Source organism: Chaetodon auriga, chromosome 14 (assembly GCF_051107435.1).
Source record: "Chaetodon auriga isolate fChaAug3 chromosome 14, fChaAug3.hap1, whole genome shotgun sequence".
NCBI classification, from domain to species: domain Eukaryota; kingdom Metazoa; phylum Chordata; class Actinopteri; order Chaetodontiformes; family Chaetodontidae; genus Chaetodon; species Chaetodon auriga.
Window position 1 is genome coordinate 4,491,945 of NC_135087.1, and position 63,312 is coordinate 4,555,256.

The following is a 63,312-nucleotide window of genomic DNA, read 5'->3' on the forward strand; positions in this document are numbered from 1 at the left end:
GGATGGTGACTCCGGTCTGAGTGTGGGCGGCCTCTTCCTTCATCTCTTCCAGCTCAGCGAGCACCTTGTCTGCACTGCCTCTCAGCCTCAGCAGGGCTGCGGGGTTAAAACGGCGTCTTCTTTTAACGGGCTGTTGTGGTATATCCACAAAGCCGAGATAACAGAGTGCATTAAAAGCATTTCTACTCTTTGAATCCTGGAAGTCAGCCATGAATCTAAAACCTTCCGCTCATCTCTAATAATATCTCAGCAGGCTGGAGGGTCTCAAGACAGATGCTGTTTTATGCTCCATAGATTGTAAAGCCCCCTGAAGCCAACTGTGATTTTCAATATTGGGCTATACAAATAAAATTGACCAGACGGAATCTGTCTGTGCAGCGCTGTAGGACATCTTTTATATATCTCCAGCTTAATGATAAAATGGAAATAACGTCATGTGAAAGGTGCAGTCAGTGGGACCCACCAGCTTCTGCCTTGCTCTCCTCTCCCTGGTTGATGAGCAGGTAGCGAGGGCTCTCAGGACAGAAAGGCAGGACCAGGTACTGCGTGACGGCTGGGATAAGAGACAGGGACAGCATCATGGCCCAGTCATGCTCTGTACCCAGCACTGTCTCCAGACCAGCCACCTGCAGCAACAAATACAGGAGCCTTGTTTGATTGTTTCTAATATGATGTGTCATTCTTATATCAAATACATACAGAGACAAAAAGAAGAGAGACACTAACTGACTTGATGCTGTCATACTATCATACTGTTATTAAAAGTACATTCAGTGCATAATGGAGGACATAAGAAATTACAGAATTCCTAAAAATGACTGTTCTTTATCCAACCCTGAGGATTTCCAGCACAGCCCTCACCATTCCCACCAGGATGCCCAAGGCGAAGGACACCTGGTTGAGGGTTGCAAAGGCCCCTCTCAGGTTTGTGGGGGACACTTCCTGGATGTATAGCGGATTAAGACTCATCACCAGGCCGCAGAAGAGGCCGAACACCAACCGGCCCAGGATGAGGACCTCGAATGACTTGCTGGCTTTGGAGGCGGACATCAGACACGCTCCCACCACAGAGAGGCAGTTCACTATGAGGATGGAGTTACGTCTGAGGGGAAGAAGAGAGAGATGAAAAAAAAAAACAATGATGATGGAAATTTATAACTTAGAAATAACTTTTTTTTTTTTTTTTTGGCCTTTTTTACCTTCCGTAAGAATCTGCCAGGTATTTGACTCCCAGCGAGCCCAGCAAGGCTCCAAAGTCCTTAATGCTGACAGAGAGCGACCACAGGAGAGTCAGGCTGTGATCTGGCATCGACTGGTTGTGCCTGGCTCTCCAGGTGTGGTTGAAAAACTCCTCGATGATCTAAACAGATGTAAAAGCAAAGAGACGAGCACATCAGGAAGGATGGCTTCAAATGACTTCATTAAAACCTGAATCGTTCCTTGTGAAACAGATGTTAGTGATGAAATCAAACAAGATTGATCACAAAATTTAACTCCGCCATCTAAGTGACTTTTACTGCCAGCATCAGTCATCTTTTCTGGGTGAAGTATCGTGAGGAATGTCGAAAACAACAGTGTGGATTCCTTAAAGGTGAAATCTGAAGAGCTGCCTCAGTTGCAAGCGTTTAGCGCAGTCTAACTGTGAAAAAGCGAAACCCTGCCAAGCCAGCGGAGCCAGGCCTGGAGCCGAGCCGCAGGGTTTCAGGGGATTGTTAAGTTTATTCAGTGTTTTATTGAGGCTGTGAGATACTTGTTTGATGGTCAGACGGTTTTCCAGCCTCCCCCTCTGCATGATATTTTGTGTTGATATTGGCTTTATTCAGAGTATCAGTATTGTTTGAACGACGGTTTCTCTGCGAGGACACTTTGTGGCCTTCCTGCAAATTCTTGTACAATAGATCCGCATTTTTAAACACATTATTTCAAATGAAGTGATTTGTTTGTTGAGAAAGTGAAAATAGTGGAATTTGAAGACAGTGAAGATCAGGAACCGTGAAGCTGGTGGTATCAGTATCGACCAGCGTGAGCCGGCTCACCCTGGCTGGAGCGTTGACGTTACCGGTGTGGTACCCGATCTGCAGGGAGCCGAGCACCGCTGCCAGGATGGAGGTCAGGAGCGTGGCAGTCAGATGGCTCTGAAACAGGGACATTTATTTCTTTACCTTGTCACTTATATAAGATAATGGATGACTTTTTGCTCCTTTTTATGAGCACAACAAATATTTCATAATGTAACTCAGGAGCTCGGTGACTCACCTCACTCACCCCTCGAGGTTTTCCAAACATAAGCAACACTATGACTATTTGTAACGGTCAAGGATGACAGAAACCACAGTATTTTCACACTTTGGCAAGATTTATGATTTGAACTACCACAAGTGAGTGTTAGTGCTGCTTCTGTCAGACTGTGTTTGTTTGTAGAAAAAGAGCCAAAGCAAACAAACCTCCTGAGACGCCATTTTCTTTGGATGAGACAACGACTCACTCCTTCAAGATGTTGTTGCATTTATCTTCTTGACTTGACTTCCTCTGCTGTAGAAACCCCACATTATGCCTGAGTTACAACTTACCACTAGCATAGCATTTTGTAATTTATGTGACATTGTACATATAGCAAGGAGAGACATTATATTAAATAATAAAATTAATATTTTTTCCACACAGACAAATATGCTTTTTTTCCCCTGTGGTGTTCGTTTTCACTTTATAAAATATATAATTTTATGATCTCCCAGCAGCATTAAATCATGACTTGCACATTCATTTTCTTAAATCCAGGCAGAGAGAGATGTCAAGAAATGTGGCATGTACAGAATCCAATAAATCAGTGAAATTATATACTTGCAACATAACGTTTTTGTTTATTTTCAGTTTAGTTTCAGCTAACTTACCTGTGCTGTGCAGAAAAGCAGATGGCTCGTCTTGTGGGATATATAAACCACAAAAAAGTGAGGAGAATAAAGTAACAGTACGAAGTGACACCTTTACCGGCTGTTTACAGACGATGCAGCGTGCAGAAAAGACTTCATATCCGTTATCTCCACCGACGTCAGCTTCTGTATCAACATACACTTTCCTTCATGTTCTCACCCCCGTTCCTGAGTGTCCTACGTTGATCCCGTCTTCATCCCTGAGTTTCAGATAGGAATGTGTAAATTTTCCTGAGTGAACACACCACTATTGGAAACTGTACACACACACACACACACACACACACACACACACACACACACACACAAACACACACACGCAGTGGACCAGTGAGTCCGGTGATGAAGTCACACCCAGCTGGTGAATTTGGGGCAGTCCTGACAGAATGGCAGCTGTGGGCCTCCTCTGGTTCTCATGGACCAGCTGATCGACCTCCTGAACCTTATCTGACTGAGGATCAGTTTATCTGCTGCACCCAAACCTCAAAATAACTGTGCTGGACACAACACAACTGGTCCCAGGTCAGGGCTCAAAGGCGACTCGATTCCATTTGGAGCACTGAGTTGGCACAGCCACATGCTTTAGGTGTGTGTGTGTGTGCATGTGTGTGTGTGTGTGTCCTGTGATGATGTTCACTGAAATGGAAAATTAAAGCGGGATGTCTTTCTAGGAACCAAAAAATGTTTTCAGATTGAACTGTGCATTTCTTTTTTTTTTTTTTTAATTATTCCAACTGATACTGAGATTAACCCAAGAAAAACAGTTTTGCATTTCTGAACCTTATGCCGCAGTTTATAATCACATTTTTTAAAAGATGAAAAAAGTTAACCTCGAAAAGCCACTTTGTTACCGAGTAACAGTTAAATAACCAACATTAGTGTAATTGTCTGGGTTTCTCTCGCTATAGTGTTTCCTAAAGAGCAGTTCTGCTCTGCTTGATACATAATTAAACACCACTGACTGCTTTTTCTGTCTAGGAATCCTCTCATATGTGAGTAAATTGTGGTAGATGCTTGTGCAAGGTAAAAGCTGTTATGACGGAGTCTGCTGAACACATCTTGTAGCTGCGTGGGAGTATTAAAGAAAAATAGTTGCATCTAATGAAGGAAAATAAATCTTCATCCAGTTTCCCTCCTCAGCTAGAAAAGCCTACTTGCTGCATAATGTAATGAATATAGTCTTTAGAGAAATGAAATAGTAGCTACAAAGATAAACTGGATGTAAATGGCAGCAGACTTAATTGCACATTGTGGGTCAGGATTTGCTGACTGAGGCAGAGACACTGTGTGGCGCTTTCAAGGATGGTCTTTAAAGGCAACACCCATCACACAATGCTGTGACAATTTAGAGCCTCAAGGATTTAACAGACAGTACCAGGATGAAGTATACGTGTGTGTGCGTGCACCCTCCTCCTCGTCCTCTAACAGTCCTAATACTGGCCTAAAATGCTCCCAGCTATCTGTCTGCCTGTCTGCCTACATGGAAACTCTGGATGCATCAGTTTCCAACATCTGTCAGTCCATCCTGGAGCTCTGACAGAAGCACCATGCACTTATTAGAGTAATCCCAAAACCAGACTGATCCTGATCAAAGGGATAAAATGAGCGAAGATCACATGAGGAGGAGCGATGGAGCTTTAAGGGCTGAGGGCTGTGTTTTTATGTTTGTATAATCTGGTCATTCCTGTTCATTATAGTACCAGTGATTGTCTGTGATTATGTTTGTGCTCGCATGTGTTTGCGTGTAAATTAATGTGTGAGCCTGTGGGTGTTTTGAGTTTGTGTGTTCACTATATTTTAATGAATGTTTGTTCCAATAGTGTAACCATATAGCACACTTAAGCTTTCCTATTTTTCCCACCTCTGAAGGGAAATATCTAAAATTTTAAGTCTCATTACTTCAGTTTTGTGGTTTTCATGCTTTAGTTTGAGAGCTGATGAATGCCTTATTGGCACGTCCTTTGTTCATTTCTTCACATCAGTGAAATTTAATCTAATCCAGCCTTATTGACTGTTACACAAGTGTGCGTTTTTGTTTTTCGTGCATGTTTGCATGTGCAGACATGTATACTGTATGTGTGCATATGAGGCATTTCCACCAGTAAATACAGGTTATAAGTGATTCTGCAAAATGAAATCATGATGTTAGGCACACACACACACACACCTGCCTCTTGAACAAATCCAAATGGGCAGTGAGTGTTTTTCACTGCCGAGCTGCACAAGCCAAATGAATAAAAGTATGGAGAAGAAAGACGAACTTAATCATAATGTCGAGTGAGGAAACATTCCCCTGCCTCGCCGCAAACCACATCATTTGTGCATGAAAATAATTTTTATCATAAAACTTAAGTAAAATATGTACAAATAAATATGAAGTGGCCCCTGAGGCCTGGAGGTGATGAAAAGCAGATAACTCCAATTCGCAGAAAAACCTGCGCTGCACTGACTCATACAGTATGAGACATACTTGAGTTGTGTTGAAGACAGAAAACAAAAGACCTCCCATAAAACTGCACTCTTAAAAACTCTGCTAGTTTCACATTTCAAATCTTTATTCCTTATTAATTTTGTAAATTATGCACTGCTACGTTCCAAACTGCTGATCGATGTCATCATTTTCATATACTGGATATCTCATATTTTGTACTCTGTGTGATTTATTTTCAGACCTTTGAGAACACAAGATATTGTGCTTTTAAATCACCTTCAAGAAAATACAGTCTGTCCGCAGTCCAAAGTAAATGAGAAAAAGACCCTTTTTCTACAACTGGAATTCTCTAACTTCACTGAAGGTAAACTGGGATTTAGTACTGAATGTACTTGCCCCTTGCTTACACTCATTCTGTATTTACGATGGAAATCTACCCACAAAACCACCCTGATGTCACAGGACTATGTTTAACACCAATCTGTAGTGCCCCGAGCACAGAACAGCAAGTACGAGCACACAACAAAAGAGGGGAAAGAACAGTTAGCATTAGGGGGTAAAATGCGTTGTTCACCTGCAAGCTCTGTTCCTGCAGCTGAGTTCTCAATCAGCGTGTGGGTACGCCTGTCTGGAACATGACCTCTGACCCCTGAGCCCTGGCCTCCCGGCAGGCAACCCCCTGACCCTGTGCTCAGGCTGCTGGGCAGGTGCTGCTGCAGAGGGCATCAAGCACAAATGGTACACTGCGCGCACCGTCATCCCCCCACCGCTAATGTTTGGCTATTGCACAAGCTAATGGCTTCTCTAATTACCTGTAATGGTGTTTTTGATCTGTTTCTAAGTGTTTCAATGCACACAAAGGAGAAAAAACACTACACAAAATTACTCATCAGCTGAACATGTGGTAAAATAATAGGTTGCCGTGTTGGGCTGTCTCCTGCATGCACAGATCGCACATATTTCACTGTGATGTTAATTAAAGATTTTTAGTGAATGAGAACTGGCTCTTCTATAGCTAGACATGCTGAATCAGACTATTTTTTTTGTAAGTGGTAAACCATTTTTAGGAGTAAAATCTGTGAGTACCATCAAATTATTCACACATTGGTAGCTGAGTAGCACCAAATGTCAGAAAACACAAGTTCTAAACTTCCTGAAACAACATCATGCAGCACCTGTACTGCCCACACATCACTTTCAAAACCCCAAATTCCAGTCGTCACCTATGAAACCCCTTTGGTAACCCGCCTACCCTCCACCCCTCGTTCAACAAAGGAGAAAACACACACTCTTTCTAAAACACACACACACACGCACATACATCCCTAAGCAGCTGCGTCATTATAAAACTCTTTTGAACTTCACACTGGAAGTCAAATGCCACATGTGTCAGTACAAGACAGATGTACTGCAGCTGCCTCTTGGCTCCAATTTCATCTGTGATACAAGCCCCCCCCCCCCCCCAATTCCCAAACCACCCCCATTACCAGCAACCTCACCCCCGAAGCCCCCCACCTCCCATCATGCACTGACAACATCCACACCTTTGAAGTCTCATCACTAAATCAGAGTATCTCACACCACACACAAGTCAACAGGCCAAACAAGAGTGCGTCTTTGTAGTCAAGTTTTTACATTCAAACAAGGACACAATTAACTAATTATTCACAGCAGCCATCTTTAGTCACATGTAATGTTCAAATAATGGCACTTGCCAACAGCTTGTCAGTTTTCATGGCGTGCAAACTGTAAACAAATGACACTTGAGTGGCGGCATATGCGTCCACAGCAAAATTAAGAAACTTGCAAGAGATAATCCGTCTTTCAAAATATTTATTGTCAGTTCATGAAATTCAATTGGCGTGGCTGATACTGTGTCGATTGTGTAAACCTCGTGTGCATGCCTGGCTAACAGGGTTCAGTGTGTGAACTTGCAGACTGCAGTGAACCATCTTCACCAATGGGGGTCAGTATGAAACTCCTGCTCCCTCCTCTAGAGTCGTCTGTTACAGCTCTAAATGCTTTTCCATTGCACAAGAGAGAGTCCACGCTGAGCATAGTTCAAATAGATGTGGTACAAAACAGTCTCAGGGTCAGTTCTGTGTTGTTGTTGTTGTTTTTTGTTGTTTGCTGGTGTGATTGTACCACATGTACAAATGCAACCAAGTGGGAAGAGAAGAAAAACATTGCAGTTGCGGAACATTTTTCATATTTCATGATTAAGAAGCATTTTAAAATACTTCCACTTTTTGCGGTTAGGCTAACTTGAATCAAAATGGTTAGATACTTGCAAAATAGTGCATGGTAGCCCCCCACTGTGTGCACTTTCATTCTCTTCACATGCATCTGCAAGAAATAAATGGCAGCTTTATCTGAGATTTTGGTGCTCTGGTAGCCGAAATCAGCTCTTCAGGGCGTTGCACCTCAGCATGAGAACAGCGAGGTGTTAAGAAGTAACTGGTATGTTTTTCAGTAGTTCTGAATGTAGGGCACCTACAGACCTTTTTCTCATTACGGCCGTTTTAAATTTATGTCACAGTTCAGGTGGGAAAAAACACACTACCCAGAAAAGTGATACAACCCATGTGTAATCTACTGCTGTGTGTGTGCCAAGGTGCGGTTCATAAACTCTAGCGTTCTATCAGTCGTTCCCCTCTAAAAACAGCCCTTTTTCTTTTTGGTCCTTTCTATTGTTTAGTCTTGCATGTGTCTACTGTTACACGGGTCCAAACAGCTCAGGAAATAAGGCCTATATTAAAGTGGAGAAGCATTTTCGCTTTCATTGCTTAGCCAAACAGCTGCACTTCAAGCCACATAATTTACATTGACCAATTTCACCCAAAGACAACACGTCTCAGTATTTTGTTTTCCAAAAGATCTAATTTCTCCAGCTATGAATAAGAAATATTGTCAAAACATTTTGAGATGGTCTTGACACGCTGATGGGGCTTTGCAGTGGAAAAGTGGCCGACAAGCTGACAATCTGGGCTTCTCCCTGTCAGACTGACAGTCATCTGTAAGCCCACTTCACTGCACGTCCCCCATCGTGATTAGCAGTGATTACTAGCCCGTTAGGTTGTTTTAGATCTCCCATGTGATCGGCAGCTCTGCAGCGTCTGGAAGCACTTCAGCAGACACACAAGCCCAGTGTTCAAGCCTGGACTGAAGCAGGCACTCAGGAGAGGCTGCACGCTGTCAAAGAAAGACAAGTTTCTTTTCTCAGTCTTGGCCTAACTGCCCAGTTTAAATTAGACCCGAGTGGACTTGTGATCGTCGTGGATTAAGCACCAGATACTGTATACATTCTTGACCACGTGTAGTGACAATAGCAGGAATCATAAAACACAAGCTGAAATAGTCAAATAACCCCACAACGGATAAAATAAACAGTGCTCAGAGCTGACAGCATCCAGTCTGGTCTAAGCATCTCAATGTTGTGAATTAGCTACTGTAATAGCCTAATGTCTGACATGATGTAAACACAGTGAATGTTTATACTTTTTTACAATAAGTCAGAATGACAGTTAAGTACGTGAACACCCATACGCCCACAGAGAAATTTAGTAAAACAAACAAACAAAGGTTATTGTACATATTTACAATGGGAGCCTTTTTTGTCTCACGTTCATGAGCCACTGCAGTGACTCTTGGGTATATGCTGAGAAATACACAACTCAAAAAAAAAAAAAAAAAAACAAGCATTCAGACCACAATAGCAAACTCATGATTCTCCATTTTTGAAACCCAATTGTTCCCAAATGTGATGAGGAAATTCTATTTTTTACATTCCAAAACTTCTTTTCTTCGCTCTGCTCGGTCATTTTGCTATTAATTGGACACCCTGGGGCTTATTTTAAAAGACTTACTGTATTGTCTTACATAAGGTGGAGAAGCTCCAAGTATGTGTGGTGGTTAAGTGTTTCAGAGAGCAGGACTGACATCAACTGTTGGAGGTCAGACAATGAATGTGTTTACATACACAAAATGTACTCTGATATTACTGGGGAGACTCAAATATTTATTTTAGGAGCTGGCATTTGTAAATGCCACATGTTGTTTACAATAACTGGGATAAACGTGAATATGACAGCTGAAATGAGCTGATGTTAACGGGATGTTGAGCCATGTAAACATCTTTCTCCATTTACTGGTTGGGTTTAGTCATCTGTGCCACCTCTTTTTCCTGGTACTATTAAAACGCATTCTGCGGACTGTAGTCTGTTTTGGAAAATTAAAAATCCCCACCAGGGGGTCTTTGTCAGAGATTTGTTGACATTGTAATTTGTAACTGTTGCCAGCAGAGCCCGATGAACCCATGAATACCAAACACTTTCCAAAAAATTTGAAAAAAAACATGTGGAAATACCAAATTCTTTAGCTGTCTTTTGGGTTTGACTGTGTAGAAAGTGAATACTAACTTGACAGCAGCATGACACAAGATCTATGTAAACCAGTGGTCGTCATTGTGGTTCAAACTTTAAGCTGCATTAATCAATATTTTTTATATATCATCATTAAGGGGCTCCTCATCCCTCATTTAACTATATGCCACTTGCCCAGCACCAAACACCAGGCAGACAAAGTTAGCATCTGGCTGGTGAACACAGCAGAACATTTAGCAGTTTATGAACCAGATATTTCCCTCAGGAGTTGGTGGAGACCAAAACAGAGCTAACAAGAGCGTAACTATTGGGCTCGGGATGATGATGTTAACTACATTTGTCAACGTGTTCGCCATAACAACTTTATGAGGCGATAATAGTTCAGGGTTGTGCCTTAAGTTTTGCCTCTGCCCTCTAGTGGTCAGAATGAATGAATGCAGCTTTAATATGTTCATACTGCCACATGCATGTGCAAAGGTTTTACCTGCTGGGTGCTACAGTGCTGAGCTGTGTTAGTGTACTGCTCAGACTGTCTGTGTACTGTATCAGTGTTGGGGGGGGTGCATGACAGTAAAAGTACTCATATTATCCTTCTTATTACTGATAGCTGCTGCATGTTTTTTTAATTCTCACAATTTGTTACCGTTTACCTTTTGACATGTTTTTTCTTAACTATAATTATTTCATTTTTTTGTTGCACAAACTTTATAAAAAGTAGAAAAACAATGGACCTCAAGGCATCTTGTGCAGACAACTGATATGCTGATAACTGAAAAACTACATACTACTTACACCATAATGTTCTTGCATTGGTTTTGGGTTGCACATGAAGTACATCTCTAAGTAACTGTGTGGTAAGTCATGACTTACTTACAGCTAGCTTTTCCCAATGCTGGTGATGTACTGAACAAAAACCAGACAGAACACATCTTGGACATTGTTTGCAAAGATCTGATGGTCACACCAAAATGTTAATGTATCTAGAAAGTTCTGTACAGTGCAAGGGGATTCATACAGCTAATTCTGTGCTGATAAATTAGACTTCATGGTCACAGTTTAATTCTAATACATGCCGTTCGCTTAATATTGCATGTTCACATACAACATTACACATTCGTTTAAACTGGTCTGCATTGCCATCGCTCTGCCTTATGAGTTTGGGCTGAATGTGACTCACTGTGAGCTCCTCTTAAGTGAGCTGCCACTGGCCTGTGTGCTGCTATATGTAACAGGGGAATTGAAAGTTGAATTTAATAGCCACAAAATGCATGTTAGTACCTGTTCCTGTTATCTGAGAACAGAACGAATTACAACAGCAGACGAAACACATGGGGAAATGTGGTGACATACACATCTTCCAGTGGTGAGTCATCTTTTAACAAATATATTCTCATTCTTACCAAGACCTTTTCAGTCACTTCAAGAGGAAAAAAAAAAACACGTACAAACAGATAAAATGTCAAACATAGGGAGGAGAAAGTGCAAATATTTTGGCGCCGCTTCGTTTTCTTTTCTTGTTTTTCTGTTCATTTTTTTTTTTTTTTTAAACTCAGGAACTTCGTAATTTTTCTGCTCCATCTTTCTCTTTCCCGTCAGCAAGCGTACAGATGGCTTCCCTCTGTGCCCTCTGCTCTCGTCTCAGCTTCTGGATCCTTCTCTTCTCACACCAGACGACCTACTGGGAACAGAACGACAGACAAGAGCGGGAGGGAGGAAGCAGAAAAAAATGTATTCACTCGTCTGTTTCGGTATCCAGCATGCAGCTGCGTGACAAGACGATGGCATGGCTTCACAGGCAGAAGCTCACTCAGACAGACTCACACACACAAGTTAGATAACATATAGCTTAATAAAACACTTAAAAAGCATGAAAAGCATGTTGTAATTCTGCATATTCATCCTCTGTAGCTGATAACGTGCCTCTTCCTCTAAACCTAACAGTCTATCTAATCGCCTTTCCTCAGTTAAACTAAACAAAATTAAACACACTGTGACTTTTAGTTTTGTTAAGAACCAAAAATAAATGTACTGTTTTATCATTTTGGATTTTATTTACCTCACTAGGTTTTTCTGTGTTTATATTACATTAAAAGCAATTGAGTGTGTAACAAAAGTAAACCTTGTTAAAAGCAACTTTCGAGCAGTAATGTGGCCTCTGCTTTCTCTGGTCCACTTTAAGATGCAATGAAGCAAAATTCTGACTGCAAATAAGTTAAAACAGCAAATAAGTTTAATTTACAGCAATTGTTTTTAAATTTCTTGTTTTTCTTTCAATCAGCAACAACTCATCTGAGACGTTTTTCACTCTTTTCTTTACGTTCAGTTTTTCTTGAGGTTACAAGGCATTTATACGTTAAAGTGAGGATAAAGACAGTGGTTACTAACTAAAGACTAAAGACTGCTGAGCAGCTGTACCCCACCTACACCCAAACTTTCCAAACGCGCCATCACATGTGCTGACGTTATGTTAAAGCCGAGCTATAACTCAGTGGGTCTCTCGTGTTGTGTTGCGTTTGCTTGGAAACTGCATGGGACAGTCAGTGTGCTGCACGAGGGATGGACCGCTCGCTCATCAATCAGATGAGCGGGTGAGGGGGGGCGGGCAGAAAGGAGGAGAGGCCTGGGAGGAAAGGAGATGGGTAAAGAGCTTAGATTGCTTACAGATGGCTGTCAGAGGGGAGCAGAGTTCCTCCTGAGCCCTGTGAGAGCTCAGGCTGCGTGTCAGTGTTTGTATGCACCCATTTCTATTTATGCATTGGACGTTCAGATGGGGCTGCGTGTGTTGTGTCTTTCCATCAGTCTGTATTTTGTGTGTGCACATGCAATGTGTATGTGTGTGTGTAGACTCACTCGTGGCCTACATGACGCTGTGTGTGAGGGTGGAGACTACAGGTGCGCTCTCTGTCAGTGCTGGTTATGCTCGCCATGAAATTGAAGTCCAGCTGATTTGAGCACAGAAATCAGACGATGCATTTGCTTCACAGTGGAGTCTTCTGTTCGAACTTTAAAGCGTCACAATCCCTCCAGCTCTCCATAAATCACAGGTTACCTTCCATATGAGAGAGTCCTGCAGTGGATGCTTTCTCCTATACTTTAAGAGTGTACAATAAAATATTATGGCTACCTGTTTCTGCACTGACTAGTTGGATCCAGGTGACTACTGTTCGAAGTTTAAGCTGTGACATTTTTATGTAAAAACATGTCGATTTTGTTACAAGAACACTGAATCAGCTCTGCTCAGTTCATACAATATTTTCCTTTCTCTACTTTTAACACAACCAGAAAAACCTTTATGACCAGCCTCCGCAACAGCAAATTTGGCATACAGCTCATAAAGAAAGCTGAATCTGTCAAAACTTTTTAAAAACAAAATGTAAGATTAAAACCTGCTGCAATCAGCCATGTTGCAATTTCCAGGAAATTCTGTGCAAGAACCCTCCAGTTAAACAAATTGTTGTACGTTACATAATCCTGATTAATAAATTGAATCTACTGACTGACTAAATATGAATATCCACAGCGAAACGATAAGAAATGTTATAATTTTTGACATTTTGTGTGAGAAATTTGCCTGCAGAGCGCTGAATGAAAGCACTTGGAGAGTCCACAATGGAGAGGGTCATCCTCTGAGGAGCTTGAATGAGCTCAGTTATGTCTGATTTTGTCATTTCTTATGTACAAATCTAAATTTTGGCCTGATGAGAGGCACATAAACATCGTAGCAATCCACCATCTGGGGATGATAAAAAACACAATAACAGTTGTCATGTAGATTGTTTGGTTTGGACCATATCACCAGAGGACTGACCAGCCAACTTTGGCATCCTTGGGTCTGGCAACCAGCTGAGCAAAATTCAGGATATAAAGAAATCAGGAAGAGATATTTGAATGTTAAGATGTTTTAGTTCTAAGATTCAGACCAGCTGTCATTTGACTGCAGTTTGGCCTTTCTGGTGTTCTGGTTCTTGCTTAAGTACCCCTCAAGCAACATGGTGCAACTCAACAACCAGAACTGTAGTATTTTGTACTTTCAGTGTCATAAACTCTTTACCTTGGCAGCATTAGCAGCATGTTCTAACTGTTAAACTATGCAGGTCCACAACATTTCCTGATATCTTTCTGGTGAAGTCATGTCAAGTCGTCTCTTTAGCTCAGATAAATGTCTCTGTTGTAAGGAGTCAGGCTACAGTTGTGCTGATGAATCGGCCTTGCAATTACCCGGCTCCAGAGCAGCGAATGGTCCTCTCCCTCCTCTCCTCCCAGTCACTGAGGACACTGTCTGTGCCATTAACAACACAAAGCTCGCTGGCCTCTCCCTGGACACCTTGGCCCCACTTGTGATAAAGAGCTGAAAGCAGATCCTGTCTAGCGGTGAATCACCTCGCCTCACCTGGGACCAGCCAATAAAGACACTTGGCTCAAGAGCTGGGAATCATGGTATACCTGTACATGGTGGCAGCTGGGGAAAAGGACTTGGATACACAGGCCTGAATTTACATTCAGCCCATGACATGAGAGGTTTTGTAGCAATATCACCTTAATGCTAGTAAGTGACGCTTATCTAACTGTCACAGTCCTTTCTGTCGACCTTAACGCAGTACAGTGTGTGGAGCTGATGTCACAGTAATTAAAACACAAGTGGTGTGGAGTAATTGCCGTTGGCTCAGAGAGGACAGGGCTCTGGGCTCTCTAATGGTCTTGCGGCCTCGGTGCCAGGCCTGCCTCATAATGCCCTCCTTTCATTCCTGCCTAATGACGGACACAGCCAGGACAAACAGGGGAGGAAGAGACGAGAGAGCAGGAAAGGAGACGAGAAAGGAAGAGAGGAGTTTGACATAAAACAGCAGGCAGGACACAAAAAGCATGTGTGCACTTCTGACTGTTTTTGTCAATGCGAGCCTCACCTGCACAAAGTTTAAAATGGTCTTTGACAGGTGAAATCAGCCCAAAATACCTTCAGTAATGAGGTGGCAGTAATACTTGTGTTCCTCTGTGATCTGTGCTGAGTAATATTTATTTAGGCAAACTAGGAAGCTTTCTTTTCGAAAGTTGCCCACATTATTCCTTCTTCTTACTGTCCTACAAATGTCAGGATAAATGCTCCGGACAAGCCATTTTAAAATCCATGAAATGTCTTTGCTGGATCATGACTATATCCTATATCTGCTTGCTGTCACTACCCTTTAACCACTGGGCGCTATGTAACACACTTGCCCTTCGATTCATTACTCAAGACAACTCACCTCTGTGAGCTATTTAAGAAGATTAGATGTTCACCACTGACCTCTAGAAGGCACGAGCATACCTGTGTTTCATATAAAAGGCCTTGTTATCTAAGTTACTGAGATACTTAACAGCCTTAGTGGAGTTCAAAGTGAACAACCAGATCACAGGATAGGTTGCCTTTAAAAGCTCCTCATACCAACTTTAAACTGGGGAAACTGGTCTTCAGTACGATGCCCTTCACTGCTGTAAGTAACTGCAACACAGCTTTAAGTTAGACACACTCATCCCTCTCTATTTTAATAGTTGTGATCAGGGTCCAATATCTGCCATTTGCTGTTAAACTGAAAAAATTGAGCGAACGAATACGTCTCTATCATCTACCAGCAAACAGATCCCGTGGCTGAAAGGTCAAAAGTCCTTTGCTGTACATCATTCAAACTCTTTATCAATTAATGAAGTTGTGCAACCGGTAATGTTAGTGCATAACCACACATGCCGCATGTTGCAACTAAAATATTAAACTACTCATCCTGCAAAAAAAAAAAAGCTCTATAAGCATTCACAATCCATCCTCTAATATAACTGTTTACTCATGTCTGGTGCATTTTGGTGCATTCATACATGCACACCCGCATGTGTTTGTACTTATTCAAACGTGTGTTTACGCCTTTCTAAATGGAATGAAGACTTTTGAAAGGAACATCATGAACCTGCTGCCAAAGCGCATTGCAGCAAGCTTAACAGTTTTGCATTTTGCTCATTACAGTGAACGAGACATAACGCTGCAGACCTGCTGCTCATCAGTGGCCTGATGTGAGAAGGGTTTTCAGAGAAAATCACCGCCTCGGGCTTCTGTTTCATATCTCATCTATAATGAGGATTCCAGTCTCTTCATGCGATGGATGCCACCCTCTCTCTTCACTTCAAAACTCACACAAGGTATTCAGATGTTTTCCTTTGCTGTTGCCAACGTGTCAAAAAGCGAGGAGCCTCATACTGTACAGATGTGCTCCACTCTGCCCCACATGCTTGCAATCCTTCACCAAGAGCACGTACTGTAAACTGTAAATATCTCCAACAACACTCCAGTGACGATCCAAAGCTGCGACAGAGCATGATAAGATTTAATGCCTGGCAAAGGCAGCTTGACTTAAAGGGATCCAGGCCATCAAGGATCAGCTTAGGCATACCTGAACACAATGGCCGTCTATCTTAGTCAAGGCAGAATGCTGCCATATGTTCTCACAGACTCCTGCTTCCTTCGTGCAGCCTCTCTCTCTTTTTAAATACCTCACTCTCTCCACAATCACCACTAGCTCAGAGTGTCTGAGTGGCAGCAGAAGGAGCCGTATAAAGCTGTCAGGCCATTTACCTCCAGCTCTTAAGCATGAAGGTGAGAGATTCAGTGACCACAGCGAAAAACAACCGAGCCTCCGTCTCTGCTCTTCCAATACCAGCGCTGTTTATCCTGGCAGCGGTGCCCAGGGTCCGAGAGGCCTGACGTTATGCCCGCTCTGAGCCACTGTTCTCCTGGCGTGTTGGGCCAGCGCCAGGTTAAACACATGACTTCAGGGCTATGTGGCGCTGAAGCGGCCTGGTGGCCAAAGTCAGCAGCACCAATGGGACCAGTAATCACTCAATGGGGGGAATCCCAACAGGTTCCAGATCCCAACAGAGATTGAGAAGAGAGACTAAAGGACAGAAAGACTGTCAGCAAAAAATGTCAGCAAATCATTACTTTGTTCATTTTAGAGTTTTTCAGGTGAATAAGAGAAAGATGCCACAAAAGTCAACTGATCAGCTGATTGGCCGAAAATGAATCTGCAACTATTTTAATAAGCAATTAAATGTTTCAAGAATTTTTCAAGCATTTGCCAAACATTCTCTGATCGCAGCTTTAAAATTGGGATGATTGGCTGGATTGGTGTTAGCAAACTGAATGTCTTAAGCAGCATTTTTCACTGTTTTCTTACCTCAAAGAAAATAATTGTGTAATTGTACTGAAGATATCTTAAGAGTCGAGTTAATTCTTTTCAGTCGTGTCAATCAGAACGAAACCACAAGTATCATTTTTATCTTTATGGTCAATACATGAGATGAGATGTCACTCACTGGAGACAAACCCACTCTCTAAAATACCAGCACAACAGATGACAATACTCCATCTTAGCCATGGACACACACACACACACACACACAGCTGCACATCCATACCAGTACTCAAGGACACACCTCAAACTTCAGTGTTCGTTACAGTTCGCGTATCAAACGCTGCTCCAAACTAGTGTGTTTCACCAGAGTGCATGTTAATGGGTTACACGTTAAACCAACCACAGCACTCAAAGCCAGAGGCAGCCGGCGTTAGTCAAAGCATATTAGTTTGCCTTACTGAACAATTTTGTCCCTTGCCTTGTCCCTTGGCTGCCGCTTGTCGTTGAGCTGCCTGCAAAGGAGGAAAAACAAAGATTAACCTTGATAGTCATTGAAGAAAACGAATGTAGTTCACTTTAAATATAATGTGTATTTACTGTCATCAGTACAGCTACGGCAATAAAAAATAACATTTTTCTTCAGTGAATTAAAAGTTTACTTTCTCATTTATGTGTTAAATGTGTCACAACCACTGGGAATCTTCTACTTAACACTTAATTTAATCATTTCTTCTTCTTCTCTTGCCTGTACGACATTTGGATTGTAGCTGGCAGCAGCCTCTCGCCGTAAGCTGCTTTGACAGCTGTTAATGAGCTCTATTATGAGCAGTCTGTACACTCCTGATGAGTAGTTTCAGTTTCCCGGCCCAGAGAGCGTCGAGGATCAACTCATACATTAGTCTTGTCTAAATATTCATCAGTGAGTGCTAAGTGGAGCCGTGCACCTTATTAGACTGCCAACACATCTGTTTGTCACATGGACCACATCCCTTCCTCTAAACAACTGACTTCACTTTTTAAAACCAGGACATGATGAACATATTAGTAAAAACCTAGTGTGGGTATGAATGAAAATGGTTCTGTGTTTTGTAGTTTAGAATTAGAAAACGATCATTTTACTACAACTAAGTACCTCTTTTATTCTCCAGTCCTCTACACTCTATAAGAGATTAATTCATTCAGTCGTTTTATTTTTGTTGAAGCAGCTGTTAAACTGTTGTAGATGAGTTCTGCATGCCTTAAGGCGTCTCCAACTAGTCGTTGAAGGAGACCACTCTATATGCAGATTTTACCAGCTGGTTTAAGGTTCATACCAGGGTCATGACCCGACTCTGTGACCCTGCAAACACTCAACCATCAGTTTTTTCCTACCTTTCCTCTTCCTCTTACCTTCCTTGCTGACGCCCAGGCAGCCTTTCAGCTCCTGCAGGGAAATGGCCCTGTCCTTGTTCAGGTCACAGTAGTCGGTGAACTTGCGGGCGCATTTCTTGGGTTTGGCTTTCTTCTTCAGGTACCTCTTAAACGGCTTGAGTTCCTTCTTGTTGATGTCCTGGCTGCCGTTGTTATCCAGCTGGGCGAAGTACCAGTGCACCACCCTCTCCTCTAAAGTGTGACTGGGATCAGGCTCAACAAACCTGGTTAGGGTCAGAGGAGAAGGTAGGCGTTAAAACATGGATGTTATATGTTACCGCTTAACATGTAATCACATCACTTCACACTCAGATAACATCGGTTCAGTTTGTTGATTTCTAATGACATGGAGTCACGGCATCTTGTACAGAAAATGATCTGAATACGTCAGGCAGTCGTGTTTTGTGTCTGAAAACCGAAACTTTTTTTTACAGCTTCGCTTGCAGTGAATTCATTAAAATCAAAGTTCTGCTGTGCTTTGAAGAATGCATTAATCTTTTCAGGACAGCGTGGCCAGCTTTAATCCAAATACCTTTCAGTGCTCTAGCATTGATGGTAAGTGAACACCAAACACTGTCAGTGTCTGTGCCAAGATCTGTGCATTGTCAGGGATGAAATATTAGCATTCAGTTCATTAAACCGCAGGGGAAGATGATTTGAGTGAAACCAGAGGAGGTGGAAGTTTTCCATGAAGAATCAGCCATGAGGCATCCTGCTCAGGTACAACGGTCTACATGGCACTACTTACCTCCCACCACCAGAGGGGGCTGGTGAGTTTATGGCTTGCACCATGTCTGTGGTGAGAGCATCTAACAAGCTTGTAATGAATTCCACTTTCTTCCCCTCTGGGCAGCCTGGTACAAATCAAAGACAAAAAAAATACACCAAAATTACCTTCCACAACTAATTTGAGTCATTACGGTACAGCGAAGGTGAAGTCCTCTAAAGCCTCCACACCAGTGAACCAGGATGACAGATGTCAAACGGCTGTAAAAGAAAGCATGCAGACCTTTCCCACAGCTTGAAGACGAACCAGGTGTATCTGTTAACCGGCTTATGTCACAATTACTGGTGAATCATTATGAATATATTTTAAAAGGAGGCGAAAGACGTAGTTCGGTTGTTTTGTAAGACCTCAGAAAGCAGAGCTGAGGCACATGGCGAGACGTGGAACAGAAGTGTGCGGTGATGAGAGAGTTTTGTTGAGCAGTGCAGACCTGTTAACTTTTATGACACAATTCTGAACACCTTGGGTAGCTCTCTTTAATTGCCCAGATGTATGGTTTTAATAGCACGCTAAAGCAGTGCAAATTTTTCCCTCCTAATTGTGTCTCTTAAAGGGGAACTTCAAACGCAGCTGCATAGTAAACTAATCTTCTCATTCTTTTTTTCGGTCTCTCCCTCTTTCGCTCAGGCTTTCTCAGTCGATCCCCTCCTCCCCTTCCTCTGAGCGCTTGTGGCCTCCTTGTTCTCTGCTCCGTTCTTGTCTTTTCATTCCTTTTGTGCCGGCTCAGTTCTGTGGGAGGTGGTCCGCTGCCCCGCCAGGTGAATCCAATTAGCATTTCCTTCGACACGACAAGCTCAGAGAAGCACTGCCTTGCTGCGCCTTAATCCAAGTGTTAAATTGGGGTGTTATGAAGCGCAAACCGTTATGCTGTACGCTGCCTATGTGGCAAGGTGTCAAGGGCACAGTGTGGTGCAGGACCACAGGCGGCATCGAACAGGCTCTGGGCCACTTGGATTGATCTCGTTAATCTTAAGACTTTAAAACGCGTCATATCAGACGTAGACAAAAAGACTTTCAAATCACTGGCTACCAGCTTTCTGGCTCTTACACCATTCAAAAAATCAATGTTCACCTGTGGCACATCTTTACAGGTTGCTCCCTTCTTTCCACCTGAAATATCTTTAGCGTTCTACGGAATTGCATCGATCCATTTCACAAGAAAAATATATAATAAATGGATGTTTGTGCAGCAGAAAAGCTTTTTTTTTTAACCACAATTTTACGTCATGAATCACTTTGCAGCACCTTCATTTGTCGGGCTGGGAGTTCAGACTTTTCCGCCTACAGAAAGCCATGAGTTAGAACTCTGTCCAGAGAAGCATTTTTTCCTTTCTCTCTTTGGTATAAACTGATCACAGAACAGCTGGTTTAGTCAACATTTAATCCCTGATCCACCCTAAAACTGACATGGACACAGAGAGCAGGCTGGACAGCAGGCACACACACACACACACACGCACACACACACACACACGCACACACACTCAGCTCTGTTCATACTAAACTGGGTGTGTGACAGTGTGGGTTTGTGTCACACCTGTGCTGAAGCAAAACTTACATCATTGGACATTTGCTTTGAGCTTCAGATTAAAAACTCAGCTCGTGAGCTGACTGAACTGAAAGTGAACAGCCTTTGGTCTCGGGGGAGGAGCTCCTATCTGCTCCCCCTGACAGAGGTGGTATTGTGCCACTTTGTGTACAGTGAGGTTGAACCTGTAGCTCCATGCTGCTAATAGACTGCCCTCTCAAGCATTCTTTCCTCCTCCTGCCTTGATGTGACGACCATGAAATACTGGGCTTTGTTGTGGCGGTTCAGAACATCCCTCTACAGTACATAAAAATATCTCCACTCAGCACCCTGCGGTCTCCAACACCCCCAGCAGCCCCCCACAGCCTCACCACCACACCCCGCAACACTCACACCTTCATAAAACATGCCACACATCTGCTGCACAGTCAGGAGTCATGCTTGACTCTGTAAACTCACCAGATGGGGAATTAAATAAGAGTTACAATGCAACCTTAAATGATGGGGAAACAGAGGGGCAACAAAAGTATGTGAGCAGTAACAAGGGCAGAGGAGTATGAGCCGAGGTTACGACCTCTGGTTTAGACGAGTCTCTGATCTTTGCTGCCGGGGAATCCAACACCACAAAGTGAGGTTTGGTCGATTCTTAATCAAAACCCTCAGTTAGCTTGAAGGAGGGGAGAACTGTATTTCCTGTAAGCAGTGAACACAGGCAAACTTTCCACATCTCTGAGCTGCAGTGCTATTAATTGACTGTTTTGTAAACCCCTCACTTTGACAGCGATTGTCCAATCAGCAGCTGTAACTAAGCAAAGCTGGGCAGGCTTTGAGTTTATCCACATTCTGGAGCAATGCACGAGGCAGAAGCTCCCTATATACAGTTTGGAAGGTGGTGTCCTTTTTTCTTTAGCCTTTTCAAAAACCAAAGTCGAAGAGCACGTAACGTAATGTAAGCTGCAAAAGTGAGCCAACTAGCTTACCACCTACAGCAGTGACCTAGCATTACTTCCAGGGACGAGGAGACTTACTGCTACATAAAATTGTTGTGTTACAGGTTAGAAGCCTCACTCACGGTTTGCACATCACTGTGTAGTATTTCACCATTGTGTAGAAACAGAGCCTGTGTTTTCAACCAACTCACACTAACAATTTTAGCTTAATTGGCTAACCGGCTACAGTTGAATCTGCCTGTGTCAGTAAAAAAACAACAGTCACCGGCTAGAAATGAGAAGTCTGCAGATTTCACCGATGATTCTACCAATGTTATCGTAAACTGCACGTGTCGTGTGAGAGCAGAAGTCTTGACAGGCATGGCAACAGTTGGGAGTGCACTGCAGTGAAAAGTAAAGAAAACCTGTCAGGTCTCTGCCCTGGAAGGGGTCTTCTGTGTCGGAGATGCGAGATCGTGCAGCATCGTCACACTCCGGCGTCTGGTACCTGTAATACACAGAGAGGAGAGGACAGCAGGAGCACAGCTGCATGAGACAGAAACATCAGCAGAAGCTGAGGAAGCGAAGAATAAACCTGTCTCAGCAATGTGCAAAAAACCTGAGACGTCAAAGGAGAAACTAGTCCATGAAGACAAACTCGATCAGCCGTAGGAAATAAAACAATAATCGAACCTGGCCTGGAACTGAAGACTCGACAAAACAAAAACACCACAAAAAGATTTTCCTGTTTTCCTTCCAGACCTCAGAACAGTCTGAGCTGGAGCTGAAAACCAGGAGATGTTATTGGTGCAGGACAAATATCTTTATTTATCTTCCTTATGAAAACATGCGCCCTTCCCTAATCTCTTTGCTGTGTGCATTTGTACACATTCATTCTGTCGTGGCTTCTTTAAACTGCAGCCTGCTGCTCTTTGGCTTTAATGTGTGCGTTCACCGGTGATCTGTAAAGAATTAATGACAGTGATTAACCGTTCTTTTTATAAACTCATAATAAATAAATTTGATTTGATGTGCACAAAGCTCGGTTTCAGAGCCATAACAAACTGTTCGTCATTATGCGTGGCATGACTCGTTTTCTCCTGGCTATCAGGGGTTCTTGAATAGGATGGAAAATTGAGCATGTGTGTCTCATTTGCCTTTTTTTTTTTTTTTTTTTTTTTTTTTTATTCAAAGTAAAAGCAAGTTGTCATTTCTTTTTTCACAGTCTGCAGGGCCACTGATCCAAAACGGGATGTCTGATGCATGACTCTGCACATTGCTGTCCAGAGGAAAGAAAATGGGATGAGTGACATGAGGTTTAGTCCAAAATATGTTAAATTCCTACGTGAAGAAATAATTGCCTCAAGATTGTCATTCAATATCTCCCGAAATGCAGATGAGAGTTTGGTCTGTGCAAGTTTTGCTACTATGCATTTGATTTACTTTAGGTTTTTGGGGCTTTCAGTTCTAAATACGCTGGTATCTCCCCACTGAAACCAAACTTGTGTTATCATGTATTCAAATAGTAGCAAGGCCGAACATCAGCTAACTTTTTCTGATTGGAAAAAGTCCTCCTCCTGTAAAACATAAACCGCCCCGTGGAGAGAGAATGATGACGCCCCTTCAGGAACAAAAACAGCTCATCTATTCAACCGTACATGCTTACAGTTCTTCAAGCATCCAATCTGTTTCTCTTTATGCAGCGCTGCGTTTAAAGTTGTAATATTCACGTTCTAGATACAAATCGTGAAAGGTTATTAAACAACCAAAACATGAGCGATGGCCATCATTTATTGAATATTTTTCTGTTGCCTCATCTCCATCTCTGTGACCTATGGCTCTTGCAAAAATCCATTGTGCCGTGGCCATTTCCCTGAAAGCAGTATAAACAGCAGCAACTGCACTGAAAACAAACGTCATACCAAACATTGAGTGTTTACGGCCAGCCAAATGATATTCCCACCAGGGCTGGAAGCGAATCGCTTTGCCAAGTGAGCCGGCAGTATCAGCTTGAATCCAAGTTGTAAGCAGTGAAAGTAGCTGTTAGCCATTAGCTCGAAGGGTGACAATGTCCTAACAACATTGGTGATTCCCAACTTTTCCTTTAGCGCCCTCAGCAGGTCAAAGTGTTCACTTATATTCTAATATATCTTGACATCTAACGTACTTAATGGACTGGGCCAGATTTTGTCCAGGTATTCATGGTTCCCAGAGGATGAACCCTAAAGACTTTGGTGATCCTTTGACTTTTCTTCTGGTGCCACCATGAGGTTCACATTTGGGGATGTGAGTGAAATGTCTCCTGGATGGATTGCCTTTAAATTTGGGACAGTGTATTGATAAAATTTGCCTCATTTCAAAGGAAACTTACTATATTTTCCAGTGGATGTATAAATGCCTTATTAGCTTAATAAAAAACTTGGTAAGTCCATTTTTTGATAAATGATACTACCTGGTGGAGGTTCCAGGAATGGGCCGTCCTGTGTCCACCAGAACGCACCAGCAGTAGCCTGTGGACTGGTGGCACTGGACTGGTTTGTACAGGCCTCCGGGCCCACAGTCAGGGATGAAAATGGCCTCACGAGGATTCTGCCGAGCCTCGTCCAGTGCGCTCTGTCGCTCCTGGTCACAAGAGGGAACTTTCTCTAAAACCATGAGAAACACACTCAATACAGACGCACCAAATAAGGACAACAGAAACACAATAAAACCCATCTGTCACAAGATTAACAGATGATGTTAGCTTTGGAGAATGATGTCTCAAAGCATTCAGTGTGGCATGCTTCCATGTGTTGTACTTTTTGTAAGTCACAAAGTTGCCCAGTGTCATTGGCTTTCAATCAACCAATTTCAGTTGTGATTGAATCTCTACAGCACTTGGCACTATTCAGGTCGCTTTATAGACTAACTGATGCACGTTTAGGGCTCTCTGTTTTTGTTGCTGACTTCGATGTCATGTCTGTTTTGTTGTGCTGCTGTTTGAAGAGTTACTCTACACTTACTGAAATATCATATGGCAGAAAAACATTGTATGTGGTTGGAAAGGCAACAGATTTAGACCTACAGAGGATTGAGCTGTTGGAGTAGACACAGGCAACAGGATTGTGAGGTTTCATAGTTTGAGTATCAGTGTTCTCTTTGGCTTCAGGATAACTTTAATGCTGCTTCGTGCCATGGGCATATGGCCCGTGATGCAACTGAATGTTGGGCATCATTAAGTGGAGTGGAGGTTGTTTCCCTGATAAACTTACTAAAGCTTGAAAAAATCCTTCAGAAAGCTGCCGTATGTCACAGATGCTGCAATCCACCACTTGTGTGGGATGGACACAAACAAACCCAAGCAATGGTCCCACTTCAAGCAGTTGGACTTCAACCTGAAGCTCTGCTAACATAAAACCTTTCCTGGTCCCTCTTCAGGTTGGATTAGGAAGTCTTCACCCACCACAATCTGTCATATCTGTCATATGTTCAACAACAGGCGCTCGACCCTTGAGAGATGCTCCTGCAACACCTTGTTCCACCACACTGTATTTACATTCACATCCATTTAGTCCATCGCTCACTCTTAAGTCAAGTGCAACAGGGCTGCATGCTGGAGTTGTTACCATGGCGATGAAGTGTGCTTTAACCTCTTCTGATCCATCCTTCATTTTCCATTCAAGTGCACTATGAAGCATTAAGCCACAATAAGGGGGTCGTGCTGGCCGTTTGGAGCCCTTTCTTCAGGGTGGTGACGTGGTATTTTCACATTGTGGAGCTGATTAGTCCCACAGCAGTGCCGGTAGTCTCAACTCACACACTTCCAGTAACCATTGCATTATTAAGACAATATGGCACAGTCACTGCCTGGTTCAAGACCACATCAGGAAACAACATGTGAATTTAAATGTGGGACCTCTCCCCCTTTACCGAATTCATGTGTTTTACTAAAACTGGCTCAAAAATATTTTTCTAAAAATGTTTTATGCTGCAGAATGAAGGCTTTTATTGCCATTTTAGATCTGTTAGCAGCGAGATATTACAGAGTTTATAAAGTAACTTTCTGTTGTAAATATAAACACACCTAATAGATGTGATGTGAGTTTTTGTTACTGTCACCGACAGGCTTTGAAGTGTCACCTCAACAGAGCTTGCACAGGAAAATGGAGCATGCATCATGGGAACGGGCCGAGTGCCGCCCATTGATCATTTTTTAGTTTTCAGGCAAAAATATTTTTTTTTAAAAAAAACCTTTTTGGGCCACCAGCGGTTTATCTGTGACTGTGTCAGTCAGTTTGGAGATGACAGTGGTGGCAGCTTCAGCAGTAGACCTGAGGCCTAACCAAGGAGAGTGGGAGGTGTGTGTGTGTGTGAGTGAGTGTGAGGAGGTGTTCATGTTTCCTGAGCATGGCTGCCAACAGAGAGCTAAATGTGTCCCTATACCAAAGAACTTTTTCTCCTGCAAAGACTCACACTCAAGTGTTCTTAGCGCTGTGCCGTGGCTCTGGTCCTCGCCAAGGCTCCTTCACATCCAAATTATTTAGCACTGTTTATTATACAGAGGTTATGCTGGCGCCAGGCGCAAGGATTCCCAAAAGAAAATTGTTTTTATATACATATAAGTGGAAATAGGCTGGATGCTGGCAATGTAATCCTTCCAGTTTTGCGTGGAGGTGAAATTCAATCTTTGCCTGCCTTGCATTTCTGCTCTATTTATTTTTTATTTTTGTTTCCTTTTCAATTTTACTTCTCTTCCTGGCAGGAACTGAATGATGAGAAACACGAACCCTCAGAAAACAAATATTGTTCTGAAAAACAGAAACCCACACAAGTGGATGTCAGGAGTTGTTGTAACAATTTTCTCATTGTGGTCGTTGCGTTGTGGTCATTTTTTCTTCAGGGCAAACTGATAATGGACAAAAAACGACCGTCTGCGGTGGCTTTGAGAACAGGCTTGCCCCATTTTCTGCCTTTTTCTCTGGCCCTCATCCTCCACGTTCTGAGCCAAGTGAAACTTTTTTTTTTTTACAAGTCACCTTCTTTTTCCCGTATTTTCCAGTTTATCTTCCTTTATCATTCGTTTTATCACTCTTTCAATGCCATTCCTCCCACCTTTCTTCTGCCTTTGTCTCTCATTCTTTCACTTTCTTTTTCTTTCTCTCTCTGCTTCTAAATGTCTCCCTCTCTGAACCTGCCCCCCACCCCACCCAGCGATCTCTCCTCTTCGCTTCACTCCAATGGCTTTCAGCTGTGGGCTAATCACTGCAATATTGTCTCAAGCAAGCCTTCTCTGCAGTTAAAATAGCGGAAATGTTGGTAATAGGGGAACTCTGTAAGTAGGTATGTAGCTGCATGTCTGTGTGTTTATGACCTAGAGTGCAGCAAAACCAGAGATGATTGAGAGTTCACTCGTAAAATGGATATGTAATCTTCCTCATCTGTGTTGCTTTTCAACACATCATTCATTAGCACGTTTGGTCGCCACACTACGTTACTTTTCGTCACCTGTTGTGCTAAACAGTAAAAAGCAAGTGCAGGCTGTCTAAAATCAGACTTGTAAATGGGATTAAAAGAAACAGAATCCCCTTTTAAGACTGCATATTTTTATACAAAATCATGCTCTAAGATTACATGATCACATTATGTCCCTTCAGTATTTTATTTTTCCTTTGTTTGCCTTGCCGCGAGGGAGGAGCAGTGGTTAGTGGGTTTCTGCTTCTCCACACACTTTTATAAATGAGCTGCATGACAGAGCGCTTCCCCCCTCCTTAAAACATTGCAACAACAGCATGTCAGAGTCTGGCAACAAAGCATCTTTTTTGAAAAATGGACTTTGCATTGCTTTGCCTAAGCAAACACTTTTCACTAGCACAATCTCTGCATCGCTCTAAATCATAATTATGGGGTATCCAGAGAGCCAGTAAATGAATAACGTAGCTCATGTGTGCGCTGCTTCCTCAGCACTCAGGTTTTCCAACGCGAAGGGACAGACAGCTGAGAGACAACTCAGAGAGAGAGAGAAAGGTTCCGATTCTGTGGGGTTTAAATATTAAGGATTCGCTGCACCAAACCTTCTCTTCTTTGGAAAGTAAGCTGGATTCAGGCCAAAAACACCGGCATCTATCAAGAGAACGAAGCAAACTGCAAAACTGACACAGCAGCGATGGAAGAAGTTTTCAAAACCTTTGAATTCTGTGTTAAAAGCAAAAACCCACATTTGACTGTTTACTTGAAGATCTAACGTGCAGGATTTAGTGACAGAGATGGAATATAACATTCATAGCTTCGTTTTCATTAGTGTAAAATCCTGAAAATAAGAATTGGTGTGTTTTTGTTAACTTAGAATGAGCTCTTTACAACCACAGTCTGCCATATTGCACCGCCATGTTTCTACGGTAGCCCAGAACGGACAAGCCAAGCAGTGGCTCTAGAGAGCGTCTCTTGTGTTTCTTGTGCCTTTCGCTGTAGGTTCAATGTAATGCTTAAACGTAGAGTGAGGCACCACTAGATGTCAAACAAAAATGATCAGGATAGTTGCCACTTAATAATCTGTCAGTCGACTAATTGATTAATTGCTTCTGAACGACTGGCTGTGAAGAACACTTGGGAGGAATGGTCGAATAGTTCCCAGCGAATGTCGAATAGTGCTTTTGCTTGAACTGCTCATCTCTGGTAAAAACTGCAATATTTACACATTTCTGAAATGCAGTGAAGAAAGTATAAGAACATCACAACTGCACTTTAGTACAATACTAGATGTACTTTCTTACTTGCCAACTCTGAATCACACATGCACACATTTTCGTGTACACATGCATATTCACAAACACACACATACTGTATGCAATCACATGCAGATGCAGCCGCAGACACACACATCGCTCATGTCTCAAACGTGATGACATCTCCCCCTCACTCGGCCTTGTCGCCTGCGCTTTGAGGACACCGGATGCTAATTGGAAACAGGAAGCTGATGTTTCCACAGAAGTTTCAAAGAGCTGTCACAGTGAATATCTCTCATCTAAAATACAATCCTCAATGCTGCCCTGACCGCAGTTTCCCCTGCCACATTGCCATCATTCACAAGACTAAGAAACCCCATATTACATTCAACTGTTTATGTGCTCTGTTGTGTGGGAAAGAGCTAACTTCACATCCTAATATATCATGCACACATTTAAGGTGGACAGTCATTATTCAAAATATTTACATATGCAGATGGAGAGGCACACAAGCACACTTAAAAGTTTAGTCAATGTGTCTTTAAAGGCTGATTTATGAATGAATTATAATACAACAACAATTAATCATCCATAGTAGTTTATCTAATTTGAGCATAACGTCTTAAAGCTGGGGACATAAAGTTGTCAGTTCGAACGAATCTGGTCACTTTAAAAATGTATTGAACATAAATAATATCAAAACTGATGAGCCTTAACTGTAGGACATTAAAACTCCCTTGGAGACATGACTCAATATTATTGAACAATGGCGTGAATGAATAAAAATGTCCAAATATGTTATTAAATAGACTGTTATAAAAAACTGTAATAAAAGACATGCACAGTTCCATATATCAGCTAACCTATATACAGTATCCATCCAACCCTAACACACACGTTGTGCACACTGCCGCGCACTCAACCCCCACCACATCCACTGACTTGCTGCAGAAGCGTGAAAGCCGCCCAGCTGCCCAGAGGGTAGTGAACATGTCAAGGCATAATTGAAAAGGAGACAGAGAAAGGTAAACAAATTACACCAAAGGAAAGAAACCAAGAAATATAATCCCGGCAGTGCGGGGCTGTCTTTAAACTGGAAATGTTTTACATTTAAACGAGTGGCTTTGAAAGCAGTTACACCAGAGATACGATGATACTTTCAAAGTGTTGGCTCTGTTTTTACTCCTCTGGTGTAGTTTTCATAGTCATCTTAAGATCAATATGTGGCTAATAATTGTATCCTGAAAACAGTGCATGGGTGATATTTGAGTAGGTGGCTGCACTGGGAGGAGAGGAGGTGATATGGTTAAGGGCATGATCCCTCGCTGGCTTCCCACCATCTAAGCTGCGTGTGTTTGTGCAGCTCTGTATCAGCTATCTGTGGGTGCTGCATTGATAGTGTGCAATATCTTATTAATCCTGGCACATATGAATATATGCGTGCAGTTTTCAGAATGAGTTTCTTTGTCTCACCTTGTTTCCTGGAGCTGGAGCTGTTCTGCTTATTCTCCTTATAAACAAGCTGTTTTATCCACAGCGTTGGAGCAGTTATCTCTACAATGACAGAAAGATGGAGCACAGATCAATAACTTTCAGTCTTTTAGATGATCTCCACAGAATTTACCACAGCTAAGCTTTATTTAACCAGCCGTGCCGTATCCACCAGAAGCTGCATGTTACAAACATTGGCGCAGCCAAGCTTTACCCACAAAACCAAAGTGAAAATAACATCCAAGATCCCAGAATTTCCAAAAATATCAAATTTTGTCATCTGGTCTTTTTAACAGTTGGACTTTTCCATTTGCTATAATGGTGCATTCTTAAGATATTACATCTTCAGTTTGAATATTAAAAGTCTGACACGCTGCGGCTTCAGAACAATCTGAGGATCAAGATCTTAAAAGTGCACAAAAGAGAAATTGCGTGAGCCGCACTTTAATTCAGCGTGGTTGGTCTGAACACATGCACCTTAGCTATCGGCGCTAAGTGATCATCTTACCACAGTGTTACAGGTGGAGGAGTAGTTGGAGAAGACTTACCATCACCCTCAGGGGGGACGTGAGTCTCCATGGTGGGTGTGGGCTTGGAGCCATCATCTGGGTTGAGGGTGAGAAAGAAACGGAAAGAGACTACCATTATTGAGGTTAATACAATCTACTCTCCAGAACTGTTGAATGGTTGGGATTTGCACATGGCCCGGCCAAGACAGACAGAAAAACAGACAGAGAGACAGATTGAATAACAGAAAATCAGAGGACGACCACCCACATGTGGCTCAGCATCTCTCACAGCAATAAATCAACTCTTCGCACTGACATTCTCACACCAACACCATCAAGCTGCACATTTATCACACTCACACTATCGCACTTCAAGAAACACGCATACACATACATACACTCACATGAGGAGACCACCACCCATCAGGACCCGCATGAGTGCAGTGCAGGTGTAGGATGTTGTTGATAGGCTCAGAAAGGCCCACCCACAACTAATCCAAACACAGAGGTGAACGGACCTCTGAGCGAATGACGAGTGTGAACTTCATCATTCTTGATTTTCAAAATAAGACGATTTGTCCCGCTACGGATCCGATGTTGGTTCAGTCAGTCGCTCAATTGGTCGGTTCGCCCAAAATGCTGGTCCAGTTTAGGAGCTCAATATGTAGTCTGGCAGTGATTGTGGTTGTTTGGTGGCAGTCGAATCATTATTCCAGCTCCAGTACATCAAAAACTGAGCTTGACTCTTGAAATCTTTTTGTTTGTCCCCCTGACCTTTCCTCTAGTGCCACAATCAGCCCAAAATTTACACTATTTGTACTTCATTGCTCCTTTTGTACATCAGAAACACAAACTTGATTCCAAGAAGTTGGGACACTGTGTAAAATGTAAATGAATGATTGTGATACTTTGCTAATCCTTTCCGACATATGCTCAGTTAGAAACAGCACAAAAACAATATATTTAATCTTTGACCTCATCAGCTTCATTGATTTTTGTAAATATCTGCTTATCCTGAATCTGATGCAGCAACACGTTTCAAAGACTGGGAAAGTTGTGGAATGCTCCAACTTTCCCAGTCTTTGACAGGTAAACAGGTTCATGAAAGGGGCATCCTGGAAAGGCTCAGTCGATTACAAGAACACACGATTGGATAAACGATATCACTTCATAAAACTGCTGTTGGTTAACACATTTGTTATGCAAATGATGGGATTCTGTTTTTATTTACGTTTTACACAGAGTCCCAACACTTTTGGAAAAACAGTGGATAAACACTCGAGGATTAAATGATCCCATGACCTGTCCTGTAGCATCACTCTAGCAAATGCAGCCCTGCGTGACTAAAGGCTTCTGACAAGCATTTTAGCAGTACCTTATAATACAGTGTTTCGTGGTTGGTTTGGGTCACATGCGAGCCATATGACATACTAACCGCGTTGTGTATAAACATTGGTATAATTAAAGATCACTTTGTCACCACATTATGACTATTCATCCCAAGTAGACTTTGCAAAAACTCCTCCTGTGAGTTTGTACTTCTGCCTCCCAAGCTGCTGGCTGAATTAACTGTCAGACTCTTTCTTTCATCCTCAGTTTTCTTAAACGCTATGATTTAAACATCTGATTTATTAAGTATTTAAGTATTTAAGATCACTATCCTGACATCTTGCCACAGCCATAATACTGTGTGACAAGACAAAATCTACATAAAAGCAGTATTCAGATACGTTTCGTTGGCTAGATTTGAGATGATTACTATATTTTTCCCATTGTAAGAAACACAAATATGTACAGTGTTTGGCCCTCACTCACATAGAATTACACAACTGAATGAATAAAATTCTTATTCAGTATCAAAGTTGATCCCAGACATCCCGCTGCAGCACAGACTAAAGAACATATTCTGATAGGCTGAAAGAGTCAATGTCCAGTTTAACGAGCTGATAAGATGTGATGGATCTTAGATAATGCTGTGAATTCAGCTACCTACAATACTCACCCACGTGCAGTTTTGTCGCATCTGGAACACTCCTTAGGAAATAATTCAATCAAAAGCACACCACAGAGAACTGGAATCATTCCACAAACACTAAAGTCCTTAAATCAGACGGCTTGTCAGCAAAGCGTAACACTTGAGGTCAAACTGACCTGATCCTGTCAAACTGTAAATAAAATACAACAGTTACTCGGTTGGTCTCAGACAAGTGCAAACCTGGTCAAACAACCTTCTGCACATATGCTACAGATTTCTTTTTGGGTAACTTTTTTTTTTCTTTTTTAAAACACTTTCTGAAATGTCCCTGTAAAACACACTGATGATGCATGCTGCGCTTGTTGAAACAAATTCTGTAACTTACAGTATTTGTCAATTACTGTTTGATCCAGGTCTGGACTGTGAGCTACAAACTGTGAGGGGAAAAAAACAATTAATGTAAGCATTGAAAGCACACCCTTACGCCTGTAAAGCTGTCACCCACCCCCACCCCCAATTCCTCTGCAACAACTCTGCACTGAATAAAACACCCTCTGGACTGGGAAACAACTGAAGTGCTTTACAATAGAGAAAGCCTAAGAGGCTGCCCACCTCTTCTCACTTTAAAAAAAACCCTCTGCTGTACGATTTCAAGAGATTTGCCTGACAATGCAAGCAGACACAGGCAAGAAATCTTTGCATTAGTTTTACTTTACTTTTCCTTGAATTGTTTGAATTTGAGGAAACTGGAGGGAAACTGTAGAACTGCAGTACAGTCATTCCTCACAATTATATTTGATTTTAGCAGATACAGTACAAAGAAGGACGTAACTGCAGCAAAACCTGTCGGGTTTTGAAGTGTCCATCATTCAGCATAAGCTATTGCCTCTGTCGCGTCTGTGTCTGAGGTCTAATATGTTCATTTGCATTGTGCAAACATGCCAAAGAAACGAAAATGCTAATTTTAAGATGTATTCTTCATCTCTAACGTCCATTTTCGTCTAAATTCTCTTAAAGTTACATGTGAAACATCAGTCATGCACCTTTCTGCTCTGCACAAATATGGACTTTGTACAGATCTGATGGAAAAAAAATCAGGTCAAAAGACATTTTGCTCTCTTTCTGTCTCTTTCATACAAATAGAAGCACTCACACACATGCACACACAACCTAGAACAGATCTCAACTCACCTTTTCTACCAGAGTTCGGGGGCCCAGGTGGTTTATCGGTTACTGACCCTGGAAAGAAAAAAAAACAAAGCATGGGCAGCAGACTAGACCGCAGCAACAGCTCCTCGGGAACATTTGAAGAATGTGGTTCTAAAATGCTGTTTATCCATTTTAAAAACAAAAACTCAAAAATTAACCCCTTCCTGCAAATAAATCATTTTTGCAAGAGATTTTGAGTTAAATTTGATTCTTGCAACAGAGAACACAGGCCAACAGAAAAACATCACTCCCACAGATTACCCAACACACTGACGTCTTGACTTCGAGTTAGACGCGGAGGTTTATCAAAGTTTGATGAGTACATTCTGTTAGTACTTGATAGCAGGCACACATTGAAACATTAGGCTCGTTGCTTTATCTTAAGGCGGACTGATGCAGACCTGGTGATCTGCGCCATCTGTGGAAAATGATTATCAAAAGGTTTCCAAATGTCATTCTCATTTGGTGCATGCAGGTTGTCTGTTTCATGCAAGGATGCACGGAGGAAAGGAGCTAAATTAGAAAGTTCAACCAATTACATCAGAAGGGCAAAAGGGGAGACATTTTGAGTGAAGGCAACTGGAAGGAAATTTACTACCTGACAATCCACTTGTCCCAGCATGAGTTCCCATAAATTCACGGAAGTTTCCTGCAAATGTATGTGAGATGATTGATTTGGGTCATAGTGTACAGGGGCGTCTGAGCATGTCAGTTAAGGTTATTCGTTGTCAGCTGAGAGGGAAGGGAACCTAAGGGAAGGAGAGTTGGGCAATGTACCACTGTAGCAGCTGTATACAGTATCAGGTTTATGGTGCCCAGATTCTGGTTCCAGTGTCATACATACCTTTGCAAGAAACAATGAAGATATTGGATCTTATGCAGGACAGAAGGGAGACAGGTAGAGAATGTGTTGTGCCATAAACTACATTTCAGAGTTTATTTAAACCTTGATGAATGAGCAGATTTCCTCCATCGAGTGCTGATAGAGGGCTGGAAAAGTCAACGCAGGTCTCACAACACAACGGATCTCGACAAGTTATTCTTTCAATAGATATGGATTTTTTTTGGAGTAGGGCTGCAGTCGATTCATCTGCTGATTTTTTTCCCAAATAACTGATTATTCATTTAGTTTGTTGAATGTCAAAAAGTAGTGAGAAGCAGCCATCACAGCTTCGTACAGTCCAAAATGACTTCTTCAGATTTAATTTGTCCAAGCAATGGTCCGAACCCGAAGAGATTTAGACTCCAATCATCTTTGACAAAGAAGAGCTTCAAATCTTTGAGGAGCTTGAACCAACCACCGTTTGGCATTTTTGCATGAAAACGTATTGAAATGATTAATAGATTATCAAAATAGATGCTCATTGATTTTCTTTCAATCAACTGACTAATGGTTGCACCTCTATTTTGAAGCTAACAGCAGATTGCACATCCAGTGTCTTCATGAGCGAATGTGAAGATGCCTGATTGTAATGGCTTCATTTTCAAACCTAACACCACTAATAGTATCGCTGCCAACACTGGATTGACCTACAGAGGCAAAGCAAATCTGTGTGGAATGTTTGCAAATAGTTCAGATCTGGTACCTTTGAAACGCACATTTCTGTCATTGACCTACTGCGAACCATCTGGACAGTGCTGACCTATGAGGGAATAGAGAGCTGAGGAGCCCAAACTGGAAGAAGCTATCATTTCTGTCCTTGCTGTGCTAAAGAATAATCTCCTCAAAAGAGATACAGCAAAACACCAATGACCTCTATTCAATTACTGTCCAGTTAGTGGCAGAGACACCAAGCAGTTCCTCTGACAAGAAGCTTCCAGTAGAGCACTTTAAGACTGTAGTAAAGCCTCCTTATCTGGTGCAGAAATAAAGAAAATTTGAGCTTGACTCTGAGCTTCTGCTACGCATTAATACAAGTTTGTAAATGGGCAAAGCGGTGTGGTTTTCTAACATGAATGGATACATAGGCAAACTCCATTTGTGGACTTTACTGAGTCTATTCATAGGACTGATAATCAGCAGGTGCCAGGGGAAACCATACAGGTGATTAGTGGCACAAGAGGGAAACACAGAGTAAAGAAAGGCCAAAGAAGACTGAGGCAGAGAGATAAAGACACGGAGAGGAAGAGACAGGGAGAAAGCAGGAAGCCTCTGTTGAGCAGCTTCAGAAGTGCATGCGGCCATTCTCACCACACTCTCCACACAAAATTTGCACCATATGCTCTAGTGGCAGTGCAATCCAGTTCTGGCAAAGACCTCTGTGTATTATCTTCTGAGGGAAAATGATGGTGATTATCATAAAGTGTTCCCATCCAGGATGAGTGCGCAGAGGCTCCTCTCGCTCGTCCTGCCTGCTGAGAGCAGTTAGACGAGGTGGAGAGCGGGAGGCCCGGGAGGCCCCTGGATGTATGGCCATTAGCCTTCTCGTTGACCTTGCACCTGCTATACGCCACATGACATGTAATGCACATGTGCCCATAGTATGGCAAGACAGACCTTGTTTAACTGTAACCCAAAGGCTGCGTTCACTCTTTATCCTTCATCATCTATTTCAGATGTAGGGTCAGTTCACTGACCATTTACTCATTTTAAGTTCTACCTCAAATGTATATTACTATTACACATCTGTTCTCAGTCTTTTCTCTGATAAGGAGCTCAAGCCTATGAATATAAACTTGAATTATCAACTTATTATCAAGTTAACTGACCCAAACCTCAGCGACTCGGCTTTCAAACAGTCTCTTAAGATCCTACAAATGCAGCCACCAGTGTTGCACTGGTGGCTGCAGTGTAACAACTATGCCACTTCTCCAGTGTATTAAAGAACTGTCCAGAAACATCCTACCCTTCGACCGATGTTTTAGTCATACAACCTGTTAAACATTACTCTGAAGTGGAGCTGCCCTGCTTGCACAAATGACTCTAATCACTAATGTGCACAGCACTAAAGCAGAACAGATGCAAGCTGCGCTGGCAGCAGTCTTACACATCGGCAAAACTGTACAGGACAAACGATTTAAGATTCTTTGAGAAACTCTGGACGTTTCATCCACAGGTTGCCAGGATGTTTTGGCCCCAGTACCTGAACACACCGGGGTCCTGTTGTGCACAGAGGAGCCACTCACTGGCTTGCCGTCGCTGGTGACACACCAGCAGTAGCCTGTCAGAGTATGGCACTGGACCTGCAGAGGCAAAAAAAAGTAAATCACACCAAAAAATGAAAATAGCTTTGTTATATATGGAGCTGCCCCCTAATAGTCAACTAAACTGGTGAACCCCCCCAGGCAAAATTGTTAGTCTGGGATCCCGTGCTAGCTACTGCTAACTGTAACTTAAGTTAGCTAGTTAGCTCAGTAGCTATGCAGCTAGGCAGGGGGCAGCACCAGAATGACTACCAGAACTGGAACCAGACTCAGCAGCCTCCCAATGAACCTAGGAAGACTGAGACCGAACACATTCTTTGAGACAGACGGAGGCCAGTCTGACAACAGAGTGCTGAGGTGATTTAACGTTAAAGCCGTTCCGACCAGGACTCTGACTCTGAGGAGGACGAAGCCACGCCGGGCTCAGGTGAGGACAAGAGAAGCGTGAAGTATACATCATACATTGTGCTGCTAAGTCAGCGAGTATTCGTTTTTGTTATTTATTCCTGTGTTCTAAACGAGACCGCTCTGAACATTCAGAATTAATAACATTACTGCTTTTAGCATTGTCATTAACGGGTGGCTCGCTTCATGTGTGCCCTGAAAAATATATATTTAAATGATTAATATCATAAACATGCCAGGACTACCCGAGTATTGGCTTGAACTAATGACTACTAGTCAACGAGGAAAATCTTTGGTCTGGGGCAGCCCCTGTAATATGCATGACCTGGTTTGTATATTTGGGTGTAAATACAGCAGAGGGTGAAGAGTACAATCAAAGATTTCTGTCAGTGAAGTGAAGCTGATCCCTTGGATGATGTGCAGGTGATGGCTCAAACTAAGAGAAAGACGAAGAGCTGAAAACAAGAGGGAAAAGAAATCTGTGGAGGAGCCAGACAGACCTGGGCGAATGTTCCATCCTCATTGCATTCTGGGATAAACATGGACTCCTGAGGTCTCCTGGCTTGTTCCAAAGCCTGGTTCCTCTCAACACGACACTTGGACTGACCTGCATCTGTAACAGATTGACAGCACAGCCTGCTCTCATGCACTGGATACAAACCTTTGGCACTGTTTATTTACTGAAGACACGTGTTCTTTGTCAACAACATCCCGTTCACACCTGCCAGCTGACCAGTACAACCACAGTTTACTACTGTTTGCCACTGGGTGCCGTCTGACTTTAAGTGCCTTGCTCAAGGACAGCTTTTTGATAGACGTACAGACAGAAGCAGTATTTATTCCCTGTCTGCACTGTTGTTTCCAATCAGAGTTTTGGGCCATTTCCCCAGCCTGAAGGATATTTTTCTTTCTGATGACAAGCAGCCTGAAACAAGTTTGTAGCACTGGACAAGCTGCAGTGATGGTTGCTCCCCATTCTGAAAAATCCTGAACCTTTTGCACTGCAGATGCATGACGCCCAGACAAGTCAATAGCCTTTTATTACACTATTCAAAAATCGCTAAAACAACACATTCCTGCACATTGACCATCGCCGGTGCCAGAGGTAGACTATGAGCGGCACATTGTTAGTGCTGAGGAGTGCGTCATGGACCCTGCATTGATATTTTGAAATGTCAGTGGAAACTGAGTCCGGGTTCCTGCAGCTGTGATGAGCCAGACCTGCTCTCAGGGGACAGAGATGGAAGTGGCTGAAAGGTCAGAGAATGAAGTGGGCTCCTCACCAGATGGTGACTGCTTCAAAATCCCATCAGGAACTCCTGCTTTTGTTGCACTCACAGCTCCTTTGGAGTTGAGCTCCATGTTCGACCGTTCGTGTACACACATCGACACCAGGGAGCTGACCAGCGCGACCGCAGTCCGCCACTTTGGGCAAACATTCTCCCCGGATAAATAAAAGTCTAAAAAAAGTCGTCTCTGGACCTGAGAGGAGACAGACAGGTTGTCTCCTCCAGAGTAAAACCCTGACTGAGCCAGAACCGGTGATGATGTCACCGAGAAGGACAGACTTGGTCACATGAATTTCTAAATGTGGACTTTGAGTATACTGTACTGTAGAACCGAGGCTTGTTAAATATTGTGGCGCTCGCGTCCTGGTGAGAACAAGCAAAAAGAGTCCAACTGCTCATTTAAATAAGTCTTTTTTATGGAAATGATCAGAGGCTGCTAGCAGTCTCCTCATCACGACTTCCCTTTTGCTTGTCTTTGCTTGTTAGCTATGACAAGGCAGCAGTAATATATAGTACATAACCTGATTGAAAACAGACGTCATTTTATCATCGTCATTTTAGTGATTTTGAATAATGAGCTGGCTCATGATGTGTTGATTCTATTCATGTTATTTATTCACAGCTGAATAATGAATAAACAGATCTGCCTGTCGTAATAGCCATAATTATGCATTTGTTGTTGTTTGTGGTGGTTTGTTGTACCTGTTAGCAATTTACATGTCTTGTATCTGTTGTGTTTAATCTGAATCTCACGCACACCTCAATAAGCCTGTGCCAGGCTTTGCCATTGTAAACAATGATTGGTTCATGAACTGCCTGCTCAAATAAAGCAGCAGTTTCATTACAACAAAACAGGCCGGCCGCATATGCAAAGACTATGTGAGCTTTGCCCGGCTTTCCTTTCCTTGGCACACCACAGATATTATGAAACAAAACCACGTATTACCATACAGAGGGAACACATCTCACTCCAAAAATGGATTTGGTTGGGACTGCTGTTTTCCTAATGGACAGTGGGGCTGAAAAAAAAAAAAGGGAGGGGGAAATGCCAAGTTCCAACCTTGACTCTAGACCTATCAATCTCTGCTGTTGTTGAGTGGCTGGCATCCAGACACTGAGGAAGTGTGTGATCCTGGTCTGTAAAAACTTACACGCCTACAGTGAGGCGGAAAATGAAAGACATCTTCTCGTTCTGTTCCACTCTTCTCAAACTGTCTGGTGTTCACTTTGGGTCTGAGCTGCAACATGCTCTTTGAGTCTCAAGTAAATCACTGCGTGCTTTTGCTTTCTCAAGTTAAAGTATATAGTCTCCAGGGGAAGATTAGATTAGGTTACAATTAGGCAAAAAGCATTTAGGTGAATCTTGGCAATGCAGAACACTGTACCATTTTAGCTTGTCTGCTCATAGTCGCTCCCTGTTTGTAGGACTGTGGATCAGATTCAGAGGTGTTCACAGGTTTCCTGGTCCTTACCTTTGAGCTCCAGGTCCCTCCCCTCAGATGTGGAAGTCGGCGCTGGGGCCACCTGCTGCTGATCGTTTTTCGCCCAGTTTTTACCTGAAAGACAAACAAGTCACACAAGGCTCTGTGTAGTCTGAAAGGTGGAGTCATGTCATGAATAAGACATACTTAAGGAGAGTAAAATCCGTGTTGTTTGTATACTCAACAGTGCTGTTGATGTTTTTGTAGTAGTGAGTGTCAAAAGACAATAATTTGCTTGAAGTTGTTTATTCATGCATGGATGTTTTGGGCAGACATTTTTCAGGAATTAGCTAAAACACTTTTGTCTTACCGAGTCCCAGAAAAATGTAATAAACAGGAAGTGTTTCTAAAACTCTTGTTGGTGCGTTCACAGAAACCCCAACGTGTGATTCTAAAATCTGAGTTTCCTTGAATGCACCCTGAGAGATCACTTGTACAAAACTCCTCGTCACACCGTTTCGTACACGCTCTGTAACCAGCGTTCAGCTCTCACCTCGACAGCGGCCGCGGTGTGCCAGTGTCAGTGTTTTATCTTTGCAGCGCGCCCTCTGCAGCTCACAGCCGGTCTCATAGCTCCGCCCGTCCGAGCCGCACACCGGCTTCCCCTGCGTCCGCGAGCAGATGACCCCACAGTGACTGTCTCTGTCTCCGATCAGCCACTGCAATGACAAACACAGCAGTGCGTTAGCATAACAGTGATACAATACAAGAGGAATTTAACTCATTTAACATGACAGATACGTCTTATTACTGAACTTATAGCTTATTTTTCTCATTCCTTCAAGGTTTGGTTTGTCCTTTCCTTTAGGCTCCTTTTCTTTCTTTCTAGTCTCGCTGCGGTTGAACAAAGGCTGCATTCAGCTGAATCTGAGATTATGCCAAAGTAACATACAAATTGGACTCATGGGTCACTTGCCCACTTTGCTCAAAACATTTCTTTTGCTCTTTGAACACTTGTCGGCCGCTGCCTTTCTTTGTTTAGGCTACTGTAACGAGGGTTTGAGCAGCTCTGCACTGAAGCTCAACCTCAAGGGCTAATTTATCTAATTGATCTTTGGCTGGTGACGGGTTGAACCTTGATTAAGTTTCAAAGGGGCCAAACCACATTCAGAGCAATGGGAATCCTTCTCCCCAGATCTTTACTCATGATCTATTAGTGAGTCGATTCTACTCTACTGTTGGAAGACGGCCTTCTCTCTGACAGCAGTAATGGTTCTTGGCTTTGCAGCTGCCCCAAATATATTTAAGGTCTAAAGGATTTCAGGGGAGCACAGAGTTTGCCAAAAAGATGGAGCTGTGGGTTAGTGAGGAGAGAGAGTAGGTGTGCATTGAGCAGCACCAGAGTCCTCAGCTGTGAAAAGTGGCCTCGCAGCGAATCCGAGCCAACTCTTGTTGAAAATGTTTCAACTATTTAAGGAGCTCTTCATTTGTCTTATCTCACAAATGATGATTAAGCGTTGTGGCTGCTCAAACACCTGTTTCATAAAGGACATGAAAAAGAAAAGGAAAACATGCAGCTCTCATGTAGGAAACTTTCTCAAATGCATTTTTCATCCAAGGCCTCTTAAGCAATTACCAGAATGCTTGTTGGAGCTCTGAATCTGACACAAGAGATCTCATTAAGGGCAGGTACAGAGGCAAGAAGGTGGTGGAAAATGAGACGCAGCCAGAAACAAAAGGCACAGTTTCCATCCTTCGCTCGCCAAATCCGATCAGACGATCTGAGGCACTTTTCAAAATGATCAACTGTAGAAATGCATGTGTGGAGCACGCATGTACACAAGCACACTTTCTTTGTCATTCTCTCTCCTCAACCAATGCCCGGCACGAAAAAAATGTTATTTTGAACAACATGAAAAATGTTGCTTGGAGACAGATTTTTTCTGAACATATAAAGAGCAATCAGACAGACCTGAACGAAGTGTAGATGGTAACAAAGCCAAACGGCTGATGTCATGAAAGAGCTGGTGTACAACTGGATCTCATATACAAATGAATCACCAGGAGTTTTCATCTAATGTGCTCTAAAAAGATTAACTGCATTTTTTCCTCTGTTAATGCAGAACTGTACGTCCATCTGTGGCTTTGCATTGGCATTATTATTAATTACAGTAAATCTATATGTCAGACTGCTCCAGAAACCATCACAAGTCTTTGCCTCTCCATCCACTCTGCCTTATAACAACCAATAAAACCGTACTTTAAATATCCACAAGTGACACTATTTTCCTGGACAATTTGATTTCATAGATCAGTTGGCACTTTAACTAATCACCTATAATCTGCTCTTTGCTGAAAGAGTTCAGCTTAATGTGAACGCTAACTGAAAATCCTTCTACTTTACATTCGGAAATGACTGTTTTTAGGGCAGGTTCATTTTTAATTTCACAGAGAAGACACAAAATAGGATGAAGAGTCTACTGTCAAGCTAGCAAGCAGCTCTGTAAGATAGTACTTGAACTGTATGTTATGTAAGCATGCTAACATGCTCACAATGACAACGCTAACATGCTGATGTTTAACAGGTATAATCTTCACCATGTTTACCATCTTAATTTAGTATGTTAGCATTAGCATTGCATTTTAGCATTAGCATTGCAAACGGAAGGTACGCAGGTATTTGGTACTGGATGAATTCAGAGTTTTACCTGCTGGTGGCGCTAGATGAAAAGTGAAGGGATCACCAAAGTTTTTACAAGTTATCATGACGGGGTCATGAACATCTGTACCAAATTTCATAGCAATTCATCCAATTACTGTTGAGATATTTCACCACTGATGTCACCCTCATGGTGGTGCTAGATGGATCGTCAGGCAGTCACCAAAGTCACTATAATTCACGCTTTGTGAACCATGAATATCTGAGGAGGATTTTGTGCCAATCCATCCCAAAACTGTTGAGATATTTAAGTCTGACCAAAGTGTTGGAGCGACCGAGCATCCCGAGAGCCACGCTGCTAGTGTGGCTAAAGAATGATGAAGACTCACCCAGCCGCAGTGGCAGCATACTCTTATTACTTGAATTTTATATTCTTTGTCATATCCTGGCTGATATCTCTCTCGCTCTCTGGAAACAACACAGGAGTTGAAACTTGTTATAGCACGAATTACAAATCCAAGATGTGGTGAAGAAAATGAGACGCAGGGCAGAAAAATAATCTATTTACAGACGTTTGTGGCTTTTTTACTTTTCTGACACTAGAGAACATCTGCCAGAGCTGACAGTCATGACAGTCATGAACATTAATTTCTAATTCTAGCAATTTCATCAAAAACCGAGTCCAAAATTCAAAAGGTGAAAAATCTGCCAACTGGTGAGCTAATATCACACGTGTCCAATGCAAATTAACTGACATTCAAGACTTTGTTTGGATCGTTTTCATCATATTAGTGAAGAGAACTGCCTTTTTCTGGCTTGTGTTAATACTTAAACAGATGAAGCCTCATTGGAAAAAATGTGGAATTATTTCACCGCACAGGCAGGATATTTTAACTGTTCCTGAAAAATAATATTTTTACAACTAAATATAACACTAGATAGACTGGTTTTTTTTTTTTTCTTGCAGTGATGAAATTATCACAGTCACTATCATGGCTGTCACAGCTGTCAGCACAGGCAGATACTCCATTATCTGCAAAGAACAAAGAGGGAGATTACACTTTTCTTGAAATAGACAAAGATACTGGAGCTCCAGTATCTGCCAGATAAAATCAGGAGGTGAGGGTGGCAGGGTGGTCCAGAGTTTAAGAAAGTGTCCTGAAACTGGAGGGTCACGGGTTTAAGCTGCACATAAAACAATGTAGCTGTTAAAATATCCAAGTTGTGAGCACAGAGAGCCTCTTTTGGCTGCTTTAACTCGGCTGAAAGGTTGATACTTCCCTTCAACTGATACCAAAAGCCCCTCATATACCAAGGTGAAAGGAAATTGAAACAAAAGGGGAATAATACTTCAGAGGATGCAATGGGACACAAATCCAGCTCGCCTCGCTGTAACAATACGTCCAGAGAAAGCCAGACACTTTAATGTGATTTCAACCTTGGCATTGAAGCATGGTAGAAAGTCTCTTGTCAGACAGCTCAGAGTTAAACTAAATCATGATGTGACTCTTTATGAGAAAGTGCAGACAGGGAGGAAACATCTTTTCATTTTTAACTTGTGTGTCCTCCTCCTGACTTCAGTGAAGGACAGGAGTAATTCACTAGTTTAGAAAAAGATGCATGTATCTGCATTGTATGCCTCACAATAAAGAGGCATATGGTTTTATTCTTATTTATCTTATAATACAGGTAGTGTAGAGAGCCTTAACTTTCTCTTTAAGGAGAGGAAAAGAAGAAAGTAGTTACATGTTTCTTCCACTGCAGAGGTGGTTAAAGAGTGGACCAGCCTGAGCCAAAGTACTGTGGTCAGAAAGCAGTTTGTCTATGTGATGAACTGTTAAATCCTTAAATCAGTATCCAAAGCCAGCTATTCTAAAAAAGTGATTTAAGTCTATCCGGCCACTCCTCCAGGTTAAGAGCCACAGAGTCTGGCTTCTGCCCACAGACTGACCCGTCCTCCCCATCCCTGACTCACAAGCTTAATGGATGCAGCCTCTGTACCTCCACTGTCATAATAAAACATTAAATCAGAGATTTTGAGACGGCATTGTCCAGTAAGTGGAAATAAACACTCCTACCAAGTCTCCCACACGTAGTCATTTCTTAGTCATACTGTCCCACACACAGACTCGTCTCCCGTAAAGGTGAAACCAGAGACTGCAGCAGACCAGAAAAACGTTCTAAATTTATGGTTGGGAGTTCTTTCACTTGAGTTCATGATTAAAAAAATTAAAAATACTCTTGAGGGGACATTTGACTTTTTTGTTCAAGGTGTAGATGGTGACTGTTCAGCAGGTCTCATTTAGCCTCACACGTAAATGCATGTAAATTTAGGAAATGCAAGTAACTTCGCTGAAATAAAGGTCAACCCGTGAGCTAAAGTTACCGATTACAGTTTCACAAAGAGCACACACACACCCACAAATACAAGAGAATTTATATGATACGAGAAGAGTCCAGCAGCTGGTTAGCTTAGCTTAGCATAGAAATTGGAAATGGCATGAAACGGCTAGCCTAGCCACACTAAATCCATTTACCTGCACCTGTAAAGGTGATGATCACCTTATAGCTCACCGAAGTGTAAAAACAATAACTTGTGTTTTTATGGGAAGTTATGTGCTGGACTATTGACTACAACTTGTTTTTACACTTTTTGTACAGATTAAACAAACTGGATGTAAGGTGTTTCCCAGCTAGCAGTGTCCACCCTGTTTCCTGTCAAAGCTAACAGGCTCCTGGCTCTATGTTTATATTTAACTGACAGGTATGAGAGTGGTATCGATCTTCTCCTCTAGCTCGAGAAGGCAAAATGTCCAACTACTGCTTGCTAATGGAAAATAGGCTGTTACTGATGAAGTTGTGTGGACTGTATCAATAATAAATAGTTTTCAAACTCCTTAATTGCTTGTGCACAACCAAAGAACTGTTTCAGATTAACACAGCTGAAAAAAACATCATCTAAATGAATGCAGACAGAAAAATCAAGCCTCCAGGAGAGAATATCGAATAGCAGACGCTAGGCTAAACCCTATCTAATCTAATCTGCTGACACTGACTCTCTGCACTGTATCCCAGCCACCTCTCCGGTCTGATCGAGTCCCACAACTGTTTCTACAGGACCACAGCTCTACATGAGGTCCGCAATACAATAAATGTGCACATGGTTCACATTTGACTTCTGCCAAAACAAAGTTCACTCACACCAGCAGCGAATGACATTGAGCCTGGATCACATTGTATCTGAAAAACGACTCTCTTAACTAGCAGGGACAACCAAATGAGTGAGGTTTGTCTTTTAGTACCAGACAAAGTAGTTTGCAGGCAATCAGTAAAACATTTGACAAGAGTCTTACACTTTTGTGTGGTTTCCAGCTTACCAAATACTGTCTGAATTATCCTGATGTGGTAAACCCCACCCATCTGGCGACTTAAGGAGGTTCAAACAAACGCTAAGAGTTATTTTCAGTCACTGTCTGACCCAGGTCTGTTTGACAGCAATCAGCTGCTACAGTGTTGGCCAGGATGACGAGACCTGGCATTATCTCCTGAGGGAAAACAGCCCCTCCTGTTAGGCCAATAGTGGCTGGAGTAGAGACCCGCCCGACGTCCTATAATCAAAACCAAACAAACACATCCAAATTAAACAGACTAACATGTAACAGGAGCTATTGTTGGCTCTGCTGAGGAACACGCGCTGCTCAAAATAACATTAATTACCTAAACCTGTGGTGAGAAACTCGCTCATATTCCCATCCTGCACATCATTATGTAAAGTTTTACATCGTATTGCAACAGGCAGCACATGAAAGATCGTCAGAGAAGCCAAAGCGCCAAATAGCATAATGGAGTATTAAATGTACCCCTGAGGGAATAATCTCACTTTAACAACCGCACAGAGGCCCTTTCTTTAATTTCCAAATGGGAGAACAAGAACAAATATACATTTTTCGCATCTTCAATGGACAGAGAGAAAGCTTGAATATAAACCCCCAAACACTGTGAGGACGTGGGATCCTCCTCTGCCTGATGGCCCACCAAAGAGATGAAGTCAAAGATGAGCTGAAGGTAAAACACCAGGGGAGTTACACGATGGTTTGGTACTGATATCTTGACCTGGAAACAATGAGATCTCACATTTAACAAGCCAAATTCCCCCAACACACACACAAATACACACAATCTCACACACACAACTCAGTCAGAAGCACACAGAGCCCTGAGCTCTCTCTCCACCACTCATAAAATAAGTGAAATGCAACCCCCATTGTGCAACCATTATAGCATTAGCAAAATGGTCTTTTTTTACCGTCACTGGCAGGGAATCTGTTCCAGCCTGAGCCACAGCAGTGGAACAAGAAGAAAGAATATGATTAGAAAATAATTATTTTTATATATGCTCGCTTAAAGGTCTGACAGGGGAAAAAGCAGGCTGTGTGAAACGGAACAAAGGTAGTAAATAAACAAATCTGTGGATTACGTCTCCTACAGTAAATGCAGTTAAGTTAAACTTTCCAACTGGCGTAATTTGTGTAGAGCTCATTTCTTTGGACAGATTCTGAGTATGAAAACATACGACTCCATCTCATTTTCACCTTTAGTTCACTTATCAGCTTTACCGGTGAACTGTCTTGCTAAATTTTCTTTAACATGTTCGCTGATTTATTTCGCACATACACCGGAGCTGTGGTGTCAGGAACATGGACAGTCTGACACAATGAAGTCCTGTTTCTGGGGGGAAACAGATTTATTTATCTTTTTTCTCCTACCAACCATGTCTCAAAGACTATGTCCAATTTAGCCCCTTTTAACATTGTTGGAGTCACAATGGACAGTTTTTTAAAAAAGGACTACATTCAATGCAGCAGATCCAGCGATATCGTCGCCTTTACTCCACGCGTTCTTCTTCGTTGTCAAACCAAGCGCCCACACTACCATAATGCCACTCAGTTGCCAACAGTTGGGTCAGAGATTTAGGTGTTTTATGCTAGTGGTGGCTAATGTAGCCTCAAGCAACTGGTAACAGGTAAGATCAGTTCTGTCTAACTCCACACCACAGATCTGTATCATGCCTAGTCAACCCTAACTCTAAAGCTATGGTGGCCAATCAGAAGCTATTACTGGTAGGGTACCTGCAACTAGAGGCCTTGTTTGTGTGTGGACAAAAGGCCAAAACACATGGCAAAGGCCACATTAAAAAAAAATTCCCCTGTACATCATTTTCAAACTTCAGACCCAACCAACAGTGACTCAAGTGACATCACTTGAGGTAACTTATCAGACATCACGCACTTCCCTTTGCAGCCACAAAAGGCTTTATACAACCTTTGCAACAGTGATGATGCATGTTTTAGCTAACAACTTCAAATCACAAGTGTGCACAACAGCATAGTCTGCAGTTTCACTATGACGCATTACACAACTCAGTCGAAGAGTTTACAGATCAGTTTTCATGCAAATGAAAAAATCTGTGTCCTTGGTATATTTAAAAAAATGCACCCCAAAAACTAGAACGCTGCTTTAGAAGATGTTCAGCGAACATGTGAAGTTTATTTGATTTGTAGTCGAGGAGTTAAAACTTGGTTCAGTCCTTTGATTTGATTAATGGACATGATGAATGTGATGATTTAAACATTAACAATGATCATAAGCAGTTGTGACTTGTCACGAGCGAACAATGAGTTGTGGTGTGTTTGTGTGTTTCCCTCTGTTCTGTGGAAAGTTGTATAAAAAGTCAGCTGTGTCTTTGCACTGTTAGTACAATGCTGTTTATGAGCTGCAAAGAGAGATGAGGTTTCAAACCTGCAGAAAGCTAAATGTTGTACTTGAGGCTGATGTTGTGTTTGGAAATTACCGACTGTATTGCTGTCGCTGTTAAAACTCAGAATTATAGTATAACAGTCTGCAGCCATTAGAGTTACTTAATACTCCTGGTTAGTTTTAAAAACTCATTGAGGTTTCACTTCCAAATAACTGTAACAGAAACATCTTAATTACTTAACAACAGAAGGAAATTTGTGGTGCATTCATTTTTACAGAAATGTCAGCATCATTTCAGATTTAATCTGCACTTCACAGTAAAATTTCCTTTTTAATTAGAGATGATTTTTCAGGGACTTCTTTCTGTCCAATCACAGAGGTGATGTGGCTTTTATATGGTTGTTAAGACTGTCTTAAGCAGTTAACTCTGATGTTTGCAGACTCAGAGAACTGCTTCCAAATTGTTAAAATTCATGTGCTGAAAAGATAATGTGGGTAGTTTTTGTAGTGTGGCCTACGTGAAACTGGAGGCAGAACAATACAAATACAGGCTGCAATATGTTTGTTATTACAGAGCAAAATTTTGCCAGTTTTTCTCATGATTGAACTTCCATTTAGTCAAAAATCTTTATTTGGAGAAGCCCACTTCAATGACAGCCCCTCTCCACTTTGTTGTAACGAGGGCCGACTGCAGCTCTTTCTCTGACTTGATATCACAAGGGATGGTTAAATCAGATCCTCTGTAGAACAAAAAAATGTCTGTTCTATTTAACTAACAGGAAAATGCACCTTGACATGAATGACATCACTGCTTCTAAGGAAAAGGCTTTTGCATGCACAGATGGAGATTCATTACAAGCCGTCTACGTGTGTGTGTGGATGTGTGTGTGTGAGAGAGAGGGAGCTCTGTGTGCCAGCTCCACGCTAACGTGTGATGGGCTCATTATCCCCTTTGGGAACAACAACAACAAACAATGCAACAACGCCAACACATACATAAATACATTCATATATGGCCGTCTGATGCATCGCCGTGTCATTAATCAACGGGTGTTTTTGGCATTCCCTCACTAGCCAACAAGTGGATTAGTCAAATAGAGGAAAAAGAGAATAAAAGTGAGCCAACCACACAGGTAACGAGCCAATGAACATCGTTCACCAAAGTCAGGGCTAATTGTGTACTGTTGTGTGCTTTTAACGGGCCGATGTAATCACTTTTGTCCGATAATTAGCATTTAGTTTTCAGGAAATCTATAAAGCGAATGCCATCCCTCATGCTGCTTCAATTAACACACTTCACTTAACTGTGGTATAAAAAAAGTGGAAAAAATAAAAAGGAATGTAAGAAAAGCTGCGCCCTTCTTCTCCTCCCCCTTATTCCTTTTAAATTTCTAATTGGGTTTTGTCTTAAAAAAGAAGCCTGTAATTTAACATCCTCAAAGTAACCCTTTAAAACCCTTAAAACACTGTTCTAATATGCTGTGAACTGGCGAGCGCTCAAGGAGCTGGACAACTTTCACACAGGAGGTGCAAAGTGTGTGTGCCACTCGCCACGGGAGGCCGGGGATTGGGCTTAAAACATTAAAGTTTAGTCCCCTACTCCACCATTTATTTTTATTTGACCTCTTTACGTAATTACTGTCGTGTTTCGGTAGGTAAAGTTTTGGCTAAGTAGTTTTTAAAGTTGACTTGTGGAGAAAGTGCGGTGCAATAAAGTGAAGATGGACAGAAACTTTAACATTCAAAGTCGTAACCTTTGGTTTTCTTTCATCTCTGACTCTACAAAGAAACGCAAAGAAGTGAGCTTCAAAAGAATAAAGTTTCTATTTGTCTGCAACTTAAGTATCGAACAAACTGTTGTTTCCTCTGCCCTCTAAAACAGAAGCTCTAACATTATTCACACATTTAAAGGCAGTATTATAGTAGTATTTGGGAGTTTATAATTCATGCAACAGCGAATGCAAGTCCAGTATTTACTCTCTTTTAGCTCTTTTTTTGGTCTCTACCACCTAGCGCTTTAGTTGCTAAATGCTCCACCGTGTTCATGGCTAGTCACTAACTCTGTCTGTCTGCAGGGCAGGTAGCGTTTGCCCACTGCATGTGGAAACGACGCTGATGAGAGCCATGAGACTGAACCAAAATGGTGAAGTTTTGTGTCTGAAAACCAAAAAAACGAGCCGAAAGACACTAAAACACTGTTTGAATCTGAGGGGAAATGCAGAGTTGGATAATAATTCTCGGTGGCTTTATCACTCCTCCATTACACATTTGATTAAAGGCTAATATAAAAATGTTGATTGTTAAAGTTATAAACTCCGTTAGATTTGATACATCTGACAGAGTTTTGGAAAAACAATTTCACACAATGCTTAAATCAGATTTCCTCTTTACACGAAGGTCAGGAGATTAAATACGAGATCAATGAAAAGGATGACTTCCTTATGTTTCTTTTGAAGTGGTGTGAAGGAATCAAAATGAAAGTGTGAGTAAGGGGGAGAGGGAGGTGTTCTTCCTTTTCGGAAACGGCTCTAAATCTGATTAACAACATTCCTTGTTTGTCGCTAATGCTACATCCTGGCTACAGAACAGTCAGCTGTCTCTGCTGTTCCCAGGAAGTGTGTGTGTGTGTGTGTGTGTGTGTGTGTGTGTGTGTGTATGACCATTACACATTACAATAGATTCCACACCACCATTGCATACTTGAGCTGAGACCACACATCGCTCATATCAAAGGAAACGATTAAATATGTGGCAGAGCAGAGGCTAATCTGCTGAGCTAGTTTGATATGGAAGAGGAAGTGTTTCTGCCATCCTGATAATCTGAAGGATTACAGAGAACCATAACTCTTTCAACAGGCAGTATTCCTCTCTAACAAGAGTCAGTGCATGTCACTAACACATGAATTTACATAGAGCAAGTTCCCATAGTGGACCAGACAAATAACTAAATGCAAACGCACCCCATAAACCACAACAGTCAGGAGGATCTGCAGAGAGAAAGAGGCTGAGTGAAGCAGCGATGATCCGTGCTTGGAGCTCACTGGCCTCAAATCACAGAGCTGGACTTTGACTGCATTTCATTACACTGATTAGAAAGCCCCGAAATTGAGCATGAAATGCGTTTGCTGATTACGCAGCTATCTGAGGGAATCGACATATGTAAGCAATTTGATTGGACTGCTGGTGGAGTCGCCCTTAAAGCCATCTGTCAGTGTCCTGTGGAATATAAGTGGAGTCTAGGTGTCTAGTCTCGTCGTGTCAGTCCTCGGCCTGCGAACCAGAGTTTTACTGAAGTTTTCAATTAAAGAAAAGCAATTTGTTGACATTTAATGGAATCATTAGGTATTTTTCAGTAGCGTGCCTGATTTCCCTCAACTTGTCTCATTTATTCTAATTCACTTAGATTTTCCAGAATGCCTCCTACCAACTCCAACAGAGTAGGTTTTTTTCTTCCATATGATTTATCTCTATGACCGTGTTACTCTGAGGCGAAACATGCAACTGTAATGTTCATTTTAAAGAAAGCACATGAATGTGAGCACCAAACTGAATGGTATTCCATTCAATGATATTTTACTGTCAGCCTTATGGTGGCGCTAGAGGAAGAGTTAGGGGATCGCCAGAGTCTTCAGGATTCATCCTCTGGGAGTCTTTCATGCATGTACTGAAATCTGAGCCAATCCATGTTGTAGATGTGACAAATTTGACCTGCTGATGGCGCTAGATGGAAAAGTCAGTAGGTTTCATCCTCAAGGAACCACGAATGTCTGTACAAAATTTCATGCCAATCCATCCTAGAGCTGCTAGATAGAGCATATGACGGCCAACAAATGTTTCTCAGGTAATGATGGAGCCACATGATGGCAGTGCTGATCTGTCTTCTGATGGTGAATATTCGCCGTCCCCAGAGGACAAACCCTGATGCTTTGATGAAACCCAAACCTTTTCGCCAGCACCCTCCATGTGCCTAAATGATCACTTTTACTCACAAAACATTAGAAACATCATATGAACATCTAATGAACCCACTGATATTTACTGTAGCACAGTACAGATACCCAGAGGATAAACCATTTTAAGATTGCTTCTCTTCAGCATCTGACCTTTCTTGCAGTACTGACCACAATTTCAGCTTCTGTGCAAGAAATGAGAAACCAAACAGATTGTCATAAAATTCTACCAAAATTGCTTTAAGGGTTTATGCCAACTTTACACATAAGAAACATCAAAATGTTAAAACTACGGCCTTTTCTCCAGCACTGCCATTGCACCATAATTTCCACATGCATATACAATATTGTATAATGCCATACATGGTGAAGCACATCCATAATCCCCAGAGGAAGGGTCGTTTTGAGTTTGCTGTTTCCATCATCTATTCAAGGCTCTAAGAACAGCAAAATCATGCATATGTATGCTGTTGTAACAGTATTCAAACTCACACCAGCGTACAACAAAAGAACCCAAAACCACAAGCTTCGTCACCAATAACTGTTTTAGGGATTTTCCTTTAAGTGCCTAATCAGAAACTGCTGCTGAACCAAGAAAGTCAGGACAAAGTTAATCTGAAAGGTTTGTATTTCATGACTTCTCTTCGCAGAAGACGGTGATGCCAAACTATGACCTTATCACTTTGCCAAGAGTGTTTTTCCCTATAAAGACTAAATGGAGAAATGTGCACTGCACATCTGTGTGATTATGGTCAACAGCTCTTCTTCAATGCATCTCAGCGGTTTGATGGTTGACGGACAAACTTCTCACTCTGTGCTTCTACTGCAGATCTCTATCTCTGCGTTTCATCTACAGAATGCTATAAAATACATATCCTTCCACTTGAGTGCACGCACATGCTCACTCTAAACATTATATATGTTTTTTTCATGTATGTCTTCAATCTGTCATTTCCATCAAAGCCATTTTGTAGTTACTTTTTCAAAAATCCAATTGAGCTTGAATTGAGTGTATTATGTACATTCTAATGTACATAGAATTATGTGTGCATGCATACGAAATCAGTAATTCTGCTTTCACTCACAGTAAATAGATTTGATAAAAGCATTGATTATGGAGAAGTCAACATGCTGCGTTGTCATGATAAACTCAGGAGAACATCCCTTTTTGAAGTCTGAACATCTTTTCCCTCATGCAGTGATAGAAAGCCTTCGTATCAAGTCAGGATGGTTTGTTGGTTCTGGGCCTTTTTCTCAGAATCTCACTTTTTGCCCTGAAGATATCTAAATTGTTCTGGAAAGCTTTCATTTGAACAGCTGCCCAAAGGCCTGACATCCAAGCACACTGCAGGAATGGTTAGGATTCCAGTCCATTTGTTGCATTTCTTCATCATGACAACACTGCTGAGTCAATGAGCTTATAAGGCACCGCTGATTAAAATGATCGAATATAAATCAATGATAGAAACGATATAAGTCTTATATCCAGCGTCCAGTCTCCACAGGTGAGAAAATCTCATCTCCACTTCTTCTGAAATGCTCAGTGCAATCGGTGAAAATGAAGTCTATGAAGAATCATGATCAAACTGCAGTTTTCATACTCATTTTCTCCATCACTTAAAAAAGTCCTGTGCCTGATCTCCATTCCTTTGTAAGCACAATAAAGAGTCATTAGCTGACCATGCACCAGTCACACACAGGCACCTGCACCCATACGTTGCATGCATCAACACATGCAGACCACTCACACCTGCGCTTTAGCTCTGATCTACCTCACACACCAATAAAAAGGCTTTCTGGCTTTTGAACTGAACTTCTACTTTCCCAAGCTGCAAGCTGTGCAGCCTTGGCTGCTTCGCCGCTCGTGCAAGGCCTGTTTATATTTGTTTTTCAATGAGTTTATGAGCCTTCCCTGATGCTGTCACCAAAGTATGCGGGTCGACTGCTCGGCGCATCCCATCCCTGGCACAGGTTGATTTGATGAAGGGGATTAAGGCTAGGTGGGAACGTGTGGAGGGCATCCTCATTTGTTGGCCCTAATTTCTGAATACGTCCCTCCGGGAAACAGATTTAGTTTCTTAGTGCCTGGCCACCACCTGCCTCGTTAGACTGATCATTCCTGGTGCTAAGGACCAGAAAACCTGCAAAATATCTTATGGCAGTCATTACGACCTGCAATTACATGTGAACTTTAATCCTCTTAGACTGTATAAAAAAAAGCATAAGTTCACATAAAGATGCAGAAAAAAGTTTTTCAGTGAGATCATAAAGGCTTTTACATTTAATCATTCCCTCCCTCCACCATTAGTGTCTTTGAATTAAACTAAATAATTCAGATATTTACAGAGACTGTGCAGCAACATCCTTAACCATTATCACACATCCTTATCGTCTAAATTCCCTCTGGCCGATGAACAAATGCTTAACAATGAAGGAGACGTCAGAGTTACACTGGAGAATGAGGAGGGGGCGGGCATGACAGACTTATCTGAACGGCACAAAACTGCAATGATCACAAGGCAGCAAGTCTAAAGCTCTGCTAGTGTCCCAATTACTCGTATTCCCCAGTTGTGAGAAATGTTGGACTTGTGCACTTATTGCATCATCGAGCCTGCAGGCAGATGAGAGAGGAGCAGTGCTATGCAGGGAAGTTAGCTCAGGCTCTCACCCATGATACGAAGGTGGAAAGTGGGGGTGTGAATTCTGGTATTACGGCAGCTGTGAGCAATGTTAAAAGTATCTGCTGTGATGTGAGCGGGGGTGTGCAGAAGGCCGAGTGCGACTGTTCCTCCTCGGTGCCCGATCCAGGCCGGGAGGAGGATGAAGTGGATGCGGAGAGAGTGTTTGATTTCACGGATTAACTTGATAAAGATCCTACGATTGTTCACCAAACCTTGGAAAAGTTTTCAGCGTTTTATTCCCTCTCCGCCGCTGAAAAGCTTTTGTCTCCAAAGTGTCAACTCTTCGAGGACTAAGAGGCAGCCTTGTTTTCAAATTGACATCACCCTGTATTTTGGAGTTTATCCAGTGTGGTTTTGAAAGGGTTTCCTAAGGCAGAGGCTGATAGAGTTTCTCAGCCTGCAGAGGAGCATGAAATCCCTCAACTAAAGCTCGAACAGGAAGAGGCGGAAAAGTTCACAGCGGCACGGCAGCTCAGGTCGTCAGGCCCAGAAAAGTCCAATAAAACCACCTTTGTTCTGATTTCTTAAACTCCCTCGCACTTGTTGCATTATCCTGCACGGTTAACCACAGATCTGCAACTACAAGCACCGAACTCACTTCACATGACAGTAAAACCACACGCTCCGCTCGGACCGTACCATTATTTGGCCCGTAGGAAAACAATTATGAAGCGATTACGCAAAGTATAAAATCACTGTGACTCTTTCCATAGAGCCATCTTGACCGCAGCGTCTGGTGTAGGGAGGGAGGAGGAGGGATTCGAAGATGTTGTGAAATAGTTCCAATATGAGAGTCTTACACATTCACCCCCCTCACCCCCCACCCACCCCCTGACCACAAATATTACACTGCATCTGTGGAACAATGCTGCTCCCCATCACTTCCTCCCCTCTCCGCCCGGATAGTGCTACCGCTACTTGTGAGAAAGCCTTGGCAAGAGGGTGAACAAATGAGGGTGAGGGAGGTGAAGAAGAGATGGAGACATGACAGTGAGAAAGATCTGTCCCCGAGAGGTAGAGGACGAACAGAGCAGGGATGCTGTGGTGACATGTTCAGGTTAAGCTCTGGTCAGCGATCGCAGCGAACAGAATAACCTTCACTTATATCCCGTGTCCCTGAAAGCAGCCTGTTATCATGTCTTACACTCTGATTACAGCATCGTAAGTTCAGACAAAGAGGGCACAAATTGTATTTGAAGCATCGCTGACACACCTGGACAGAGACTCTTTCTCTAATGACTCAGCTGAAAAGTTGACAAACAAGTCTTAAAATTAAAGCCAATTTTTTTCTGGAAAAGTGCGGCAGCTGGTTACCAACAGTCCTTCAGAGCAGGGACATTTTTTAATAAAATAAATACAACACAGGCCTGAAAAAGTTCTTAAAAGTTAGCTGGTTACAGTTTGAGTATTCAAGAAAAACAACACAATACCTCAAAGTACTTCAAAATGAACAATGTTGATCATCTTTCACCACAGCAGCAGCAGGATTCATTTACTTGACAAGATAATCAGTCATAAATCAGGTATTTAATTTGCATATAGGCTGAATTTATTTATATTTCACCCCCCAAAAAATGCCCTTCTTGAAACTTTGAGTTGCAGTTTGGAAAGTTTTTGAATTGTTGACTTCACTGGTTGCTTTATAGGACTCAGAATCACAGATTAAAGTAGATTTAGTCTTTTGACACCTGGTCTGGACAGAGAGGCAGTTATGAATAGACTCATGTGAACTGTGAACACAGCTCAGCTCTTTATTTCCAGTCATGTTTAGAGCCACGTGTTTCTATACTGCTCTAAGTTTCTCTCCCAGTAAGGAAGTACAGTATTGGTAGAGTATAATTTAGCAGACTGTTTTTCCATTATCCTGTTTCTGAAAGTAGAGTGTGAGCCAGCAGGCGCACAGGTAGACACTCACCCGTGAACCAGGCTTCTGTGCGGAGACTTGAGGCAGGTACCAGAGAAACAGAGGCGCCAGCAGGTGAGCAAAGGTGAAAAGAAGAAGACTTGACAATAACATAATTGATGGTCGGTGAGCGCAGAGCAGGGAGCGGCAGGTAGACGGTGTGTGTGTGAGTGTGTGCGTGGGTGTGTGCGTGTGTCCGGGTGTCACACTGATGATCGACAGGTTCCAAACGGTGAAAAGACAAACGACAGCCCGCTCCAAAACCACTTTTCCTCTTCAGTTCTCTTCCTCTGTCTGCTCCTCTGATAGCTATTCACATAGTGCCACGCGCGGGATGAGAGCTCACGAGGCGGCGGTGACCATGGCGACTGCGTTTATCCACTGCGGGAGGATCAGCTGTTCATCGCGGCCGCCACAGGTTGAGTCGCGCCTGAGTCCATTGCAACTTCATTTAAAAGCGACGGAGGGAGCAGCGCCGCTGACTGACGCGCGCTCCGTCCAATGAGCAGCGAGGGCTGGCGTCGGAGGCCACGCCCACCGCGGGCCGGTCCAAGACGAGCTGTGCAGAGAGGAGAAAAGGCTGCTGTGGTCAGACTCAGCAGCTGCACGGACGCCCGGTGTGTTATCATCAGTCTTTGAGAGCAGGGACAATGGCCGAGCAATTGTGAAGTCAAATTTTAGCTTCTCATCCCCATTCAGAGTCTCATAAAGCTCCAGAATAGCCGAGGATCCTGCTGCCGTGACATTTAGCCTGTGTACTTGGGCTACAATGGAAAACATCTATTGAGTAAAGTCAATAGCTGTCACAAGCACGGCAGGGGGTCAGCCTCTGTGTGTGCGTGTCTGTGTGTGTGAGTGTGTGTGTTACGATGAAATTTCACTGGTTGATTGGGCCCTATGTGTGTGAGTGTATGGCACTTAATCCTTAATTACTGCTCATTATTTAACTTATTTCTAAGAGTAAACCTTATTTTCACCATGAAGAAGGCAGCGATGAGATTTCTTCTTTCACAATAGATCACATGTTGTCCTTCAAAATCACTAATTTGAAAAGATCATCAGTAATAAATAAGAAGAATAATGAATTCGTGCTAACATAATACATGCTTTTTACAAATTTTAAATATGTAGTTATCAATAAGATTTCTTATTACCAATATCAATATCTATCACAATAAATAAATACTGTAAAACTTGCATATAAAATAGTAAAATGCACGATGGATTCAACAACCTGTTATCCATAACAGTCACAAACAAACAGTCACAAAATATGATCATATCGTCTCAGTAAAATCCACCTGAAGTCGGTTCATGATCAGAATCAGTGGTGGAATATAAGTACGTTTACTCAACTACTTAAGTATTCTGACTTCATGCCACTTTATACTACATTTCAGGGAGAAATATTGTACTTTTTTCTCATTTTAGTAACCAGTTAGATTTCAGATTAAACACATGACGATCTTATAAAATATGATGCACTTTTACAGACTAAACTAAGCAACAGTAAATAAAAAAAAACTGCTAATTAAACATGAATGCATCGGTCATAATAATCCAGTAGGAGGCTGAAACACCTTTACTGGTGTTGCTTTAAGGACATTTTTCTCATAGTACTTCATGCTTTTACTTAAGTGACATTTTCAGTGTCAGACTTGTACTTGCAGTGGAGTATTTCTATATTGCAGTCCTGCTACTGTCTCATAAGTAAAGGATCTGAATACTTCACCACTGATCATATTATATTACTCTCCAGCCCGACAGAAAAGCAGCACATGGGCTCATAAAGCTGCTCCCACACTGCAGCCGTCGTACGGACTCTCAACTTCTGGCTCCCACGTCCTCTTTCTCCCCGTGCTCCCTCTTTCTCCACCTTTTCCCTTTCAGATAAATTGTGTGGCCCATTGAGAGCCGGTTAAAAAAGAAGGTGGAGAGACCAAAGAGGGTGAGCGAGGGAGGCTGAGTGTTGAGTGCAGGTGTCCAGCTTCAGTTCAGCAACCCCTCAATCCACAGAGAGCGGGCTTTTAAGAGCTGAAAAGGGCCATCCGGTCACCCTTTGCTGGAATGGGTAGCCCCCTCCCAGTCCCCTTCTCTCAGTCTTTGTCCCTATAGATATTTTTTAATTGTTGGCTATGACAGTTGAGCGGCTTTTTGAGAGCCTCAGTGAAGAGCTTTGTAATTAGAGCTATTGAGCTGCTGGAATTGGCACAATTAGGGTCAGCATTAATGATTTCTGTGTGCACCGGGCGGCTTCAGTAAAAGGGCCGTTTTCTCAGGGAGGCTGGAGAGAATTCGTGAAGAGGGTCAAGCCGAATGAAAAGAAGGTGCAGGTGGACACGGAGGGAGGAAAACTGAGCCCTAAACCAACTGGAGGCCGTGAATTTTCTGGATTGTCACCGCCAAGACTCAGCAAAGCATCCGTGCTGTATCATGATCAGAGCTGCGAGAGGTGGGATGCTCCTCGCTTCATCCCCCCCCCCCGCCCTGTGCCAGCCGGTCCACTCATGTCCCGGTGTGAGTGGAGCAAGGCTTGTGGGAGGTGAGGATGAGGAGCAGAGAGGGGGAACAGGAGCGTCTCTTGGAATGTTAACGAGATCAGTTTATATCTGCTCTTCCCTCCGGCTTCAACCCTCCACCCCTAACAAAGAAGACAAAGTTTTCTGGGGTGTAAAGCTGTTGTAGGGAAAGCATGGCTCGACACTTTAATTCTGTTGTCATTTGGCCGAGCATGAAAGAAAACCTCTGACAACAAAAACAAAAAAGGAATGAATGGGCATGCTGAAAGGAAATGTATTTCCCAATTACTGCAGCGGCCCTTCCAAAGACGCCCCAGCCGCCGTCCCCCCGCCGGCTTACACCAACTCCATACGGCCGAAAATTAGCAGGTGTCTGTGGACACAGAAACAGACGGAGCAGGACAGAGGCCACCCAGAGATCTGACGGTCGGGAGGGGGGAGACGGATTTAGCACAGATGTTCAGCCATGATGTCACATGTACGAAAAGTACAATTTAGACACACACACAGAGTTCACATGTGGTATGCTGGGTGTTGTGGGTAAGAAGAAGTGCCAATGGAGGAGCAAATTACTTGGTTGTCCCATTATTTTCATATAATGTCCACTGTTCTTTGTAAAAAGGGATCTGCAGAGGTAGAAGTACTATACTTACAAATTTGTACTTTATGTGAGTTTTTCCATTTGGTGCAACTTCATACTTGAGCCATGGAGGGAAATGAAACTTTCACTGGACTACATTTATTTTATCTGTAGTTACTTCACTCAAAATAATTTGATACAGTGCTGCACATTAAGCTGTGATAACTAAGTACATTTACTGAAGAACTGAGTGCTAAAGTACAGTTATTGATTACTTGTGTTACTTTGTACTTTTACCCACTCAGAGAGAAATATCCTACTGCACTTACCTTTGACAGCTGTAGTCATTTATGTTTCAGATTAATTAATCAATAAATCAATAATTATTATTCCACATTCAAAACAAATGATTATCTTATAAAACATGATGAATTGTTAAATAATATACAACCTTACAGTATAAAAACTTGGTAGAATCAGCTCCACTTTGCAAAATGCTTTTACTTTTTACTTAATGATACTTCAAAATTCTGAATGCAGGAGGTTTACTTTTACACTGTAGTATTTCCACTTCCACCACTGATAAAAAAAAATAAATCTGTAAAAGTAGATATAGTCGTATTAGTACAGTAATTTATTGTATTACTGGCGCAGACCAGCTGCTGCATTAAAATACATCTTACAAGTTAATGCATCAATAATTTAACACACTCATGATGAATACTACCACACAAATATATCTCCACTGTAACCAGCTTCAACATTTAAATATGCTTCCATGTTAATGCATCAGTATCAGTATCAGTGATATAAATACTAAAACTTTAAAAGAGGCCTCTCTGCATGACAAGTACTTTTCATTTTGATGTTTTTGATACATTCTGCTCATGATACTTCTGTACTTTTACCTGAGTCAAAACTGTACTTGTAATGGAGTATTTTTACACTGTGGTATTGTTACTTAAGCACAGATCTGAATACTTAAACTGCAGTTCTTTATTAACACTATGTGTGTACGATAACTCTTGAAAAGTTAGTGCTGTCAAACACGACCAAACACAATTACAGCACTGAATCAAAGACAGACGGGGGGGTGGGGGCCGGGTGGTGTGCTGAACGGAAAAATCGGAGGTCAGATAGAAAGCCCGCTCCTTTTAAAGTGTCATCTGGATTTCATTTCATAAATTCCACATATTTTACATGTACTGGCCGCAATTTTCACTAGCTCCTGAAAACGAGGAGCCGCGTATAGCCCCTGGCTGGCCGGCGTTTCTGGACAGCAGCAACCTGGCCTCTTATTACCCTCTTCAAACACACACTCGCACATAAACACACACACACACAAACACACACAGAGGCTGACGGAGGAGCATGCCCGGTGACGGAAACGCACAGCAACAAATAAATAAGCCCACAAAGCCGAATTATCCGTGACATTAATCAGAGATGTGAGGGATTTTTACGTAGTGAGAGAATGAAAGAGAAAGTGGCAACACAGAGCCGAGGGTGTGAAAAGGGCTATTGAGTCTGGACTGGGGTGTCCCGCACCTGCGCTGTCTATTCACCCCACTGTTTACACACTGTCATCCACAATTAATACCTCATGGGGACTGGGCTGCCTGCCCTCTCCAGGGCCCCCGGACCCATCCAGGGCCCTTATGGATGCCTAATTGAGCATACCGCTCTCCTGATTGAATTAACAGCTCTGTCTCTGGGACCTTTTCCCCTTCCACCGAGGAGGGGGACTATTCCACACCCGCATGGGACCCCTGTACCGTCCCACAGAAGACAGAGCAGAGGGAGGGGGGGGGGGAGGTTGGTGGCTGGAGAAAGCAAAGGGTCAGAAGGGGGAGTTGTTGAAACTGTCCAGAAAACGTGTCCCTTTCTGTTGGCAGACCCAGGCTGGAAATGTGAACTGGGGGCAACTAAAGGTCTCAGTCTTCACAGGACCAGTGAGTTCCTGCAGGACGGAGCGAGTGAAAAGACGGGATTGTTGAGAGCGCACAGCATCAGGAGACAGCGCTGCCGTCCTGTTCGCTCACATCTGAGGGCTCATGTGGTCCTTCTGACTTTCTCACAACCTGTCAGTCTTTCTGTCGTTCTGTATCGGTTAATTAAGGTTAGACGTGTGCTTTAAAGGATGGTGCAGGAGCATCTTATTTTACAGCTTCTTCCTGGGACGCTTCTCACGAACAGTTCTGTAATTCAGTCGTGGTTGTACAGACAATCGAGGGTTCAGTTGGTGCACCTCCAGTTAATAAATATCAGTGAATTGCTTGCAAAATCTAGACTATTTTCTTCAAAGCTCAGTGGACCAGCTGGACATGCAAATGTGTAATATTAGCCAATATGCAGACGTACACTCCAACATATATGATAAAGTTTCCAATAATATTTGCTCTGGTTTAAAGGGGTCTCATTAAAAATCCATTAACATTTTGCTGTTTATAGTTAATGGCCACAATTGCATATTTCCTACGAAATTATAGACATTACAAACCAATAAAACAGTCATACTGTGACTAATATGATTGAAAGAATTATGGTCTTGGCAGGTGGAGGAAATCTGAGGTTACCGAAAGTCATGAAATGAAGAATTAATTCACAAACAAAACCTAATTGAACAAACGAATGAAGAATATTTGTTATTGCTGCTGTTCATATTAGACATGAATGATCTTAAAGACAAATATCAGCCATCGAAGGCCATGATTTATCATCTCTTCACATTTTTCAGTCTTTGCATGGCAGAAACAGTTTGGTTTTGTAAAAAGCGACATGAATAACGTCATAGAAGTCTTTCAGGGTACATCATCACGCTGGGTTCACCGAGCTTGTCTGAATAACATTATGCACCCTCTGAAAATGTTCCGCTCTGAACGAACACCCCTACGGTGTCCTCTTGGCTCGATCCACTACAATAGTAGTAAAATATAATAATGTGGAAAATCAGTAGCCCTCTGGAGAGGTGGAAATGCACTGAGACCGACTGCGTCCTCTTTATTTCCAGGTCTGTAAAAGAGTTTGCCATGTCTTGATCCGTACTTGTCAAAGCTCGGCACACACATCGAGCTGAAAATCAGATCTGCCTCTTGAAGGGAAATGAAATGGGTGAATTCATCTCAGCTGAGGCTGCTGAGTCACGTAGCCAAAAGTGGTTATTGTCTGAGTTCCCCGACTCTCTCCCTGCCTGTAATCTCTTGGCTGGATTCATTTGTTGCCTCTGTGTAAAAATAGGCACATAGATCCTCTTAACTGCACTGATACCACCTTCGCTTTGTTATTCTAACTTAAGACGTCTTCATCAATCATTTTGAGAGATCTCTCTGTGCTCCAGCAGACTTTCCACACAGCAGAACTGATACAGAAGCAGTTGGTCCTTGGTCCTCCTGCATGAGCAGACTTATTTATTGAAGCTCTGGACTTTATTCCACTTTGTCCAGTTCACTGTTTCTAATCATGAACTCACTTCATTCTTGTCATGCAAAATCAATTTCTATGATGAATTAATTGATTAAGTTGCCAGTTTTTCCAAAGACACTTAACCATAATAATCAACAAACCC

General features: G+C 42.3%; 2 protein-coding genes across 8 annotated transcripts in view; both read right to left on the reverse strand.

Moving 5' to 3' along the window:
* Positions 1-2,459, reverse strand: part of slc2a1c (solute carrier family 2 member 1c) — a 4,343-nt gene extending 1,884 nt beyond the window's left edge. Inside the window, exons 1-6 of the mRNA XM_076749118.1 lie at positions 2,445-2,459; positions 2,037-2,135; positions 1,200-1,360; positions 862-1,102; positions 464-626; positions 1-96 (exon numbers count right to left, since the gene is read on the reverse strand). The exon at positions 1-96 is cut by the window's left edge and continues 89 nt beyond it. Coding sequence (XP_076605233.1) covers positions 1-96; positions 464-626; positions 862-1,102; positions 1,200-1,360; positions 2,037-2,135; positions 2,445-2,459 — 775 coding nt within the window. The remainder of the gene's footprint in view (positions 97-463; positions 627-861; positions 1,103-1,199; positions 1,361-2,036; positions 2,136-2,444) is intronic.
* An 8,779-nt stretch (positions 2,460-11,238) lies between these two features.
* Positions 11,239-57,132, reverse strand: smoc1 (SPARC related modular calcium binding 1). Of its 7 annotated transcripts, none has more exons than XM_076748653.1 (15): positions 56,661-57,132; positions 40,252-40,417; positions 39,750-39,833; positions 37,489-37,601; positions 36,523-36,622; positions 34,038-34,088; positions 33,422-33,469; positions 30,295-30,384; positions 29,729-29,809; positions 24,007-24,199; positions 21,980-22,062; positions 19,059-19,164; positions 18,290-18,534; positions 17,379-17,412; positions 11,239-11,418 (listed from the first exon to the last, which is right to left on the reverse strand). In XM_076748653.1, the coding sequence occupies exons 1-15, from the start codon at positions 56,760-56,762 to the stop codon at positions 11,382-11,384; spliced, it is 1,533 nt and encodes a 510-aa protein (XP_076604768.1). In that variant the 5' UTR covers positions 56,763-57,132; the 3' UTR covers positions 11,239-11,381. The 7 variants fall into 7 exon arrangements, with proteins under 7 accessions (XP_076604768.1, XP_076604767.1, XP_076604772.1 ...); XM_076748652.1 differs by having other exon boundaries at positions 11,239-11,421; XM_076748654.1 differs by having other exon boundaries at positions 11,261-11,421; positions 17,359-17,412; positions 30,295-30,351.
* Positions 57,133-63,312: the final 6,180 nt, after the last annotated feature.

Excerpts from the sequence above, each read along its gene's own strand:
- smoc1 (XM_076748652.1), bottom strand. The coding sequence starts at position 56,762 with ATGTTATTGTCAAGTCTTCTTCTTTTCACCTTTGCTCACCTGCTGGCG. Across the intron at positions 34,089-36,522 it reads CAGGACCCCGGTGTGTTCAG|GAAACTTCCGTGAATTTATG; the intron begins GTACTGGGGCCA and ends ATACATTTGCAG. Across the intron at positions 29,810-30,294 it reads CGTCCCCCCTGAGGGTGATG|AGATAACTGCTCCAACGCTG; the intron begins GTAAGTCTTCTC and ends CTGTCATTGTAG.